General features: G+C 40.0%; 1 protein-coding gene across 2 annotated transcripts; it reads right to left on the bottom strand.

Moving 5' to 3' along the window:
• Positions 1 to 1540: 1540 nt before the first annotated feature.
• On the bottom strand, positions 1541 to 49629 carry LOC126093454 (centrosomal protein 43-like). 2 transcript variants are annotated; one of them, XM_049908720.1, is made up of 8 exons: positions 49290 to 49629; positions 34709 to 34762; positions 34419 to 34629; positions 28065 to 28135; positions 27654 to 27943; positions 27319 to 27485; positions 3586 to 3734; positions 1541 to 3368 (listed from the first exon to the last, which is right to left on the bottom strand). In XM_049908720.1, the coding sequence occupies exons 1-8, from the start codon at positions 49368 to 49370 to the stop codon at positions 3294 to 3296; spliced, it is 1098 nt and encodes a 365-aa protein (XP_049764677.1). In that variant the 5' UTR covers positions 49371 to 49629; the 3' UTR covers positions 1541 to 3293. The 2 variants fall into 2 exon arrangements, with proteins under 2 accessions (XP_049764677.1, XP_049764678.1); XM_049908721.1 differs by having other exon boundaries at positions 1543 to 3368; positions 27319 to 27479; positions 49290 to 49628.
• Between the last annotated feature and the right edge of the window lie 22460 nt (positions 49630 to 72089).

A 72089-nucleotide genomic window follows, 5' to 3' on the forward strand; every position in this document is an offset into this window, starting at 1 on the left:
CAGAAGGATTACAACACCACATCCTCGGTACCTTACACAAGTAATATCTCCAGGGTCCACTCCTGATTTTATCCACAGCTTATCGCACCGTACTTTCCAGTTGCAAGTTGGTGCTGTCCGCAGTACCCCCAGTACAGTATGACAGAGAATGGGTTCTGCAGGGCTCATGAAATGTGTGGCTAGGTTGGTAACTGCACAATGGAATTTTTTTGCCACTATTTAGGACAAAAATGCATGAAATCGAGTTAGTGATATTACTGAGCGTTTTCAAGTTTATAGCATCCTTATGACAGCGACATTTCAAGTCCATACAATTTTATATATATATATATATATATATATATATATATATATATATATATTTAAAAAGAAAGATATATATATATGCAAAATTCACGTTCCAGGAATAAAAACATTTTATGTTACGGGAGAGGAGGTACCAAAATTCACAAGTATGTTACAAAACTAATACGAAAGTGGTATTTCCTGGAACATGAGTTAATCATTTTTTCAAACTCCAGAATGAGATTTTCACTCTGCAGCGGAGTGTGCGCTGATATGAAACTTCCTGGCAGATTAAAACTGTGTGCCCGACTGAGACTCGAACTCGGGACCTTTGCCTTTCGCGGGCAAGTGCTCTACCATATGAGCTACCGAAGCACGACTCACGCCCGGTACTCACAGCTTTACTTCTGCCAGTATCTTGTCTCCTACCTTCCAAACTTTATAGAAGCTCTCCTGCGAACCTTGCAGGACTAGCACTCCTGAAAGAAAGGATGTAGCGGAGACATGGCTTAGCCACGGCCTGGGGGATGTTTCCAGAATGAGATTTTCACTCTGCAGCGGAGTGTGCGCCGATATGAAACTTCCTGGCAGATTTCATATCAGCGCACACTCCACTGCAGAGTGAAAATCTCATTCTGGAAACATCCCCCAGGCTGTGGCTAAGCCATGTCTCCGCTACATCCTTTCTTTCAGGAGTGCTAGTTCTGCAAGGTTCGCAGGAGAGCTTTTGTAAAATTTAGAAGGTAGGAGACTAGATACTGGCAGAAGTAAAGCTGTGAGTACCGGGCGTGAGCTCAGATGGTAGAGCACTTGCCCACGAAAGGCAAAGGTCCCGAGTTCGAGTCTCAGTCGGGCACACAGTTTTAATCTGCCAGGAAGTTTCATTTTTTCAAACTACTGAATAAAAGCAGGCTGCTGAGAAAGTGTCTATCATCATCATCATCATCATCATCATTATCCTCTATTCAAAAGAAGGCCTCTACCTGTGATAACCGAAGGTGGCTTAGAAAAATTCTGAGAGAACAGTGAAGAAAATAGAGATGCAAAGGTCAAATTCGTGTGGCCAAGTGGACCTTTTTCTGTTTTTTCATGCTGATGTTTGCCAAGTCTAATATGAAAACATTTTAATGACTTTGCCTGTTTGACAACGATTTATTGCACACTAGCTAAGAATAACAAAATAAAACAAATACATTTTTATGTGTTTCAGTTTTAAATTGCTAAACAGAAAACACTCTCCTGATTTTTTTATTTTGGAAAGTATGATTATAGGCATCATGCGAAACAAAAATTATGATGGTGAAACTTGTGATTTAAGTGCAAAAAATTTGGAAAAAAGGTCTTTAGAAATTACTTTCATTACAGATTTGTAAGTATTAGTATGCATAATTCCAGCACAGCAGTAACTTTATATCATAGTGGATCTTTTTCTCTTTCTAATGACATCAAATTTAATAAAAGTAATTCATAAATAAAAGACATTATAATGCTTACAAACTTTTAATCCACCTTCCCTACAGACAACAGTTTGTGAAAATTAAGTGTATTTTAGTCTTTTTTCATTATGTACTTTCTTGCACCAATTTTTAATAAACACCTGTGACAGTATGGCACCAAGATTTTATTTTGAGTGATTTTACATCAAATGAGCCAGACCTAAATCCTGTAATACTGGTTTGGAATTTTACGAAGAGTAAGATTCATAGTCATAATATTTCAAGCAACTTGCTCTTTGACCTGAAAAAGTAACGGCTGATGCTTTCGTTGTTAATAAATAAATGTCATGTGTGACCTAGCCTGATGAAAGCCTTTTGAAGGAATATTATGTCAGTGACTTGCACACAATTCTGCTTTATATTCAAGCAGCTTTTTCAGTTGGTCCCACAAAAGGCTGACAGGACCTCCTTCCAAACCCTTCATCCAGATAAAAATTTGAAATGATCATTGGGAATCAGCCTTTGGATCTCAGCATTGCTAGCCAAAAACGACATTTACTAGACCATACAGCCAGTTTGCTTTTAGTGCTGTCAAATTACTGTTGTGACATCAGAAGAGTAGAGATGGAAAGGCTGTGTATCACATAAATAAAGTGTGCAATGTGCTGGACATGGAAACTGAAAATATAACAAATCAGCAGAAACATTTGTTGGAAAATAGCAGCATTACCAGGGAAGGTAGTTTTACAGATACTGCAAGCAAAATGTCATGAATGTCCAAGGTGAGATACACTGTTTGTTACATTTCTGTTCTTTTTCTAAATGGGAACTTCATTCAGTGTTACCACAATGACCAGGTAACCAGTTCGCTTTGCAGAGTAGTAGTTTCATCTGTGGTAACCACAGCACACTTTAAGTAGCAGTAATGAAAAGGTGTGTCATAACATAAGCTCTTGATTAAGTATCAAATACATATATTATCACCAGCATACATACTTTCTGAGTGTGTTCAGGTTTACATAGGTCATACCCTAACACTTAGGACCTCAATTTGAAGAATTGTTTTTTAATATTGCTGCTGAAAATATTTATCTTTTCAAAACTTAACCTCTGTTAACACTGTTCAGATATATAGTGTCTGCACCATTCTTTCTACTGTAATTGTGGTTTGTAATAAAACTGCCTTTATATTAATAAATATCATGTAATCTTGTTTACCCTAAAATGTTTACAATCGTACAATTATAATTGTGGATCATTCCCTCTTTCTGCAGTTTTGGGATTATTTACTTGCATAGGGTGCAGAGAACATAGTCTGCGTGCTTCCAGATATTTGACTTACTTTCACAAATACGGTGTAAATGGAACTTAGTTACGTGAAACATATATTCACTCAGTATTTTACATTATTAGTCAATGCTTCAAAACATAGATGTGTATTGAACAAATCTGAATCAGTTTTATGGCATATATCAGTCCAAACTGCTAGCACTGCATTTTTTTTACACCAAGGCATAATTCCTAACATTGTTTTTTATACTCTTCAGGTAATTAGTGTGTAAAGAGATCTTGTCAGCTTATATTCTCCATATAGTCACCAACACCACTCAAGTTTGAAGCTGTTACATCAACTGTGAGGTCATCAGTCTGAAACAATAAGCAACTTCCTTTAGTATGTTGTTTTTCTAAGAAATAATACAGTTAAAGTTTCTTTACTTTCCGTTCTTCAGTTGACAAGAAACTGTTAAAGGCTAACGCTATGGTTCTGCTGGGACCGTAAGGTTGCAGCTTCAGTGGCACCATAGCTTCAACCTTTAACAAATAGTTACAAATAAAGTACTTTGAAAACACAAAAAGTTCATACCACTGATGCATTACTCAAAATATCATCAGTGCCAATATCTTCCTCTATCTCAGTATCACTTCCAGGTGTGGTAAGTTTGCCACTTTTTCCTCCCTGACCACTGCCACTCACAGAAGACTGAAAATCTTCTTCATAGTTGTCAGCAGTTTCTGAAATGATACAGATGTATTCAGTATTCACTGTGTGGATAAAATTAGAGAAACAGTTTAGGTACTACAGTCATTCAACAAAGAAACTGTATATAGCTTTTGATTTATAAAAACATTAAGGGGCTCCAAAAAGGTTCAAAATCATGAAATGTTTAATTTTTACTTTCTTGCATTTTAAAAATATACAGACTTTCCCCTTTCAATCGATATATAATTTATTCAGTTCAAAAGACTACAACTATTTTTAAAATATGTTCTGCATGGACGTGACCCACTGTGGCACTGTTAAGCTGCTGTCAAATGTTGAACTTATGAATCTACATGCTCATCATGTACATTTTAGTGCTGTGAGAGAAAATAAGTGTTACAAAATGATGTTTTGCGGATAACTTTTGATAGTTCAATACATATCATTCGCCCGACTATTGTGTGTTTGATGTTTATTTACTCTTTTGTAATCTTGAAAATATTCATAGTGAATTTTGTTCATTAAAGTCTCTGTTTTATTGAAGGATAATCATGGGTAAATGTAAAGAAACTATAAATCCTCTGAAGGCTTTTAAGAAAAGGAAAAATGTTGGAAAGCCAAAGGTAGGTGTTATTACAGTAAACAATAGAGGCAATAACCAAGTGTGTGGATCTAACCTTGCTGGTACTCCTGCCCATTGCAATAAAAGTGGGAAAGAAAGTATTTCGCAGAGGAAGCTTGGATCAGTTAGTGAAAACTATGAATGTTTTATGGGCAAATCAGATGTGAATGAAATATTTGATATGGCAGTTCTCAGTGGAATCCAACAACAACAACAACAACAACAACAACATGTAGGACTTGCCTGTGAAATGGAACTGAAGCTGAAGTGTGGTAAGTGTTCATATAGGACTACCTTTTGGAACAATGTTGCAGTAACTTCAAATGAAGAAAAAGGTAGTGAAATCCCCGAACACAACATTAGATTTGTTTACGCCTTGTGTACAATTGGTATGGGTATGGGGGCTACTGCAGGTTTCCAAATCCCCCAACCAAGTTTACAAACTATAATAGATTTACAGGGTCTAAAGTAGATGATGTCTGTATAGAACCTAAGAAGAAAGCTGTGGTAGAGGCAGTAATAGAAAACTGTGGTAATAGAGATTTGACTGCAGCATTCAATGGTACCTGACAAACGGGGAAACACATCTCTTCATGGTGTAGTATCCGCCACCAGTATGTGTACAGGAAAAGTTTTAGATGTAGCAGTAATATCTAAACATTTAGGTGTCCACAAAAAAAAAAAATAAATAAATAAATAAATAAAAAAAGGTACACATGAAAATAACTGCACAGCTAACTATAGTGGCAGTAGTGGAGGAATGGAAGTGGCTGATGTTGTTAGTATCTTTCAACATTCTGTAGCATGTGATATGTGAATTATCTTGGTGACAGTGACTCTAAAAGTTTCAAACAAATTCACAAACTGAAGCCCTATGGTGGTGACGATGTAGTGCAGAAATTTTAATGTATTGGACACGTACAGAAATGAATGGGGTGATGACTTTGGCGACTGAAGCATTGTACAAAAACCAAGAACTCACTGATGGTAAAGGGCTGGACAGGAAGGGGAGGTTAACTGACGGTGAAATTGACAAAATACAGAACTATTATGGAATGGCTATTAGGCAAAACACACACAGTGTCAATGAAACAAAGAAGGCTGTTTGGGCTTTTTTATTCTTTTTTTTTCATACTTTTTCAACTGATGAAAGTCCCCATCATTACTCATGTCCCAAAGGAGAAAATATTGGTGTAAGTACAAGGGATTGCAAACTGGCGAAGAGTACACTCATAAACATAGTCTGCCTGATGTGGTAATGGAGATGACAAAACCTATTTTCAGAGACTTAGCAGCTCCTGAACTGTTGAAAAATTGTGTTCATGGAAAAACTCAAAAGCCCAATGAAAGTGTAAATAATGTTATATGGTCAAGAAATCCCAAGACTGTGTTCGCTGGAATAGAAACACTTCACTTTGGTGTGTATGATGCTGTTGCTACTTTTAATTATGGCAATGTTGTAAGGTGCAAAGTATTTTGAAATATGGGAATGAAGATAGGTTTCAACATAGTATGAACGATGCTTGATTTAGACAAGGAATGTCTTCAGGCTACTGACAGGGCTGTACATAGCATATAAATACAAGCCAGAGAAAACAGGAGGAAAAAGAGGAAGCTGGAGGAGGAGTTTACGGAAGATGAGGATAATCCATCCTATGTATCTAGAATGCTAGAATGCACTAAAAAGGTTCCCAAAAGTTTTATTTTTTCATAAGAATTACATGTTTTCTCAGGATATACGAAACCAATTTGATTCAAATTTTTAGGAAATGTTACACAGTCACTTTTGGGTAACTTAACACAGCATTTTTCCAAAAACCTGTATACTGTTGAATTTATAAACAAAAAAGGCACGAAAGTTGTGAATTTTCATACAGTAGAAAAAAATTATCTGTAACAAATTAATTCAAATTTTTAAAAATCCCTGTGTTAAGTTGTAGCCAATACTCCAATAAATAACCTGTAAAAATTTCAACTTCCTAGTTCAAATACTTTCTGAGAAAACATGTAATTTGTAAGCACTATTTTAACATTGAAAACATAGGGCTTTCCAGAGCCCTTTAAGCATTTCAATGTAGTGTACATTTAACGGTAACAAGCTTATGTATGTAATATTACATAATTTACTGCACAACGCGGCAGAGATAGATAAACAATGAGCAATAAAGGGAAATATTTTTGTCTGGAAAAATAAACATTGAAGATTTTTCACAATCAAACATTTTTTGAGAGTAAACAAAAAAATGTTCTCCAGAAAAAGAATTATCTCTGTTCATTAAATTAAGTATCCAAATTCCAAATGTTTTTGTAGTTAATGGCAAACCCATACTACATGTTCTGAAGCTATGGCATTTTTTCCACACAGCTCACTGCTCTTGTCATATATAGTGACACATCTACCTTCTTTACTCATTTCATGAACCTAGCCAAAACTCTTTATCATCCATAATCTTGATAGTTACCTCAGTCTTTTACCATTACTATAATAACTGGCATAGTCAGTGAAACACTTTCACTATCTGGTTGTGAACTGATGTCACAGCGAATCAATAAAGGCAGGCTACTGATTTCGGTTTAACAATGATTAGGAATTGTTGTAAAATAGTGTTTATTCAGTCTACCTCATAAATTTTATATCATGTTGTTGCCAGTTTCGGCTGCGTAAAAATCTTCAGTTAGTCAAAATTTATCATTCATTTTGGTGTCTTTTTGTATGAGAATATTATGAAAAGAATCAATTTCTGACAATATAATGTAATTGGATAGATAAAAAAATCTACTCACCAAGTAGCAGTAGGAGAACACACATTTCCTTCTCAACCCGTCTGCTAAGTCTCCCCTGACCCTCGGTTCCGGGTGACTTTTTCGCACTCTGCCCCCTTTCCTAAACCTCTCCAGTTGCTTTTGCTTGATCCCTCACCTCCACTGGCTCCAAAAGCTTGCATAAGTAAAAACTTTTTTTTTTGCCTTGTGTTCTCCTGCCGCCACTTGGTGAGTAGATCTTTTTATCTATCCAATCACATAATATTATAAAAAAGACAGATTGCTACTCACCATACAGCAGAGATAATGAATCGCAGACAGGCACAACAAAAAGAATACTAAAAATGCAAGTTTTCAGCTAGAAGACCTTCTTCCAAAACAGCCAACATACAAGCAGACATTCACTTAAATGCAGCTCTCACACACATGACCAGTCTCTCTGGCTACTGGGAATAGAGTGCACTAAGTATCTCCTAATTTCTTTACAGCAAAAATACGTTATTAGAGGATGAAAGCCAGTTATCACTGAGCATATACAGAATGATATCCTATAATGTACTTCCAACTGAAGATCTGCACCATGTCTGACAAAAAAGGGACACTGTGCAACAACAGAAGTTTGAAGCCCGCTGTTCCCAAGTGAAGAAAAAAGTAATGAGGTATTAAGGGAATCACAAATAATTACAGATGAAGGAGGACAGGCTGCCTTTAAATAGATATGCAATCTAATGGAAGGAGAAAAAAATTAAATGACATTCAGATGATATAAATGAACCAAGCATCAATTTCAGTGAGAATTCAGTTGTACAATTAAGACCTTTCTACAATGATATGGAAGCTAATAAGGTATAAGATGTTTGTAATATGATTTAATTTCTGAACAGTTGCACTGACATAATAAATTTATAGTAGAAATTAACCATCAGCAGTCTCAAAATGGAGGTCACTGACCAACTGTAAATTCATTCTTCAAGAAATCTTTTGCAAAACTGGCAGTAATTAAACACTCACAGACTTTATGGAAGACATTAGCTCTCACTAATATTATGCCTTTTTTATGATAATTGAATTACCTCTGTCCACATATAGAATTAGTAGTAAGGTTTAGCAACATTGAATCGTTCATAAAACTTTGGACAACTGTGCAATAAGTTCCATCTTAAAGAGACTACAATAAACATCTGTTTTCTAATGAGGCTCCGTAAATAGCTTCTTCTGATTTATTCCTAACTGTATACCTTTACAGCATTATGGTTAAAGTGCCGCCTATTCTGTTTGTAACAGCAGAAATGTATTTTTGTAACATCAATAATAATGAATTTTACAGTGAGCAACCTTTCTGGCTGTTCTTAGTATTTTGGCCATGGGTGTTTACAGTAAGTTGTTCCTCTTCTTTTTCATTTTATGGTGGTAATTTTTTCTGCATTCAGCAGTTTTTTTCCATATTCTCCAGACAGCAAGTGGGTCTCCCTTAATCTAGGCTCTGAGGCACTTGCACCCTACCCCCTTCCCCCCTCCTCTTTTTCCCCAACCTGTCATTTTTCCTCCATGAATTGGAACATATCTCTGAAAGTTAGTGAAGTTTTCATTCTTTTTAGTGTAGCTGTAGACAACCCCAACACTTCTACTATTCAGTAGGTTGTCACTTTCACTTCTAAATTACTTACATTCTGCAAGAACTTTCTATACCAAATGCACATTTACACTGTGAATGCTAGATTAAGGTACATTAGCGTTCTGTTTTTCTGTTGGCAGAACTAGCAATTTCGCCTCCTGAAGGTAATTAATAGCCAGCCATGGTGTCATATTGTATTTTAACAGTTTTCTCAATTTTCTCAACTGAATTTTCTGTGTAACCCAAATGCAATTGTTATCACAATTACAGTTTTCTGAAATGAAAATTAGTTCTGAATGAGTTTCAATCCCATTTATTTACTTTTCCTCTCATAAATGACTGGCCATTAAAATTGCTACACCACTAAGATGATGTGCTACAGATACGAAATTTAACCGACAGGAAGATGATGCTGTGATATGCAAATGATTAGCTTTTCAGAGCATTCACACAAGGTTGGCACCGGTGGCGAAACCTAAAACGTGCTGACATGAGGGAAGTTTCCAACCAATTTCTCATACACAAACAGCAGCTGACCGGCGTTGCCTGGTGAAACATTGTTGTGATGCCTCGTGTAAGGAGGAGAAATGCGTACCATCTCGTTTCCGACTTCGATAAAGGTCAGATTGTAGCCTATTGCGATTGCGGTTTATCATACCGCGACATTGCTGCTCGCGTTGGTCAAGATCCAATGACTGTTAGCAGAATATGGAATCGGTGGGTTCAGGAGGGTAATACGGAACTCCCTGCTGGATCCCAATGGCCTCGTATCACTAGCAGTCGAGATGACGGGCATCTTATCCGCATGGCTGTAACCGATCGTGCAGCCACATCATGATCCCTGAGTCAACAGACGGGGACGTTTGCAAGACAACAGCCATCTGCACGAACAGTTCAATGATGTTTGCAGCAGCATGGACTATCAGCTCGGAGACCACGGCTGCGGTTACCCTTGACGCTGCATCAAAGACAGGAGCGCCTGAGATGGTGTATTCAACGATGAACCTGGGTGCACGAATGGCAAAACGTCATTTTTTCGGATGAATCCAGGTTCAATTTACAGCATCATGATGGTCGCATCCGTGTTTGGCGACATCGCGGTGAATGCACATTGGAAGCGTGTATTCATCATCGTCGTACTGGTGTATCACCTGGCATGATGTTATGGGGTGCCACTGGTTACACGTCTCCGTCACCTCTTGCTCGCATTGACGGCACTTTGAACAATGGACGTTACATTTCAGATGTGTTATGACCCATGGCTCTACCGTTCATTTGATACCTGCGAAACCCTACATTTCAGCAGGATAATGCACGACCACATGTTGCAGGTCTTGTACAGGCCTTTCTGGATACAGAAAATGTTCGACTGCTGCCCTGGCCAGCATATTCTCCAGATCTCTCACCAACTGAAAACGTCTGGTCAATGGCGGCCGAGCAACTGGCTCGTCACAATACGCCAGTCACCACTCTTGATGAACTGTGGTATCATGTTGAAGCTGCATGGGCAGCTGTACCTGTACACGTCATCCAAGCTCTGTATGACTCAATGCCCAAGTGTATCAAGGCCGTTATTACGGCCAGAGGTGGTTGTTCTGGGTACTAATTTCTCAGGACCTATGCACCCAAATTGCGTGAAAATGTAATCACATGTCAGTTCTAGTATAATACATTTGTCCAATGAATTCCCATTTATCATCTGCATTTCTTCTTGGTGTAGCAATTTTAATGGCCAGTAGTGTATTTTAGAAATCCTAATTATGGCATTATGTTTCTTTGGTACTGTTCTTTCCTCCACTGCATTGTCCATTGCCCCCCCCCCCACCCCTCCCTCCACCCACTATCATCCCTGTGTTCACCTCTGTGTGATCTACACTTCTCACATCTAGTCACAGTCTCTTTGGCTCACATCTCTACTTATTCACCATCCTCTCTGTTATTTTTAATTTTCTTGAAGGTAATTCCAGAATGTGCTTCCATTGCTGGCATTCCTTATAGTGGGTTACATGGCATCAGAATCAGTAGAGACTTACCAGTGATACTTGCGTCTGATTCTGTCTAGAGTCTTCACAAATCCTAGATGATGAGATGTTGGAGCATTGTGGATGAACTTCAGGATAGTTTGTCATTGAGGAGCTGGGACAAAAAGCAACCACTTCCGCGCCACTCCTTTCACACAGTGGTCCATTCATTGATAGGAATTCTCCTTTCGCCAGTTCCTCATCCTTCAAGGTTTCTGTATTGGTTTTTAGCAATGCTGGACCTTGCCCTTGTTAAGCAGCAATGTTATTTAATGCAACGATGACACATTTCACTCCAGCTGCTGCATTTTGGCACAGAATTCCTTGAAAGGTAGTCAGCAATACCCTCGTGTTAAAAGTGGTTCAAATGGCTCTGAGCACTATGGGACTTAACTGCTGTGGTCATCAGCCCCCTAGAACTTAGAACTACTTAAACCTAACTAACCTAAGGAGATCACACACATCCATGTCCGAGGCAGGATTCGAATCTGCGACCGTAGCGGTCGCGCGGTTCCAGACAGTAGCACCTAGAACCGCTCGGCCACTCCGGCCGGCAATACCCTCGTGTTAGTGTCTGCTTTTGTATACAAATCTGATGTCCCATTCTGAAGCCTTCCTGTCCATCTCAGTCAACTCAATCCTTCAAACTAGACAGCCATAATTAAAAATGGTGGTCCATTACAATAGTGAATGGTTTGCCAAATAAATAAAACAGATATTTTCTGATGGCCCAAAAAGCGTCAAGGCACTCTTTCTCTGCTGTAGAATAGTTCACCTCCAACTTTGAGAGTACTCTGGAAGCACAAGCTATCACATTTTCAACACCTTCCTGAATTTGTACTAGAACTGCAAAGATCCCGAAACTGCTACTGTCAGGGTGAACTTCTGTCTTCGCATTTTTATCATTCAATGCCAGGACTGGAAGAGAAGTCAGCATTTCCTTGATGACACAAGAACTTTATTGTGCCTCTTTCCACAAAAATTTTGCATCCCCTGCAGTAGTCCTTCCAATGGACATGCCTTGTACAGAAGTCCTCTGTGAATCTCCGGCAGCACGAGCACATTCCGAGCAAACTTCTTACATTATGAATGTGTCGAGGAGTTGGAAAATATGTGACTGCTCTGATTTTCTCTGAATTAAGTGAAAATCCATTGCCTTTCACTAGGTGCCCCAAGATTTTTATTTCTCGAGTGACAAAGAAATAAAACAGTTGTCAGGCAGCTTAGAAGTTCTCCAAATGTTTTTTTTTTTTTAAAAAACAACAACACAGTCCTCTAGATAGCAAAGACACAACTTTGAATTCACAAGGAAAGATAATCAATTTGACTTCACATTTTACAGAGGAGAAAAAGCACATTTGCAAGTTATCAGCCCTAGCAATCAATCCTACATGAAAATTTGGGTCATAATTCTGATAATATGCAATTGTAACCTTCTGAAAGTACACCTTTTAAAATGCATATGCATCAGCCATCACTCGCACTGCCCCACTCCAGCTGCTTAATGCCTGAAAGTGAAGTGCTGTAGAGTGGATTGAGTAAAGGTTTGTGATGCACTGTTTTGTCACGGGTAGAATGCTTCGTTCATTGTGTCTTAAGTGCACAGGTTCTAGCCTGTAGCTGATGGCAGAGATCTCTTTGCTCTTAACATTTTTATGTGGCGAGTCACAAATGTACTTTAAATGAATGAAATGAACGAGTGTAACATGAAAGAAATAGTGTAACAATCTTTAATTATTAAAATCACTGCTGTGTGCACCATTCCTCTATGTGATTGGCATGATTAAATTGTGCATAAAAAATAATTCACTTCATTTCATAATAATTCTTTTCAGTTGCTCAGATTTATTCGTTTCGATTTTGTGGCGTATATACAGCTGCAGAATGTCAATATGAGAATATTATTAAAATAATACTGAATGCATATGTGCATGAGGTTTGCAGTATCGGTCGCTATCTGGTCTGCTGCACTTTCTAATACGGGTGCCACCAGTTACTCCAGCGCACTTCCTACAGCAGCCACTGCTGCACAAGGGCACTGTCATGACTGATTATGCCAATGAGATGCAAACACCACTCTCAGGAGCTCCAGCAGTGGGTATACTTAAGTTCAAACATTCATGCACTGAGCCCATTTTGTGTGTCTGCCAGTTGAATAACATTTACAGAATTTCAAAGTACCCAGCGCTCATGGTCTACTGATTAGTTATTGTACTTGAGACTGACTGAATTGTATACCTATGGTATCTTTATATGTTTCAACATTCAAAGCTACTGTTAGCAACTGACGCTGCAACTACAGCTACAAAGTTACGTAATATTTTTACTATTTGATATTAGATATAAAATAAAATAATATCTGAATTCTATGTTCATGAACAGCATCTGTTCCTCATTCCAGTATCTACTAAAGAAACACACAGCATGCAAGGAAGCTATAACACAGTTGACATATTACATAATCATATTACTATCTTTCGCAAAGACTAACGAATGCACGAACAAGATTTTAAGGTACATTGGGCAGATGTGGCCACTTCCCCTCCCCTCTTCTCTTCTCTTCTCTTTCCTTCAACATCCCATGAATAGGAGGGCTCTGTGTGCGACTCAGCTGTACAGTACTTCTCGCTCGTGCATTAGGCAGCTGCAGCACAAATAACAACTGGTGCCTGCAAAAGTTTAAAAGCTGTACTATCAGAAGGTCACAACTGCATACTGCAAGAATTAGAGCTCAAACTTCCATGTGGGATCGACTACTGGGGCCAACATCTTGCAAGTGTGCTTTTTTCCTCCTGAAAATATGATGCCAAATTCATGATGTTTCCTTGTCACAGGCCTTTAGGGGCTGTGAAAGCAGCTTTTCTGGTCAGCCTCATCAATTTTGATTTGAAAATTGCCTGTGTGCATGTCCACAGCTGTGAAATACTTTGCTTCTCTCAAAAAATCTAAAGTGCCATCAATGTGTGCCAATGGGTAGATATCTTTTTTCGTGACTTTGTTCAGTCACCCATACTCGATGCATAAATGCCATGTTGTCATCCTTCTTTTACACAAGGATTACAGGAAAGAACCAAGGACACACTGATGGATCAATGATGTCATCAAGCAGCATATTCTCCACTTCCTCCTGGATTATTAGTTGTTCAGCAAGTGCTGGCTAATTGATGGATGATTGAAAACATCCCAAAATTGGTGCACAATGGCTAAACTTGTCAACACTGTTCCTCAGTCAGGCTAGAGCTTATTGGCAGATCGATAGTACCATCCCTTCCTGTGTTGTCCATAGTGGTAGTACAGAATGATTCTTTGCCAATGGCATTGTAATTGTGTTCCATAGATTTCGTGTTCGTTTTGAATACAGTCCAGAGACAGGTAGTGCTTATTTTCATTGTTTCCAACAAGAAGTGTCTAGTAACCACAGTTTAGTCAGCTATCAGCCGCCTTTAGTGAATTAGCAGTCTAGTTAAAAGTTGATTAACTCTCTACAGTAAATTGTTGATTTCTTAGAATGGATAGGATGTGAGACTGCTGTGTATGGACGCAGGAGGAGCTGGCCACTGTTCGCGAACAGCTGAACATGCTGATGGCTGTGTTCAGCCGTCTTCAGCCTGCTGCCTTGGAGTGTAGCGGCACTGGGGAGTCTGGTGTGTCGCATGGTACATCCCAGGTGCTACATGCTTCACCCATGGTCCCTGCTGTCGAGACATCTTCGCGGGTACCGGGCGCGGTTGGGCCACTCTCTCCCGAAGGGGAGTGGCAGGTTCAGCGGCATTCGCGTCGCACGAGGTGGAGGGTCAATGTGGACGCTAGCCCTGTGGCATCGCCCGCTCTGCCTGTGAGTGGACATGTGGCTGCTCCTTCAGCAAGGTCTGAGCAGGCACACGAAGGGAGGGGTTTATTAGTGATTGGGAGCTCCAATGTTAGGCGGGTGATGGACCCCTTAGGGAAATAGCGGAAAGGTCGGGGAAGAAGGCTAGTGTTCACTCTGTCAGCTTGCCAGGGGGTCTCATCCGAGATGTGGAGGAGGCCCTGCTGGCAGCGATAGAAAGCACTGGATGCACCCAACTACAAATTGTTGCTCATGTCAGCAACAACGACTCCTGCCGTCTGGGTTCAGAGGTCATCCTCAGTTCATACAGGCAGTTCGTGGAGTTGGTGAAGGCAGAAAGCCTCGCTCGCAGGGTGAAATCTGAGCTAACTATTTGTAGTATCGTTCCCAGAACCGATCGCAGTTCTATGGTTTGAAGCTGAGAGGAAGGCTTAAACCAGAGGCTCAGACGGTTCTGCGGAGATCTGGGGTGCAAATTTCTCGACAAGACGACTCCTGAGACGTGACGAGGTGGCAGTAGGAAAAACGCAACAGGAAATAACAATATTAATGTGGTAATAGTAAATTGCAGGAACGTCTATAGAAAGGTCACAGAACTGCTCTCATTAATAAACGGTCACAATGTCCACATAGTACTAGGCATGGAAAGTTGGCTGAAACCAGATGTAAACAGTAATGAAATTCTAAACTCAGATTGGAATGTATACTGCAGAGACAGGCTGGACAGTGAAGGGGGAGGCGTGTTTATAGCGATAAAAAGTGCAATAGTATCAAAGGAAATTGACGGAGATCCGAAATGTGAAATAATTTGGGAGAAGGTCACGGTTAAAGCAGGCTCGGACAAGGTAGTTGGATGTCTCTATAGGCCCCTTAGCTCAGCAGCTGTTGTGGCAGAGCACCTGAAGGAAAATTTGGAAAATATTTCGAGTAGATTTCCCAACCATGTTATAATTCTGGGTGGAGATTATAATTTACCAGATATAGACTGGGAGACTCAAACATTTATAACGGGAAGCAGGGACAAAGAATACAGTGAATTTTTTTTAAGTGCATTATCTGAAAACTACCTTGAGCGGTTAAACAGAGAACCGACTCATGGCAATTGGTGACAAACAGACCCCAACTATTTGAAACAGTTAACGCAGAACAGGGAATCAACGATCATAAAGCAATTACTGCATTGATGATTTCAGCTGTAAATAGAAATATTTAAAAAGACGGGAAGATTTTTCTGTTTAGCAAAAGTGATGAAAAGCTGATTTCAGAGTACTTGATGACTCAACACAAAGATTTTATCTCAAGTACAGATAGTGTTGAGGGTCAGTGGACAAGGCTCAAAACCATCGTACAATACGCATTAGATGAGTATGTGCCAAGCAAGATCGTAAGAGATGGAAAAGAGCCACCGTGGTACAACAACAGAGTTAGAAAACTGCTACGGAAGCAAAGGGAACTTTACAGCAAACATAGACATAGCCAAAACCTTGCAGACAAACAAAAATTACATGAAGCGAAATGAAGTGTGAGGAGGGCTATGCGAGAGGCATTCAATGAATTTGAAAGTAAAGTTCTATGTACTGACTTGGCAGAAAAACCTAAGAAATTTTGGTCTTATGTCAAAGCGGTAAGTGGATCAAAACAAAATGTCCAGACACTCTGTGACCAAAATGGTACTGAAACTGAGGATGACAGACTAAAGGCCGAGATACTAAATGTCTTTTTCCAAAGCTGTTTCACAGAGGAAGACTGCACTGTAGTTCCTTCTCTAGATTGTCGCACAGATGACAAAATGGTAGATATCGAAATAGATGACAGAGGGATAGGAAAACAATTAAAATCGCTCAAAAGAGGAGAGACTGCTGGACCTGATGGGATACCAGTTCGATTTTACACAGAGTATGCGAAAGAACTTGCCCCTCTTCTTGCAGTGGTGTACCATAGGACTCTAGAAGAGCGTAGCATTCCAAAAGATTGGAAGAGGGCACAGGTCATCCCTGTTTTTAAGAAGGGACGTCGAACAGATGTGCAGAACTATAGACCTATATCTCTAACGTCGATCAATTGTAGAATTTTGGAACACGTATTATGTTCGAGTATAATAACTTTTCTGGAGACTAGAAATCTACTTCGTAGGAATCAGCATGGGTTTTGAAAAAGACGATCGTGTGAAACCCAGCTCACCTTATTCGTCCACGAGACTCAGAGGGCCATAGACACAGGTTCCCAGGCAGATGCCGTGTTTCTTGACTTCCGCAAGGTGTTCGATACAGTTCCCCACAGTCATTTAATGAACAAAGTAAGAGCATATGGACTATCACACCAATTGTGTGATTGGACTGAAGAGTTCCTAGATAACAGAACACAGCACATCATTCTCAATGGAGAGAAGTCTTCCGAAGTAAGTGTGATTTCAGGTGTGCCGCAGGGGAGTGTCGTAGGACCGTTGCTATTCACAACATATATAAACGACCTTGTGGATAACATCGGAAGTTCACTGAGGCTTTTTGCGTATGATGCTGTAGTATATCGAGAGGTTGTAACAATGGAAAATTATACTGGAATACAGGAGGATCTGTAACGAATTGACACATGGTACAGGGAATGGCAATTGAATCTCAATGTATACAAGTGTAATGTGCTGCGAATACAAAGAAAGAAAGATTCTATATCATTTAGCTACAATATAGCAGGTCAGCAACTGGAAGCAGTTAATTCCATAAATTATCTGGGAGAAGGCATTAGGAATGATTTAAAATTGAATGACCATATAAAATTAATCGTCGGTAAAGCAGGTGCCAGACTGAGATTCATTGGAAGAATCCTAAGGAAATGCAGTCTTAAAATAAAGGAACCAATCCCAAAGAAAGCAGGTGTTGACAGATGTGAAAATTACCGAACTATCAGTTTAATAAGCCACGGCTGCAAAATACTAACACAAGTTCTTTACAGACGAATGGAAAAACTGGTAGAAGCCGACCTCAGGGAAGATCAGTTTGGATTCCGTAGAAATGTTTGAACACGTGAGGCAATACTGACCCTACGACTTTTCTTAGAAAATAGATTAAGGAAAGGCAAACCTACGTTTCTAGCATTTGTAGACTTAGAGAAAGCTTTTGACAATGTTGAGTGGAATATTCTCTTTCAAATTATGAATGGGGCAGGGGTAAAATACAGGGAGCAAAAGGCTATTTACAATTTGTACAGAAACCAGATGGCAGTTATAAGAGTCGAGGGGCATGAAAGGGAAGCAGTGGTTGGGAAGGGAGTGAGACAGGGTTGTAGCCTATCCCCAATGTTATTCAATCTGTATATCGAGCAAGCAGTAAAGGAAACAAAAGAAAAATTCGGAGTAGGTATTAAAATCCATGGAGAAGAAATAAGAACTTCGAGGTTCGCCGATGACATTGTAATTCTGTCAGAGACAGCAAAGGACCTGGAAGAGCAGCTGAACGGAATGGACAGTGTCTTGAAAGGAGGATATAAGATGAATATCAACAAAAGCAAAAAAACGATAACGGAATGTAGTCGAATTAAGTCTGTTGATGCTGCCGGAATTAGTGTAGGAAATGAGACACTTAAAGTAGCAAATGAGTTTTGCTATTTGGGGAGCAAAATAACTGATGATGGTCAAAGTAGAGAGGATATAAAATGTAGACTGGCAATGGCAAGGAAAGCATTTCTGAAGAAGATAAATTTGTTAACATCGAGTATAGATCTAAGTGTCAGGAAGTCGTTTCTGAAAGTATTTGTACGAGGTGCATTCAAGTTCTAAGGCCTCCGATTTTTTTTCTCCGGCCTGGAAAGAGATAGAAACATGCGCATTGTTTTAAAATGAGGCCGCGTTCATTGTCAATACGTCCCAGAGATGGCAGCACCGTACGGCAGATGGAATTTTACCGCCAGCGGCGAGAATAACAACTGTTTTAAATAAAATGGCGACGTTTTCCTTACTTGAACAGCGTGCAATCATTCTTTTTCTGAATTTGCGTGGTGTGAAACCAATTGAAATTCATCGACAGTTGAAGGAGACATGTGGTGATGGAGTTATGGATGTGTCGAAAGTGCGTTCGTGGGTGCGACAGTTTAATGAAGGCAGAACATCGTGTGACAACAAACCGAAACAACCTCGGGCTCGCACAAGCCGGTCTGACGACATGATCGAGAAAGTGGAGAGAATTGTTTTGAGGGATCGCCGAATGACTGTTGAACAGATCACCTCCAGAGTTGGCATTTATGTGGGTTCTGTGCGCACAATCCTGCATGACGACCTGAAAATGCGAAAAGTGTCATCCAGGTGGGTGCCATGAATGCTGACGGATGACCACATGGCTGCCCGTGTGGCATGTTGCCAAGCAATGTTGACGCGCAACGACAGCATGAATGGGACTTTCTTTTCGTCGGTTGTGACAATGGATGAGACGTGGATGCTATTTTTCAATCCAGAAACAAAGCGCCAGTCAGCTCAATGGAAGCACACAGATTCACCGCCACCAAAAAAATTTCGGGGTAACCGCCAGTGCTGAAAAAATGATGGTGTCCATGTTCTGGGACAGCGAGGGCGTAATCTTTACCCATTGCGTTCCAAAGGGCACTACGGTAACAGTTGCATCCTACGAAAATGTTTTGAAGAACAAATTCCTTCCTGCACTGCAACAAAAACGTCTGGGAAGGGCTGCGCGTGTGCTGTTTCACCAAGACAACGCACCCGCACATCGAGCTAACGTTATGCAACAGTTTCTTCATGATAACAACTTTGAAGTGATTCCTCATGCTCCCTACTCAGCTGACCTGGCTCCTAGTGGCTTTTGGCTTTTTCCAACAATGAAAGACACTCTCCGTGGCCGCACATTCACCAGCCGTGCTGCTATTGCCTCAGCGATTTTCCAGTGGTCAAAACAGACTCCTAAAGAAGCCTTCGCTGCTGCCATGGAATCATGGTGACAGCGTTGTGAAAAATGTGTACGTCTGCAGGGCAATTATGTTGAGAAGTAACGCCAGTTTCATCGATTTCAGGTGAGTAGTTAATTAGAAAAAAAATCGGAGGCCTTAGAACTTGAATGCACCTCGTAAGAAGTGTAGCCACGTATGGAAGTGAAACATAGACGATAAATAGTTTAGGCAAGAAGACAATAGAAGCTTTCGAAATGTGGTGCTACAGAAGAATGCTGAAGATTAGATGGGTAGATCACATAACTAATGAGGAGGTATTGAATAGAATTGGAGAGAAGAGAAATTTGTGGCACAACTTGTCTAGAAGAAGGGATCGGTTGGTAGGGCATGTTCTGAGGCATCAAGGGATCACCAATTTAGTATTGGAGGGCAGCGTGGAGGGTAAAAATTGTAGAGGGAGACCAACAAATGAATACACTAAACAGATTCGGAAGGATGTAGGTTGCAGTAGGTACTGGGAGATGAAGAAGCCTGCACAGGATAGAGTAGCATGGAGAGCTGCATCAAACCAGTCTCTGGACTGAAGACCACAAGAACAACAACAGGTTACAGTACACTTGTTCGTCCACTGCTTGAATACTGCTCACCTGTGTGGGATCCGCACCAGATAGGGTTGATAGAAGAGAGAGAGAGAAGATCCAACAGAGAGCAGCGCGCTTCGTTACAGGATCATTTAGTAATCGCAAAAGCGTTAGGGAGATGATAGATAAACTCCAGTGGAAGACTCTGCAAGAGAGATGCTCAGTAGCTCAGTACGGGCTTTTGTTGAAGTTTCGTGAACATACCTTCACCCAGGAGACAAGCAGTATATTGCTCTCCCTCCTATGTATATCTTGCGAAGAGACCATCAGGATAAAATCAGAGAGATTAGAGCCCACACAGAGGCATACTGACAATCTTTCTCTCCACGAACAAAATGAGACTGTAATAGAAGGGAGAACTGATAGAGGTACTCAAGGTAGCCCCTGCCATACACTGTCAGGTGGCTTGCAGAGTATGTATGTAGATGTAGATGTAGATCAAAAACTCATCATCTTTCTCTGCAGTAGCATGTGTGTCCACAGTGTCCATAGTGTGGACATACTTGCACGTTGCTGTCCGTCTTCCAAATGCCCGTTCTTCTGTGGACATTATACTTAAAGGAGGAGTTGGTTGTATCTGTGTTAAACAGGTGCTGGGTAGTTGTTTGGCAGCTACCACTTAATTCTGGGTTCACACCACATAATTCTGGATTCATTCCTCATAGCATGTTTGACTGGTTGTGTAGACTGCTGCTAAAAATCAATACATCTCTCCTTCAATATTTTCTATTACCTCCTGCTACAAGGGGGTGACATTCTTGTCTGCTATCTCTTGCTTACTTGGTCTGACAGTTCCGGCTGCCTTCTCCTACAACCTGTGTGTGATAGAGGTGTCATCATGATAGTCTTCCATAATTGCCTTAGGGACCACATTTGGGACTCAGTCCCAACTATTTTGTCAGATTCTATTCTGCTGCATTTCCTCAATGCAATGGGACCACTTGATGAATTCCTCTGTTGCTGTGACATCCTTTACCATAAGAGCTTGGTACAGGTCTTCTTCTTCTTCTTCTTCTTCTTCTTCTTCTGTCATAATCAGACTTACGAAGTGGTATAAAGCCAACACTTTCTGTAAGTAGGACTGTGTCGTTTCCCCATCATGTTGGGTCCTCTTCTTCAATTGTTCTACCAGTAAGTGGACATGCTGCGGATTATTGCCATTTCTTCAGTTTGGTCTTGAATTTATATCAGCTTTTTAGCTTCTTTTCATTGTTCAAGAACTACTGCTGGGCCGTGCCATCCAAATAAATGTATATATTTGCCAAACACATCATGTCATCCCACCCACTGTATTTTGAGGCTCAGTTGGATCCTTTCAGCTATTTTGTTGGGTGTTGAACAGCATCTCCAAATAACACTGATGAGTGCCTGATGTGCAACTGGAATCCAACCGTAAGGTTGTCAGTGAACATCAATAGCCTGAACAGAAAGTAACTCTGTACACAGAGTGGTGCTGTTTTCATGAACATCAAATATTCCAGAATATATAAACATAAGAACTTCCAAGAACTTTTCCAGAAATAAATACTAAACAACAAATAATTGCTGATGGATGGGGTTTGAAATGGTGACCCACTGCATACCAGCAAGCAAAAGTAATCACAACATTGCACTGCAGGCAGCACAACTCGTGGCAATATTTCTCCTCCTCAGAAAAATTTTTCTTGCTCATTTGCTGTGATAAGTATCTTGTAAAGACCTAATCCTCACATGCAAGAACTAAACGTTTCGGCATTTAAATGATTAATGGAAAATCTCATATAAAGATGTGAAACAAATACTAACAAAGAGATAGAGGGGATGGCCAGTACTTACCTCAGCTCAGTACAGCCGATAGATAAAAAACAGAACCGAAAATTTACGTTCCTAGCTTTCGGAACAAATGTTCCTTCATCAGGGAGGAGAGAGGGGAAAAACAGGGAAGAAGGGAAAGGGAAGAAGGGAAAGTGGATTCAGTTACTCACAACCCAGGTTATGAAGCAACAGGGAAAGGAAAACAGGGAGGGTAGCAAGGATGGAGGCATGGTTGTCAGAGGGAAGCCAAAGATATTCTACTGTAAGTACTGTGCTAGCTTCAAACCAAAGAGGATGCATCCAGAAGTAAAGAGGTATATAGTATAAAGATAAACACAACTATGTAGGATGAAAAGATGCGTGAATGGCTAAAGAGGAAAGGGAAAAGGGAGAAGACTGACGAGTAAATGGGAGTGAGGTTGTTTAACGTAGGTTCAGTCCAGGGGGATGGCGGGATGAAAGGATGTGTTGGAGTGCAAGTTCCCATTTCCGCAGTTCCGAGGGACTGGTGTTGGGTGGGAGAAGCCAAATGGCACATACGGTGTAGCAGGTTCCTAGGTCCCTAGAATTATGCTGGAGGGCATGCTCCACCACTGGGTATTGGACATCTCCTAGGCGGACAGTTCGTCTGTGTCTGTTCATGCGCTCAGCCAGTTTAGTTGTTTTCATACCGATGTAAAAGGCTGTGCAGTGCAGGCATGTCAGCTGATAAATGACATGTGTAGCTTCACACATGGCCCTGCCTTGAATTGTGTATGTTTTACCAGTAGCGGGGCTGGAGTAGGTGGTTGTGGGGGGATGCATGGGGCAGGTTTTGCAGCGGGGTCGGTTACAGGGGTAGGAACTGCTGGATAGAGAAGGTAGTCTGGGAATATTGTAGGGTTTAACAAGGATGTTACGGAGGTTAGGGGGGCAACGAAAGGCAACTCTGGGTGGTGTGGGGAGAATTTTGTCAAGGGATGATCTCATTTCAGGGGTTGACTTGAGAAAGTCATATCCCTGGCGGAGTAATTTGTTGATGTATTTGAAGCCAGGATAATATTGGGTGACAAGGGGGATGCTTCTGTGTGGTCTGGGGGTAGGAACATTGTTGTTGGACGGGGAGGAATGTATTGCTCGGGAGATCTGTTTGTGGACAAGGTCTGCAGGATAGCTGCAGGAGAGGAAAGCACTCGTCAGGTTATTGGTGTAATTGTTGAGGGATTCGTCACTGGAGCAGATAAGTTTGCCACGAATACCTAGGCTGTAGGGAAGGGAGCGTTTGATGTGGAATGGATGTCAGCTACCAAAGTGAAGGTACTGTTGTTTGTTTGTGGGTTTGATATGGACAGAGGTGTGGATGTGGGCTTCAACAAGATGAAGGTCAACGTCCAGGAAGGTGGCTTGGGTTTTGTAGAAGGACCAGGTGAAATTCAGATTCGAAAAGGAGTTGAGGTTATGGAGGAAATTAAGGAGTGTTTCTTCACCACGAGTCCAGACCACAAAGGCGTCCAGACCACAAAGATACCAGGCCAGGGGAAGCAGCTGTTGGGTCTTCAGGAAAGCCTCCTCCATGCGGCCCATGAAGAGGTTGGCATAGGACGGAGACATCCGGCATAGGACGGAGACATCCTGGTTCCCATGGCCGTTCCCCTGATTTGTTTGTAGACCTGGCCTTCGAAAGTGAAGTAATTATGGGTGAGGATGAAGTTGGTAAGTGTGATAAGGAATGAGGTTTTTGGAAGATCTTCGGGTGGGCGTTGGGAGAGGTAGTGCTCAAGGGCAGAGAGACCATGGGTATGTGGGATGTTTGTGTAAAGGGATGTAGCATCTATGGTGACAAGAAAGGTTTCAGGTGGGAGAGGAGTGGGAATGGAAGTGGCTTGTGTCTTTGATGTAGGATGGGAGTCTGCGGGTGAGGTCTACCAGAGCTGAGATACGTTCTGTTGGGGCTTTGAAGCCTGCTACAATGGGACGGCCAGGATGGTTCTCTTTGTGGATTTTGGGTAATAGGTAGAAGGTAGGGGTACATGGCTCAGGTGGAGTGAGTAAGTCTATGGAAGCCGTTGTAAGGCCTTGTGAGGGACCTTGGATTTTTAGGATTTTCTGCAGCTCAACCTGGATGGAGTGAATGGGACCCTGGGTAACAGCTTTGTAGGTTGAGGTGTCGGAGAGTTGACACTCTCTTAAGCAAAATAACAAAGAAAGATTTCCTGAATGATTTGCATATGGATAATTTGAACCAAAGTCGACCGAAAAAGGAGGCACTTAAAAAAATGTGAAGTTTAGCTTTTTATATCTCTGGAAGTGATTGCGGGATAAACCTGAAATTTTGCACATAACAATTTACCAAAACAAGGTTTTAGAACACACAATTTCATTCTCCTACTGCTTTCCAATAGTTTACAATTTGCAGGCAAAGTTGACGATTTTTCTAAACAGTGCTGAAAATGGCTATTTTTGGCCCACTTTTACAAAAAAATGTCTACTGAAAACACTTTTAAACTGTTCTCATTAGAAAGACCATGTTATAAACCACCTAAAAACTACATTTGATTCTGCAATGTGAGCATACAATGCCCTAAAAATGACAAGGTGTAGATGCTGTTTAGTACTCTCTGGGAAGGGCAGTATTAAAATTCTTGATTACTAGAAGGTCAGACAAAGTCCGAATAACTGGAAAAACTTCAAAAAAAGGAGTGTCTTTTACCATGATTCATCGTGACACATTTCAGTCAGTTTTTCCGCTATAACTGCTAAACCAATATGGTTATAAATTTCACAATCTAACTGTGCATTACCAAGGCAGAGGAGACAATGGTAGTAAAATTGCTGCGTAACAGCTGCAGTATGCATCGTATAAATGGCTTGCAGGTTCTACATCACTGTCACATTGTGTAAATTTGCTAAGTTTAGATCAGTCCTCCTGACATTTTTGGAATGGATTAATGTTATAATAGAGGATTATTAGCATGTCTTTTTGTTGTGCAATGCTGGTAATGTAATAGTTTAATTCTGGTTTAAGGTATAGCATACTCTGTGCTAGTGTAGTTTGCGGTTAATGTGGAACATTAGTGTACAAATGAAAAATTGTATTAATGTGTTGGTGGGATCCAAGGTGGCTTAGCCACTGCTCTTTCCTTTTAAGGTGAGAAACCAGCATCCCCATTGCCATAGGGGCCATGACCAATAGCTGTGCAGTAGCAGCCATGGGTGAGCTTCTTTATCACAAGTTCCCAAACCTAATAAGGGTTTCTTTACACAGATCCCAAGCTGATGACACATTTCTATACAATTCAAAGGCGAAAGCTAGAAGAGGTCACTTTAAGGATCTCAAGCTTGTTTACTTCAAGCTACTTGAATTTTTTACAGATTTCATTAATTTGCTGTAGCATGTGAATGTCACTAATGGGATTATTTGGTATGAAATTTTGATAAGACAGAATCCAAAATATTACACTTTTCAAATGGGATTACCTCAAATTATTAGAGCCACAGAAAAAGAGAAAACTATTGTTTTTTTTTTTAATTTCTTATTCCATTTCATGTTTTATGACACGAATTTTGAAGAGCTGAATGCTATAAAGATGTCTTTAAAAAAACAACAGAAAAGACTACTTACTTATAGTTTTTCTGGCTCAAGCTCATTTCCTAGTCGTCAGGACGTTTGATATTATCTTCCACAAAGAGTGTTAAAAAAGTGCATAACATAATAAAAGAGGTCAGCTTTAATTTGAGTACCAGCAGAGTATGGGCCCACTTTCAATATATGTACATCTTGTTCTTTTTTGGGGCCTTATATGCGCGCATTGCAAAACCAAATACAGTATTTTAGGTGGTTTAGAACACGGTATTTCTAATGAAAATGGTTTAAATGTGTTTTCAGAAGACTTTTTTGTAAAAGTGGGACAAAAATAGTCATTTTTGGCATTTTTAGAAAAGCGGTCAACTTTGCCTTCAACTTGTAAACTATTGGACAACGGTAGGAGAATGAAATTTTATAGCCTAAGGCCTTGGATTGGAAAGTTACAATGTGCAAGGTTTCAGGCATACCCCGCAGTTACTTCCTGAGATATAAAGAGCTAAACTTCACAGTTTTTTGAATGTTTACTTTTTCTGTCGACTTTGGCTCAAATTATCCATATGCAAATCACAGAGGGAATCTTTTTTTATTATTATTATTTCTCTTAAGAAAGCTCAGAATGTTGTACATGATGACCTACTTTTGTTCCTTTCAAGAAAATATTACTGGAGGTATTATGTCTCAAAGTTGCTGGAAACTCACGTGCGCACTGTTGATAGCTGAGCTATGGGGTCAAAGAAATGATTATATCTCCAGAAGTATTGAATTAATGATCGTGAAACTTTACCAATGTTCACTGGAAACATGCAAATGTTCATACAAAATTTCAGCACTGTGATGGTCATACAAGGACTTTTTCTGAAATCAGAGCTCTTGGTGCGGAATAGCCACCCCCCCCCCCCCCCCCATGCAAATTGTGTAATTCTTTGCCACAGACTATTTGTGGTAGACTTTTTCTCCCTGCCATGCAAGAATCATGTCTTCATCTATGTTTAGATTCAAAGAAAGCAGAAAGCTGAAAGTTAAGTTATCTCCTGCACTTCTGAAAAAACTTTACACAAAAGAACAAATCCCTTGCACAAAAAATTAAAAATAGCACAGTTTTCGTTTAGAATGTTTTTCTGCCATGCAATTGCTCTCAAACAATTGCTTGTGATACTTTGAAGTTAAGTAATACACTCCCCATTGTTTGAAGAATGTCCAGTGAATTATGAGTGTCACTTGTGACCGCAAATAGGGGGCGCAGCAGAAACTGACATTATAAAATTTTCACCTTTTTCAAAACGCATTCGCCAACAATCTGTGAAGTCTTTCAAAATCTGTAGTGAATCCCATTTCTTCCTCTATTTCTAAGGTGTAAAGATTATGCCCACAAATACTGTGTTTTCTTTAAGTAGACCATGAATCCATGAACGTTTATGAGCAATGCTGCTACTTTTGGATTGGTGCACTTTAGATTACACATGGCTGCACACAAAATGAAATATACGTTAAGTTGCAGCCATACCGACTGCCCCATGCTGAACATGTTCCACCTGTTGTCTGTACATCAGCAAAGTGGAGCATTTGCGCGCTGTGCTCAGTTTGGCCATGACTGCATCGCGCCATGCAGAGGTTTGCGTCTGAGGAGTTCCGCCATTCACTGCCATGTGGTAATGGCATTGTTTTCACAGCAGCAGAAGAAGAATTCATCATAGTTCAGCTAATCTGAACAAAATATTTATAAATTATACACACAAACCTTCCTCACAGATCAGTCCACCTATTAGTAAAAACTGTATCAAACTGCCAACAGTAGTTCCTGAGATTAGTCCAAACATATAGATGGAAGTGAGCAAGGGGCTTCAACTTATAAATGTACAGATATATAAACACTTACCATTCCCTAAATTGATCAATGGCTTCATGCTTCTGTCCCCTTCAGAACTTTTAGACATCTGCACTGCAGTAGCTCTAACATCATTCTTAAGCATGCCAGCCAGGGGAGGCAAGTTGCTCAGTGAAGTTAGTTGGCTCCCATGTTGTAAATATATTCCATCACTGAAACTTTATGAATTAATTTTACTGTTCTAAAACATGAGTTGCTACAGACAAAAATAATGATTACAGTTAATCTGAATGTGTGTTTCTCAGAAGAAGAGAGAGTTTCTTATTGCTATAGTGTTGTAATTCTAGGGTGAATAATGTACCAACATGCAGTAGCAATTAACATACTCAGTATCTCTTTTCCCAGCTGTGGCTGGTGGTGGCTTCTCAGATTTAGATGATGTATGGCTCACACTTCCCTTTGATATTTTGCTACTGTCATCCTTCTTACTGGTGCTGACTGTTTCTTCAGTTGGGCCATATTTTTCTTGAGACTTCTGTCTGTTTCTGGTTTGAACAGAGACTGAATCTTCATTCAGACTTATATCCAAAATCCTACTTGTGTCTGGCACACTATCTGCCACACTAGCATCTTGTGATGGTACTGACAGTATGTCAGACTTTTTACTGGCTATGTCCTGTAAAGAGTTTTGTATATGTTTGTAATGGACAGTAATCATCTAATTATGAAGCTCACAGATCAATGGACACTGAGGATATTAAATAAATATGTATCTGGCACCAAAGCATCAAACGTACATTTTCGGTTGGCTTTTCACGATGTTTTAAAACATTCTGCAGAAGACATGACAGGACTGGAGCATTTCTTTCTGAAATGAGAAAATTTAACGTTAGTGTTAATTTCACTAGTTACATAATTATGGTTTATTAGTTTTATCATAACTTATTTAAAAAAGTAGAAGTTTATACGCATAAAATAAGAAGGTAAGAACTACATGAGTAAAGTAACTTTAACTACTGTGTTCACTGAAATTGAAATACATGTAAGATTAAAACTTTGCAGACGTTGCAACCTAAATCCAGTTCTATGTATTTCCTGGACAATATGCTATTGAAAGAGCCACCAAAGGATGTCTCAGTTTTCTAACTCATACTTTTAATTTCAGTAGTTCATTCGAGATGCTGCAAGACAAGCATATCTGTCATAAAAATAAAATAATTAACAATTGTTAAAGGATGAAGCATGGTCTTGATTGTAGTACATATAAAAATAAAAATTTGCTCTCAAGTTTTTAGAATGAGGGAGTATCAAAGACTGTGACACCCAACTGCAAAAGCAATGACACTGGCCACAAGGAACGGCAAGTTCTTCATAGACCCTAATGTTCCAGATACTTGTTTTGATTCCTGCAAAAAGCTTTTACATGTGAAATCATTTGACCTAACTACAGTTCACAAGAAGAATGGCATAATTTGTATGTGTGAACAGGTCGAGGTGCACACCATGTTGCCAAATATTCAAAGATTCATACTATATCTGTAGTGACACAAGATGGAAAAAATATAAAATCTTCATTATGTTTGATTCCACTGAATGGGTGTGCCACAAGACTGTAGTGTAATCCAGGACAAAAAGAAGGTCAGCATCAGTCATGAGTCATCTGTCTTTTTTATTGTACTGCAGATCTACATTTCAGCTGACAGTGCAGCTATCATCAGTACATTATAACTAGTAATGTAGACTGGAGTCATGCATTAGTCACATTAGTCCCTAATGCTTGTACAGGCGTGCATTAGGTTGGAATGTATGACACTATAACTATGTTCAGTCTACATGACTATTTATAATGCACTGTCAGGTGAAATCTAGATTTGCAATGCAATAAAAAAGACAGATGACGTCACGGACAGTGCTGCCCTCCTTTCCGTCCTGAAAAATAAAAAAAAGAGTATTAGGTTGATACCAAAAGACTCACACCCCACCCCACATCCAACTTTCAAAACAAGAGTTCCTGCTGCTGCTTTCAGTAACTCCTCCATTGTCTTAGTTGTCTTCATGATGCTGAGGACCCTATTACATTTGGCAGCATCAGAAGTCAAGCCTGGGTTCTCCAACTACAAGTGAGACAGGCTGATTGCTCATTTACGGAGTCACAATAAAAAAGAAGAATATTATTTCAGTATTTTGGAGGCCATCTCCATAACAGTCTGAAGAGGGCAGCACAGTGAAATGTCTATCAGGTCCCAATTCTGAATTATTTTGATATGTGTAGGCATATTGTAAGGCATGATGCACTGAGTTTAAAAACTTTTACATTATGTGACTTTGTGGCAAGAGTAATTTACAAACTGACTTTAAAACATTCCATGTGTGACTAAAGACACTGAATATTTGTGAAGAACACAATTTTAGTAAATTATTTGAGATATTACATAAACCTCGAGGGCGTTTCTGCATCCCAAATTTCTCTGCCAGAGGATGGGGTGATTATGATTTGGCTTTGCGTGTGGAGGTTATTCTTTCTTGGATGTATTCTATTCCTTTAGCACTTGAATAGTGTGCATTAATTTTCTAAGCTACTAGTATCAAGTGATTATCAAATACTCTGGCACCAGACTGCTAAGATTTATTATTTGCCTTTTTCTTTAATAACTAATTCATCACATTCCTTAACCGATTTTCTGGTTTATCTTATAACTATTCCCTATGTAAATGTAATTTGACTATCTAGATTGTTAAAGCTTATATTGTGACAGTCTTTTTGTTTTGCCTATTTGCAACTCAGCATCTTCACTATATGGCGAGTAGCAATTTCCTATTTCATAATACTGTTACATTTCAATGTTGAGTATTCTGATATATCTAACACAGCAGATCTGGTCTCCAGTAGACAACTATGAACCAGATGTAAACGTACTGTCATGATGATTTTATTCCTGTGGGAACAGCTCTTCTTAGCATCATTGTACGGCTCTTCCATTCCATACCACAATACCACACATGAGGAGAATGTTAGCCAACACTATACAACTAACCCCATCCATATTGCTTACCTACAACTAACACTGCCAGAAACAGAAAGAGTCGGAGGGCAAAGAGAAGGAGAAGGCATTTGACTATGTGTCAACAATAATTACCATGGGTCATCTAGATCTACATCATACTCTGCAAACCACTGTGAAGTACGTGGCACAGGGTACATTCCATTGTACCAGTCATAAGGGCTTTTTGCTGTTCCATTCATGTATGGAGCACGGGAAGAATGATCACTCCAGTGCATCCGTACGCAGTGTCATCGATCTACTCTTGTCTTTGAAATCTCTATGGGAGCAATACGTAGGAGTATGTGATATGTTCCCAGATTCCTCAAAGTTGATTCTAGAAACTCTCTCAGTATGTTTTCACAGGATAGTTTGCAACTATTCATCAAGTGTCAACCAGTTAAGTTATTTTAGCATCTTCATGACACTCTCTAATGGGTTGAACAAACCTGTGATCATTCATGCTGCCTTCTTCATATCCATTCAATATTCCCCATTAGTCCAATTTGGTATGGGTCCCACATACTTAAAAAATATTCCTGGAGGAGACGCACGAGTTTTTGTTATACAGTATCTTTTTGTAAAATTTTGTATTTCCCTAGTATTCTACCAATGAACTGCACAGTTTGCAACCTGCCTTACCTGTGACTGAACCTATGTGATCCTTCCATTTCATATCTCTACAAATTGTTACACCTGGGTATTTGTATGAGTTGACCAATTCCACTGGGACTCAATGATACTACAGTCATAGAACACTACATTATTTCATTTTGTGAAGTGCACAGTTTTCTATTTCTGAACATTTAAATCAATTTGCCAATTTCTGCACCTCTTTGAAATCTTATCAAGGTCTGACTGAACATTTGTCCACCTTTTTACAGATAGTAATTCATTATTGCAGTATCTGCTATCATTCTGCCACCAGCCGACAGCGGTGGATGTCAATACGCACAAAGTACAGCCAGCCATGCAGCTGCAAAGATAACATACGCAGACCGGGCATATAGATTCGCCAACTGGCCGCATAGTCCATTTTGAGATGACCACTAGAGGGCTAGTGTTGTGAGATGGAAGAGTGTCTTGACTCAGCCCCTGGCACCACCACACGCCATATTCCCGGACTACCAGGATGGTATATATGCAACTGCAACAGCATCGTACAGCCAGTTCCTATGCCTGCCTTTGCTCGTACTTGCGACTAGTGACCGCAGGTACTAGGAACCCTGTGAAACGGGGTGGGGGGGGGGGGGGGGGGAGGGGGGGGGGTTGACAGGAGGAAGGGCATCAGGCTACACATTAAACTAAACATGCCAAATCTGTTTATAACCTAAAGTTGCTTAAAAGTGCGTATTAAATGTACAACTGATGATATACTACGAGTTTTTTGTGACAATCACAAATGTTTGAAAAAAGCAATTATGATATGCATTAGTACTGACACAATCACTGAAAGATTATGGAAAAGACACAGAACAGTAGCATCTTAGAATCCATAATTTCGAGCCAGATTTTTCTGGCACATGTGGTCTCACATAAAGGAAAATTCAGAAGTTGGTTTATAGATGTAAAAAACATGTGAATTGCACAGATTTTTTACTTACCAGACTGAATATGTGACACCTTCAACACCAATGTACCGAAGGTATACTGTAGTGTCAGTTTATTATAGCGAAAATTTCAAAAACAGTGGACCACCAACAAAGGGCATCTTCAGCTTGTGGTTGCTGACGATGGAAACACTTCCATTACAATTGCAACACACATTTTGTATTACACACATTCCTGGTTCAACATGGTCTGGTCTCAAATGTAATCAAGGTCACAAACAAAACTAATTCCTACAGAAAAATACTCAGCAAATAATCTTGATCAAGCTCTGAAAAGTTAGCTAGTAGAGTTGAGGCATATCATACATGCATCACCAGTATCACATTATATTTGTGTGATTCTTCTGTTTGTCTTGTTTCCTTTTTCTTCTAATTTGTTCCAGAAAGAATTTGTTCAGTGGATTGTGCACCAAAATGAACTTCATTGTGAAACAGTGTTTTAATCTGAATCGAGACCTTTATCTTTCCCCACTCAAGTCCTGTAAGCACACAACAGTGGCCAACTCAATACTTCATTAAGCCAATAACTGACTCCCGCAAAACCAAATTTCACATGGGTTCACATTCACTTTTAAGAGTGATTATACCTAAATCACATGGTAGACCATCGGATCATCACTTGCGAACAGCATCCCTCGGTGAAACAAATCTAGTAGTGACCCGCCATTTCTGTAGGTTTCTTAACCTGTCTGCAAAGTATGTTTTATTTAAAATTTCCTGCCAGATTAAAACTGCATGCTAGTTCAGGACTTGAACCTGGGACTTTTAACCCTTGCGAGCAAGTTTTCTACGATTCATTTAGCCAAGCATGACTCACAACCCATCCTCACAGGCTTACTTTTGCCAGTACCGCTTATTACATGATTTACAATTTTTAAATCATTTGATCCAGTAAACAGGAGGCACATTAAGGTAAAAATGAAACAACTGCTTCAAACAAAAAGTTTTACATGATTTTACACAAACCATTACAATACTATATAATGTTGTATTTTTTTACACAGAAAATATGTAAGATTTGTAATAAAAAACATAATTGATTATTTAAAAAATGCTAAATGGAATTTATTGTGCCCTGTTCACTTTGTGCCAAAAATTCTAGCTCTTTTCAAAGGCAGTTACCACATAAGCCCTCTGTTGATTTGTGGATCGTGTTCCATTTCATGCTGCATTAAAATCCATCTTCTACTGAATCCAATGAATTCTACACAGATACATACCATTACAACAGTACGGCTTCTTGTCCTTGCATCTAGTATCTTCATTTGAGTGATGTGCTGATTTTCATGAATTTGTACTTACAGCAGAAGGATTGAAGGGGAAGGAAGAAGGGTGAAGGTAAAGGACTGGAGAGGTCTAGGAAAATGGGTAGAATTTGGGAAAGTCACCCAGAACCATGGGTCAGGGGAGACTTACCGTATGGGATGAGAAGGAAAGACATTGTTGGGGACTGCATCGGATGAGATTTGAAAACCTGAGAGCTTAAAGATGGAAGACAGGGTAATGTGCATGACAGAGATTACTACTGAAACATCCACTTAGCTTCTCACTCTTATTAACTCGTGCACATTGCTTTACTACTTACTTTTATACGTTATGTGCCTTCTCAATATTTATAAGGAAAGTAGTTATGTTTCCATCCGAGCTTCTATATGTACAAATAACAATTCTATTTAAATAAGTCAGTTCTGTAGCAGAAATTTTGAAGCCATGCTCTTTCCCTGCTGATCAATGATCTTTAACAAACAGTGTTTGATGTCTTCTCCAACATATATGCAAGTTCCTCCAAGCATAAAGGTTTTTCTACAAAAATTTTTAACAAGTGAAATCTTTAACACATGAACAGTTTACCTAGCAACCAGTCACAGAACCTGACAAACACACACACACACACACACACACACACACACACACACACACAGAGGTGCAGGGTTGTGTAGCAATTTATGCAGCTTGTTGGTGTCATCACATTTTGGAGGAACTAAGTGCAGCTCAGCCAAGGAAACAGTATACATGCATATTATCAGATTTTTCAGAAGACTTGCGAATATGATTGGAACTAGCTGGAAACTGCGCCCCTCCATTAATGGTGTACTTCCACGTGCTCAGTCAAGAGTGTATTTCTGTTTTCGCAATCTGGTTGGAGTCCAGGCAGCAAGTACACACAACTCGTAGCTGCTGAAGATGATGACTGTGTTGGTTGTCAAAATAATGTAAGAAAATGGAAATAAAGATTCAGCTGAACACAAGGAAGTAAACCATTAATCAATCAGGCAAAGAAAACCTGAGGGTCCACACTGTATCCCTTACCTTCACCAGACACCACTTCCCCTCTACTTACTACCCCAATTTCTATATACCTATCTACTGTTAGATGATGAAAGGCTGACACACAACACTTTGTATCAGTACTGATCAAATTAAAACTATCTGAATTAATGTGAGAACATGGGAGGCTTTCTTTATTACACTGTTGCATTTTAACTGTTTAATTACTCACCACTGTTGTTTTGTAATTTTAATTCTTTCATAAGCTCTGTCCGTCCCCCATAGCTGTATTCCTTTCCATGGAATGTTTCAGGGTCAAATACAGACAAAGTGAAATCCAAATTAAAAAACTCTAAAAACTCCCGTACCAAGCAAGTTATAAAAGCACCTTCAAAGGTCTTCAAAAATGTTCTCAGTGGTTGATTTGTGAATGGAAGCTTTGTCTGAAATAAACAATGAAAATAGTAAATGTTAAGAAAGTTCTATTACAATACATATATTTCACAAATAACAATGGCTTACCTGAAATGCTTCTTGGTCTTCGATTGCCAAGATAACACTTGCTCTTAGCTGAGCCTGTAACAACAACAATAATAATAATAGTAATAATCATACATCTGCAGAAAAAGTTTCTGCCATCTCTCTCTGCATACTAAGATACAATGCATTCAGAGAAAGCACTATTACATGCAAGGTAGACAAAGAAATTACCCACCACAGTTCACTGAGGCGACAAAAGTCATGGGATACCTCCTAATATCGTATTGGACCTCCTTTTGCCTGGCATAGTGTTGCAGCTCGATGTGGCGTGGACCCTAAAAATTGAAAGTCCCCTGCAGAAATATTGAGCCATGCTGCCTCTATAGCTGTCCATAATTGCAAAGGTGTTGCTGGAGCAGGTTGTGGTGCATGAACTGACCTGTAGATTATGTCCCAAAAATGTTTGACAGGGTTCATGTCGAGCAATCAGGGTGACCGAACCATTCACTCAAATTCTTCAGTATGTTCTTCAAACCAGTCACAAACAATTGTGGACCAGTGACACAGAGCACTGTCATCCATCGCTGTTTGGGAACATGAAGTCCATGAATGGCTGCAAACGGTTTCTACGTAGCAGTATATAACCTGCACCCAGTCCTTTCCACGTAAACACAGTACACACTATTGTCGAGCCACCACCAGCTTACTCAGTACAGTGACTTGTTGACAACTTGGGTCCATGGTTTCATGACGTCTGCATGACACTACCAACCTACCATCAGTTATTACCAACTGAACTCTGCACTCATTTGACCAGACCATGGTCTTCCAGTCGTCTCCGATACAACCAACATGGTCACAAACCCAAGGAAGGGGTTCCATATGATTTCGTACTGTTAGCAAAGGCACTTGACTTCCACAAGGCATTTGATACATTTCCCCACAGTTGTTTAATGAACAAAGTAAGAGCATATGGACTATCAGACCAATTGTGTGATTGGATTGAAGAATTCCTAGATAACAGAATGCAGCATGTCATTCTCAATGGAGAGAAGTCTTCCGAAGAAGAGTGATTTCAGGTGTGCCGCAGGGGAGTGTCGTAAGACCGTTGCTATTCACAATATATATAAATGACCTTGTGGATAACATCGGAAGTTCACTGAGGCTTTTTGCATATGATGCTGTAGTATACCGAGAGGTTGTAACAATGGAAAATTGTACTAAAATGCAGGAGGATCTGCGACGAATTGACGCATGGTACAGGGAATGGCAATTGAATCTCAATGTAGACAAGTGCAATGTGCTGTGAATACACAGAAAGAAGGATCCTTTATCATTTAGCTACAGTGTAGCAGATCAGCAAGTGGAAGCAGTTAATTCCATAAATTATCTGGGAGTAGGCATTAGGATTGATTTAAAATGGAATGACCATATAAAATTAATCATTGGTAAAGCAGATGCCAGACTGAGATTCATTATAAGAATCCTAAGGAAATGCAATCCGAAAACAAAGGAAGTAGGTTACAGTACACTTGTTCACCCACTGCTTGAATATCGCTCACCGGTGTGGGATCCGTACCAGATAGGGTTGATATAAGAGATAGAGAAGATCCAACAGAGAGCAGCATGCTTCATTACAGGATCATTTAGTAATCGCGAAAGTTTTAGGGATATGATAGATAAACTCCAGTGGAAGACTCTGCAAGAGAGATGCTCAGTAGCTTGGTACGGGCTTTTGTTGAAGTGTCGAGAACTTATGTTCACAGAGGAGTCAAGCAGTATAATGCTCCCTCCTACACATATCTCGCGAAGAGACCATGAGGATAAAATCAGAGAGATTAGAGCCCACACAGAGGCATACCGACAATATTTCTTTCCACGATCAATACGAGACAGGATGTCTCACACCTGACGGTGTGTGGTGGAGGGTACTTTGAGTACCTCTATCGGTTCTCCCGTCTAGTCCAGTCTCGTATTGTTCGTGGAAAGAAATATTGTCGGTATGCATCTGTGTGAACTCTAATCTCTCTGATTTTATCCTCATGGTCTCTTCACGAGATATATGTAGGAGGGAGCAATCTAATGCTTGACTCCTCGGTGAAGGTATGTTCTCTAAACTTCAACAAAAGCCCATACTAAGCTACTGAGTGTCTCTCTAGCAGAGTCTTCCACTGGAGTTTATCTATCATCTCCGTAACGCTTTCGCGATTACTAAATGATCCTGTAACGAAGCACACTGCTCTCCGTTGGATCTTCTCTCTCTCTTCTATCAACCCTATCTGGTACGGATCCCACACTGGTGAGCAGTATTCAAGCAGTGAGCGAACAAGTGTACTGTAACCTACTTCCTTTGTTTTTGGACTGCATTTCCTTAGGATTCTTACAATGAATCTCAGTCTGGCATCTGCTTTACCAACAATTAATTTTATATGGTCATTCAATTTTAAATCACTCCTAATGCCTACTCCCAGATAATTTATGGAATTAGCTGCTTCCACTTGCTGATCTGCTACACTGTAGCTAAATGATAAAGGATCCTTCTTTCTATGTATTCACAGCACATTACACTTGTCTACATTCAGATTCAATTGCCATTCCCTGCACCATGCGTCAATTCATTGCAGATACTGCTGCATTTTAGTACAGTTTTCCATTGTTACAACCTCTCGATATACTACAGCATCATCCACAAAAAGCCTCAGTGAACTTCCGATGTTATCCACAAGGTCATTTATATATATTGTGAATAGCAACGGTCCTATGACACTCCCCTGCAGCACAACTGAAATCACTCTTACTTCAGAAGACTTCTCTCCACTGAGAATGACATGCTGCATTCTGTTATCTAGGAACTCTTCAGTCCAATCACACAATTGGTCTCAGAAAACATCTTTCTTGTGCAATGCAGCTAGCTCTTTATTCGCACAAAGTAATGGCCGCTATCAACAGGGGATCTCAAGTTGATTCCGTATTTTTAGATTTCCGGAAAGTTTTTGACACCGTTCCTCACAAGTGACTTCCAATCAAGCTGCGGGCCTATGGGGTATCGTCTCAGTTGTGCGACTGGAGTCGTGATTTCCTGTCAGGAAGGTCGCAGTTCATAGTAATAGACGGCAAATCATCGAGTAAAATTGAAGTGATATCAGGTGTTCCCCAGGTAAGCGTCCTGGGACCTCTGCTGTTCCTGATCTATATAAATGACCTGGGTGACAATCTGAAGAGTTCTCTTAGGTTGTTTGCAGATGATGCTGTAACTTACCATCTAGTAAGGTCATCCGAAGATCAATATCAGTTGCAAAGCAATTTAGAAAAGATTGCTGTATGGTGTGGCAGGTGGCAGTTGACACTAAATAACGAAAAGTGTGAGGTGATCCACATGAGTTCCAAAAGAAATCCGTTGGAATTCGATTACTCGATAAATAGTACAATTCTCAAGGCTGTCAATTCAACTAAGTACCTGGGTGTTAAAATTACGAACAACTTCAGATAGATAATATTGTGGGGAAGGTGAGCCAAAGGTTGCGTTTCATTGGCAGGACACTTAGAAGATGCAACAAGTCCACTAAAGAGACTGCTTACACTACACTCATTCGTCCTCTGTTAGAATATTGCTGCTTGGTGTGGGATCCTTACCAGGTGGGATTGACGGAGGACATCGAAAGGGTGCAAAGAAGGGCAGCTCGTTTTGTATTATCACGTAATAGGGGAGAGAGTGTGGCAGATATGATACGGGAGTTGGGATGGAAGTCATTAAAGCAAAGACTTTTTCGTCACGGCGACTTTCTCTTCCGAATGCGAAAATATTTTGTTGAGCCCAACCTACATAAGTAGGAATGATCATCAAAATAAAATAAGAGAAATCAGAGCTTGAACAGAAAGGTTTAGGTGTTAGTTTTTCCCACACGCTGTTCGGGAGTGGAATGGTAGAGGGATAGTATGATTGTGGTTTGATGAACCCTCTGCCAAGCACTTAAATGTGAATTGTGGAGTAATCATGTAGATGTAGATAGTCCATGTGCTCTTACTTTGTTCATTAAACGACTGTGGGGAACTGTATCAAACACACTGCGGAAGTCAAGAAACATGGCATCAACCTGGGAACCTATGTCTATGGCCCTCTGAGTCTTGTGGACAAATAGTGCAAGGTGGGTTTCACACGATCGTCTTTTTTGAAACCCATGCTGATTCCTACAGAGTAGATTTCTAGTCTCCAGAAAAGACATTATACTTGATTATAATACGTGTTCCAAAATTCTACAACTGATCAACGATAGAGATATAGGTCTATAGTTCTGCACATCTGTTCGATGTCCCTTCTTGAAAACGGGGATGACCTGCGCCCTTTTCCAATCTTTTGGAATGCTACGCTCTTCTAGAGACCTATGGTACACCGCTGGAAGAAGTGCAAGAAGATGGTTAACTCCCGTTGCGTAAAATCGAGTTGGTATCCCATCACATCCAGTGTCCTCTCCTCTTTTGAGCGATTTTAATTGTTTTTCTATCCCTCTGTCATCTATTTCGATATCTACCATTTTGTCATCTGTGCGACAATTTAGAGAAGGAACTACAGAGCAATCTTCCTCTGTGAAACAGCTTTGGAAAAAGACATTTAGTATTTCAGCCTTTAGTCTGTCATCCTCGGTTTCAGTACCATTTTGGTCACAGAGTGTCTGGAAATTTTGTTTTGATCCACCTAACGCTTTGACGTAAGAACAAAATTTCTTAGGATTTTCTGCCAAGTCAGTACATAGAACTTTACTTTCGAATTCATTGAACGCCTCTCGCATAGCCCTACTCGCACTACATTTCGCTTCATGTAATTTTTGTTTGTCTGCAAGGCTTTGGCTACATTTATGTTTTCTGTGAAGTTTCCTTTGCTTCTGTACCAGTTTTCAACTTGGTTGTTGTACCACAGTGGCTCTTTAGCATCTATTACGATCTTGCTTGGCACATACTCATCTAACACATATTGTACGATGGTTTTGAAATTTGTCCACTGATCCTCAACACTATCTGTACTTGAGATAAAACCTTTGTGTTGAGCCATCAAGTACTCTGAAATCTACTTTTGGTCACTTTTGCTAAACAGAAAAATCTTCCTACCTTTTTTAATATTTCTACTTATGGCTGAAATCACTAATGCTGTAACAGCTTTATGAGCACTGATTTCCTGTTCTGCGTTAACTGTTTCAAATAGTTGGGGTCTGTTTGTCACCAGAAGGTCTAATATGTTATCACCATGAGTCAGTTATCTGTTTAACTGCTCAACATAGTTGTCAGATAATGCACTTAAAAAAATTTCACTGGATTCTTGTCCCTGCTTCCCGTTATAAATGTTTGAATCTCCCAGTCTATACCTGGTAAATTAAAATGTCCACCCAAAACTATAACATGGTCGGGAAATCTACTCGAAATATTTTTCAAATTTTCCTTCAGGTGCTCTACCACAACAGCCGCTGAGCCTATAGAGACATCCAATTACCATGTCTGAGCCTGCTTTAACCGTGACCTTCACCCAAATTATTTCTCATTTTGATCTCCGTCAATTTCCTTCGATACTATTGCACTTTTTATCACTATAAACATGCCTCCCCCTTCACTGTCCAGCCTGTCTCTGCAGTATACATTCCAATCTGAGTTTAGAATTTCATTACTGTTTACATCTGGTTTCAGCCAACTTTCCGTCCCTAGTATTATGTGGACATTGTGACCGTTTATTAATGAGAGCAGTTCTGCGACCTTTCTATAGATGCTCCTGCAGTTTACTATTACCACATTAATATTGTCATTCCCTGTTGCGTTTTGCTTACTGCTACCTTGTCGCGTCTCAGGAGACGTCTTTTCAGGCCTAGGGACTCAAACTGTGTGCCATAGGCTGCCTGATGCGCAACATCACTCCCGACGTCCATGGCGAGGTCCATCTTTGCAACATGACACCTCGCAGCGATGTACAGATGGGCCCAACAACATGCCAAATGCACCGCTCAGGATTGGCATCACATTCTTTTCACTGATGAGTGTTGCATATGCCATCAACCAGACAATCATCGGAGACACATTTGGAGGCAAACTGGTCGGGTTGAATGCCTTAGACAGACTGTCCAGCAAGTGAAGCACGGTGGAGGTTCCCTGCTGTTTTGGGGTGGCATTATGTGGGGCCGATGTACGCCGCTGGCGGCCATGGAAGGCGCCATAATCGCTATACAATACATGAATGCCATCCTCCAACCGATACTGCAATGATATCGGCAGCATACTGGCAAGGCACTTGTCTTCATGGACAACAATTCGTACCCCCATCGTGCACATCTTTTGAATGACTTCCTTTAGGATAACGACATTGCTTGACTAGAGCAGCCAGCATGTTCTCCAGATACGAACCCTATCGAACTTGCCTGGGATAGATTGAAAAGGGCTGTTTATGAATGATGTGACCCACCAACTACTCTGAGGGATCTACGCCGAATCTCCGTTGAGGAGTGGGACTATCTGGGCCAACATTGCCTTGAGGAACTTGTCGATAGTATGCCATGATGAATACATGCATGCATCAATGCAAGAGGATGTGTTACTGGGTATTACAGGTACCGGTGTGTATATCAATCTGAAACACCACCTCTGAAGGTGCCACTGTATGATGGCACAACTTGCAATGTGTGGTTTTCATGAACAATAAAAAGGGCGGAAATAATGTTTATGTTGATCTCTATTCCAATTTTCTATACAGGTTCTGGAACTCTCAGAACTGAGGTGATGCAAAATATTTCTTGATGTGTGTATTTAATAACGCCTGACTTCTGGTAATACAGAAAATCAACTTGAACAGTTATGGCCCAATCAATCATTTCTTAAATATTCAATTACTTTTACACAGAGCTGTTATCAGTCCAATTTTTTTTTACTGAAACTCAAATACGAAATGATTAAAAAAAAAAAAAAAAACAAAAACAGCATGGGTTTTGACAGACATAGGAGTTTCATTTACATATTTAAGTATTTGTAAAACTATTCATATACCATAGTCTTTTAAAGCACATTCTCTTGACTGCTAAGCGTTAGTACGTGTCTCATGTTTTGTTAAAATATAAGTACAGAGTCACCAGCTACAATTTTAATTAATATTTTCATTGCTAATATTAACTTTATTTAAGGGTATCAAATGAGCATATTTAAATGACAATTATTTTTTTATGCAGACAACGTTTAAATTTGAAACATACATGTTCAAGCAGTGAAGATCCTTGGAGTTCTCACGTGAATGTTTCATTAGCATGTCTGTTTTGCACTCACTGTGAGCTATCCTAGTGTGCTTAATTCAGGTACACCAACAGTGCATAATATGTTTTCCAAAGGCACAAAACTAGTCTTCCTTCTCCGGCCAAAAAAATGAAACTAATGGTCAAGGTGGGTGGAGAAAAAGTGGTTCAGCATCTCCTCCATCATATGCATTCCTGACAAAGGCATCATATACAGCTGCCAGAAAAAAGTTTTGTTGAGGACAGGTACATGTCCACTACAGGACATTTTCAGTGAATGAGAAAATCAAGGAAGGGTTTTCAAAACAAGTTACTTTTCTAATTTTTAATGACTCACAGGAAAGAGGCTTGTAATTGTGAAAATTCCTGGTACCAGCTAGTGTACCTGCTATCAAAATTCTTCTAGAGTTTCTTCCATAGGAAATTTACATTGAATTTCTCTAAGAAATGGAAAAATCATTTGTTGATATTAGTCTTGCAGTTTGATATTAGCCTAGCAGAAGACTAGCTTTTCTCAATACATGTTGTACAGTTCCTCCCACCACATCACACACAGATTTACTGTAGCTAGTAGCAAAAAAGGAATTGTAGAATTTCTGTTGGGTTGTAGCCCAAGGAAACACACTCATTTCTGTAAAACTCAGTTTATTTCATTACAGACATCCACATTACAACAAGTTGTACAGCCAACTGAACAAGCAAGACAAGACAGCATGGGACATTAGGTTAACAGAGTCAAAGAACTTGCGATGGTGGAGATATGTTGTTCGTACTTGTCGACGCCACACAGCCACCCCCCCACCGCCGCAGTGTGCAGCACAATTTGAGAGTAGCGCAAGAAGGATGTGTCCGGCGGTGAGGGAAACAACAGTGATATGACGGGGATGTCCATCTCCGGTGATTGTTGCGACAGGGACCACACTGGGAGGTTGACATGGTATGGGCGGAAAGCACACCTCGATCCAGTGTATTTAATGCCCGACGACATTATACAGCCTTCCAGCACTCAGGACTTGCGCTCAAGCTATGTCTACTCAGAGCTGCTACAGCAGATCTCACCCGAATATGCGTCTGCGCCACCAACAATGCCGTTCCTCCGGTTCTCGCCCTCTCTCTCTACCTCCTCCTCCCTACCCCCTTTTAGTGGTTCTGCAAACCAACGTCCCACTCGAACATGTGGAGGACATCACCATCCTCATCAAAAACATCCACATCTTCATCCTGCTGCAAGACAACTTGCCCCACCCGACAGGAGACACTGTTCATCAGTTGATCACCCGCTCCCCCGTGGAGTCGACCACACATTTCTCCGAGCTACGGTAACCCCCATAGAGAAGGTTATAGTTTGAATGCTGCCAGCCGACAACACAGGGGACACAGTCCCTCCCCACACTGCTCCATCTTCACACGCGTGCCGATGCCTCATCTGCCCACACCACCTAGAAGTGTTCCACGTCGACATCCCAGCTTGGTCCCTGCCACAACAACCTCCAGAGATGGACATTCCCATCACATCACTGCTGTCTCCCTTACCACCTTCAAATATGAATGATATATCTCTGCCACTGCAAGTTCTTTGACTCTGTTAACCTAATGGCCCATGCCATCTTGCTTGTTCAGTTGGCTGTACAACTTCTTGTAATGTGGACGTCTGTAATGAAATATATCGAGTCTTACAGAAATGAGTGTGTTTCCTTGGGCTACAACCCAACAAAATCCCATAGAATGTTCAGCATCACTGGAAAAATCATTTGTGTGTTCACAAGTTCTTCCTAATTTTATATTGAACAGCACATCCATCAGAAAAATAATGTGATTTCCTGACTTGGGGGGGTAGAGTTCAGCCAACTGCTTAACCATATCTTTCTAATCAGCTTTTACAAATCCTACAATGTGATACAAACCATCACTTATAAAGCAATGGTTTGCTGTTATCAATTTATTTTCCTCATTTACTACATAAACACAAATGGGATGGATTATACAGCTGCTTTTTGTCCAGTGGTAACACTGGATTTCATTCTGAAACATTGCAGTTTTCAGCAAAGTCTATTAACAGAGTTGCTTTTTCCAGGGTTAGATTTTCTTTCAAATTTTTCACGGCCCTTGACAGATACGTAAGATATAAAGAAGAGTGATTTATTTGCCTGTAATTTTGTTACCAACAAATCGATGTGTTCATCAACAGTTGCAGATTGCTTTACCAATTCAGTATGATGGTCTGTGTTAATCCACTGGCTGTACTCAATTTCACTATCATAATCTTTGTAAGATAATGTTTCTTTCAAAAATTCTAGCAATTTGTCATCACTGGGAAATCATTACAGTGACTAAGCATGCAGTCATAGTTTACCGAGTCACATACAAGAAATTTTATAAGTTCTTTATATGTTTCTTGAGTGTGTTTCACACCCAAAAGCAGTTTTACATTTTCATGGATACCACAGACAAAAAATGATTGAGTGCCTGCAGCACCAGCTAAAATATATCACTTTGGTCTTGGTGAACAAAATTTTGAAAAACAAATGTAAATGTTTGGGTTCTCTCATTTAAAACAATATTATAGTTCCCTTAGGTTGCAGAGGGTAAGTCTTTTATTGCATACACTCATTCTTCTGAATGCTAACTTTGTCTTTTGCTCCTGGAAACATTCATGTATATTCACCATTTTGGTAAAAATCAGTGACAAACTTTACAACTTCATCAATGATCATTTTACTTCTTTTTGGCTTGGGAATTGATAAAATACCCATCTCTGTTTTCCATTTCCTTGTCTGTCGAATTACGTACTCACTAACATTGAATTCTGACATAATTTTTTCTGCTGACCAAGATGGAGGAGCTAAAATTAAAACTAGAATTTTTTCAGAACTTTTTACACCAGCCACTTTTTATTGCATTATAATATCATGTCATCAAAATATTTGGCTTTGTCAACAATTTCATCGTATGTGTTACCCTCCCTACTGTCAGAAATTTCAGTGCTGCAATCCAATCCCTGGTACAGTTTTCCTATCTTCCTTTTGCCATAAGCGATCTTGCTGTGATTTGGTGACCGGAATGAAGTTTTAAGGGAGAGCGTCCCAAATCATCTGAAGTTTTATTTGCATCCTTGATACTTTGACGTTTTAGGACTCATTCATGAAATGTCACCTCGTGGTCACTGGCAGCACTTTCATTTTCATCACTGATGCATCTTTTGTTCAGAAATCTTACAATACGTTGTACTTGACATCCACACTCCTAGCATTTAATGATTTAGACAAAGGCAAACTTACTGACCTCAAGGATTTTTAAATGTCTGCCTGTGTATTTTGAAAGGATCACAACAAGTTGTTTGATGCCTTACAAAAACCCTCAGATATAGTAACTGAGATGTTCACACAGCTCTTTCTCGATCATCTGGGAAGTTTATACTAGACCATAACACTACCAAATCCTGCTGGTCTTCAATCAGCTCTAAATAATTTTAAAGATTTTTTACTGGGATGATAGGTCATCAACTGACATAGTATTTTAAGTATTTTTCTGACACTACATGAATTTGTATTTTCCATTGTAAATGACTGAGGACTACTTCAGATAAAAAGGGTCAACGGAGGCATCCGATCCCACCTGTCGGCTTTGACCCATGATGTAAGGCTGTTGTGGTGTGTGACGTCATGATGGTGTGGAATTTCGTTTATGAGTGTGTTGTATTTATAGACATTATTTTGTTGGGGTCGGTGGTGCCCCATGGTGGTGTGTTTGAGGTTTGCTTGTTTTGTGGTGTATTGGGTTCATTTTGGTGTTGCTGCTTGTCCTGCAAGGTATTGGTTTTGACTGTGCTGCGACAGGAATTGGTTTCAGTGCGCAAACAATTAAGTTTTTATTGTGTCTAATTTATTGTAGTGCTGCTTGCTGTATGTCATGTGTTAATTTGTTTAATTTAATTTGTGGCTGCTTTTGTTAGGTATGGATATGATGGATAAAGTTAACAGTGCTCGTTTGCGTGCGGAAATGAGGGACAATGCGTTGTCCCTTATAAAAGTTTTGCAACTATATGGACAGCTGGCAGAAGTGATTAGGTGTCGTGTGTGTCGGCAGGAAGTGAGGTTGGCAGAAGTTCCGGCGTCTCGAACCAGGGACAGCTACATGTGGTGGTGCCATAGGGACAACCTATGGCGCGCCATAAGGCGTGTTACCTGGTTCGAGGGGTCTAGGTTGGGCATGCGAGAGATTGTGTTGATGACATATTATTTTTGCTATAGATCCTCTCACAGTTTTTGTGCGCATGAGACTGGTGTAAGTAAGAGGACGGTTCTTGACTGGTTTTCGTTTTGTAGGGAAGTGTGTTCTGAGTATATTAAGTACAGGGGTAAGTTGGGTGGGCCTGGGATGAGGGTGGAGGTTGACAAGTCACAGCTTGGGAAGAAGTAGTGTGGGAGGGATAAGTCTCTAGTTGGTTTATGGGTGTAGGTGGGCACTGTATCTGGGGGTGTTTTTCAGAGTGTTTTTAGGGTTTTGGAGGGGTGGACGAAAAGGGAAGTGGTGGGATTAATTGAGAAGTTTATTGAAGAGGGCAGCACAATAGTTTCTGATGCTTTCTCCTCTTATAGGGGGTTGGGCGAGAGGGGGTATCATCATCTAGTAGTTAACCATAGTTTGGAATTCAAAAATTATGAGACTGGGGCTTGTACAAATATGATAGAGGGGTTATGGGGGGGGGGGGGGGCGGTTAAGTCAGTTATTGGGAGCAGGAACAGGTGCTCTTCTAACCCTCAGTCTCATTTAGATAAGTATTGTTGGTGGAAGAGCGTCCCTGAGGGCTATTGCGTTTCTCGGTCTTTTTTTTAAGGGCAATTAGTAAAATGTATAGGCCAAAGGTGGTTGGTTAAGGAGGTGTAGTGAGGGAGGGTGGCTGTGGCTTGGGGGGGGGGCGGAGGTGTAGTTGTTGGTAATGTTTGTGGAGGTAGGTGGGTGGTTGTTTTGTGATTATGTTGTGGAGGATCTATTTTGTTGCAGTTGTCGTTGAGTTGTAGTGTGAGTGTGTGTGTGTGTGTGTGTGTGTGATATTGTGGTGACTGACCTAGAGTGCAGTGCCGGAGCTTTTTTGTGGTAAGTAGTCTTTCTTCTTGGTGTATTTTTGTTGTTTGGTTGGTGGTATCGGTGTTTTGGTATCGTGAGTTACTGCTGACCTACATAAGTGACACGAAGTGTCCGATTCCGATGCGCGGTCGTAGCTATGGGTGTTTTGGTATCGTGAGCTGCTATTGAGCTATATAGGTCAAGGGAAGCATTCGATTCCAATTTTGTTTGTCTAGCTGTTCGTTTTGTGGTACCAATAGTTGTGGTGGTGGTGTAATTTTTGGAGGTTTATAATATGGTATTGACAGTTGCTGTTGAGCTACATATGCGAAGGGAAGTGACAGATTCCAGAGGATACTGTGTGTAGTGGAATTTGGGCATTTTGTATTGTCGATTTATTTCGTTGTTTTGTGTCGTTTGGTATGGCGGTGTGTGTTTATATGAGTTTATATTTAGTTTGTTCCCTCCCAAAAACCCCCAATTATCCACGCTTGTACCGTTAGTCTGATTATATTTTTGAAGGAAGATGTGTGTGTTGGGTTTTTGAACTATTTTTGCCTTTGTTGTCGGGTGGAATCAGACGCTTCTGTATTCCTGTTAAAAACACTGTACATTACAAACAATGATAAATGGTTCTACCACAAGCAAATATGACCTGTCTCACAGAAGAAAAGGAGCAATTGAGGCCAAATGGGCTGATTGTTGCACGTCAACAATGTTCAACAATACATGACAGTAGTGGTTGTTGTAGTGTTTTCGTGTACAGGTTTTAAACAAGCAACTTAAAACACACAGAATACATTATCACTGTGAGTTGGTGGTTAGCTGCACAGATACATGCAACATATTATATTCTTTCCAAAACCACTTAGTTAATAAAATGAAATAAATTTTTCACACTTAAGATTAATTTGTCTGCCTAGAATAACTAATGTTTAAATATGTTAATTTGAGACCCCAGCATCTGAGGCAGTGGTTGTCAGACCTGTCTGAACTTACTTGGAATGACTCATTTTTCATCACAGTAAAAAGTTTTTTGACTTTCAATTTATTTGTGTCCACTCGCATTAAAACCATTAATATTTTTATTTTAATAGAAAGGTTAACCTTAGAAATTTTTTAAGACCAAAGCAGAATGGAGAAACGTGATGTTACTTAACTGCTTAAATAAATGTATTGTTGTTGCCTATATGCCCCTCTCTCTCAAGTTTTGAAAAAATCCTAAATCAAAAGCTTAATGTACACATGAGTTGTATTTCGTGTAGATAGGTACCACCTTGCTTTGACATTGTCACAGAGCCAAATTCAGAACATCACTGTATTGAAAATTCAAAATAAAGTTTTAGTCTGAGACCAAGAAGAATTTCTAGAAGTTCTTAGTTAAAGATATAAGCACATATACAAAGTTTCATGAAAATCTGAGATGGACCATTACAAATCCTAGAATTATTTGGTGCTTTGACATGGAATGACCCTGCATTCAATGTCCCCTGTTAGTTCTATGCTGAACTGGTCCTCACACTTATACAGTATTTAGGATGGGTTGTACAAGTATTGTGCAAGCAGTCTCCTTTGCAGACGATTGCGTTTTTCTAGTATCCTATCAACCAAAGCCTGCCACATGCTTTACTTATAACAGACTGTGTGGTCATTATATTTCTTATCCCTAATATTTATGCTATTTTCTTCCTGGCAGTACTCAGATATAGATAAGAGCACCACCTGTAAAAAGCCCATGGCCAATATTAATATTGTCTGCGAGGTCATTAACATGCAACATGGACTGCAAGGGTCCCAACGCATCTGTCAGGGCCACACCTTAAAAAGTTAATTCTACTTTTGACAATGACACTTCTCTCAAGATAACATGCAACATCCTCTCAACCATTAAATCATCAACCAACGATGCGATTGCACTTACATTAATATGAGCTGGTTTAGTACTGAATCCCTAGATTTCAGGATGCAATGTGGGGAACGGGCCAAGTCCGACTTCGTTTCCCCTACGGCGTACATCATTGCCACAAAAACATGATCCGTTCAGCCCTTTCATGACTGACGGATGATAAACAAGCACTACCCTTCTGCAAATAATGTCTGCACATCTCGTGCGTCGTCAGAGGAAGACCACACATATCCCAGTATAAAACTTACGACTCTGCTTTTATAATTATTTTAAACTTCGCTGTAATCACAAAGTAATAGAAATTGGGCTCCTAACAACAAATCGAGATATGTCAAAAAATTGTAGTCGTACAGTGAACACTATTCGAAAAACGGTTGGAAGTCGTTCTTCTTACCCTAATTTTCGCCAAAACACCATTATTTTCTAGTGTTTGAGCAATCAGTTCACGTAACTCCGGTCCTTCTTCCGCTGACATAACTACTGTATTTCATTCAACTTACTAAAACATAAACAACGCCAAAACCCAAACTGCCTCCACAGATATGATAATGACAACAACTGACGCTCAAAATAAATATCGACCAAGGTTCATAGCTTCATCATCTGGTGAAACCTATGGTAAAACTTCGAAGTCCAGTTTCAGCAAAAGAAACAAATAACACTTTCTGTTATATGATGCCTGACAGGACACAGTCTACTCAGCTTGGTTACTTGAACACTTGTGGTCACCTTGTAGTACTCTGTCAACACATCGCAGAACTTTCAACGGCGTGGTATCTGTGGTTCTTGAGCAATTTGAATTTCAGCGCGCTCAGGCCTGTACTCCTGGCGTATTAGTTGCATTCGGTTGGAGCATGGAGGTAGAATAAGGGGAGATGGCGCTACAGACTTACACTGTACGTTGTTTTGAAGCCAGTGGGCTGGACCTGCCGCCAACTTGGATCCGCAAAACATTAACAGACGAGTGTTTACAGTTGCTTCTTGTTCGTTATTTCTGTTGTGTGCACGCGATATTTGTTTTATATAGTAAATGTTACACTGTTTTAGTGAATAACACAACATAAGGAACGCAACTTCAAACGTTTTGCTGGTCTTAAATGCGTATTCAATACAGTAATACGACACGAAAATATGACGCTTCTGGCCTCAGTACTGTAATTCCTTTTTGTTTATACACTTCGAATAACCGAGAAGAGAAGTATGTGCTATGCAAAACGTTATCCATTTCTATTCACTTTCATTGTGTTTGTGTCGATAATTGATAAAGCTAGAACTCCAAAAGCAATTATTGATAGTTTAGAGGCACCGATTTGTATTCGTTGCATTTTCAAGTCAAATGCAAATTTTAAATGTTTAAGTTTGCAAGAAACTTACCTTATTTCCTTTGGTGTCCCATAGATGTATGCAGGGATGATATAAACAAACCAGCTGTCATGCCAACAAAGTGAAAGATTCGTTAAATTACAAAGGAAAAGAATTGAATTTAAGATTGTCAGGCCCATTGCAGTTTACACATCTGCTTTGTTTTCAAATTGTACCTACCAAGTGACATTCAGTGTTGCAAATACAGCAATTTACAGGGTAACACGACAACACAGTGATTACTGTAATGATCTAAATAGCCTGGACTTAGATAGGGAACTTTGCTCTAACAAATATGTAACCCTTTAAGTACTTATAATTTAACCACTGTAACAGGTGTTCCACACATTTTACTGAAGATTTAATTAACTATATGTAGTTACATTACTTTTATATTAAATTATTGCATTTTAAAACATTAGTCCCAATTCCAGGATATTTCTTGCCAGGACTTTTCTGTTGCTTGGGAATAACCAAACAATGAGAACAAAGTGTGTTGCACTCCTCCAGAGAGCTCTTCACTTGGACTGATAGGAAATCTAAAGTCAAATCACAGAAATAAAACCATACTGTAAAACTTTACAGTGCATCAGAATTTCAAGTATATAAGAAAATAGCGCTTAAATAAGTCCACTTAAGAATGAAATGTGATTTGTTTAAACTTTACACTACAATCAGAACGATTAGTACACCAGTAAGCGACGCAAGCCGGAATCAAACCACCAGAAGCGAATGTTTTGGGGTAGCTAACATGGCGGATCTTTACTTGGGTCGGCTTCAAGTTTGTGACGTCATGACAACTCCTCTTATTTTTACCTCCATGGGTTGGAGGGTACGTTTGATTCTGAGTGTTTCCTATGATAATATGATTTTAACATTTTCTCCATTTTATGGTAAGTTCATTTACACTAATAACTGTCTAGAAGCAGAAAATATTGAAGATTTTCGAAAATTTGCGATTTTAAGGACTATAACTCAAGAAGTTGAAAGATAAGGAGATATTTGGGTTGGTCGAGGAGGATTTTCCATATGATTCTAATACACTTGAAGGCATCCAGGTCCGTTCGTAAACGCGAACTAGGTGATGGCCTAGGGCTCTCGAATTTGGGGCGCGCTTGACGATCGTGCGCGACAAGCCCGCATGCGCTTGCGCTGCGGTTTACTTTGCTGTAGCGCTACGGTACCGGGAGCGATGAATCCTCAGTTACTGTACACAGACAGAGCAACAGACAGGACACAGGGCAAGGTTACACAGATTCTCTTTGACTCTTCAGAACTTTGCGAGTAAATGTTAAAGGAGAGACGAGTAGCAGTTGTTGACGTCACCTCCGCATCGCGCAGTCCTTCAGCGGTGGCGGGAACATGGCTTCGCCTAGTCCGCCACTCGGCCATCTACTTCCTGTATATTAGTACTGCCTTCAAACCTACAATTAGTTTTGTGAGACCATCCCCTTCTATTTGTTCATAATCCACTGTGTAATAGTGACTGTAATGAAGCAGTAAATAATTATTTTTAGGTGCAACAATCGTTTTGCGACGCAGAACGGCATTGTGAGCGTATGTCTCTCTCATTGAAGAGATGCGTGTCATCATGTCAAGCAGGAGAGGGCTTTTCCAACTATATATGTCTTTATTACTCTCGAAACCATACACCCACAAACTACATGAACGGAACAGGACGAGGTATTTCAGTTTATTTGTTGTAACGTGCATGAAGACAGCTACTCCCCTGCCCATTTGAGCGCACCTGACCCGCAGGGCACTTGTTGTGACCTGAGGTTTTCAGTATGTTACAATGTTGTGAGAAGTTTAATTATTATTTTGTTTGTCGCAGCTTTGAAGAAGAAAAAAAAACAGCGAGAAAAAGGGGTACACAAACGACCTACACTCATACAGAGTCACCGGTTGCAATCGGCTGCAAGTAAGTACACGTAATGTTTCATTTTAGTACGTTCCCTACCTTTTATATAAAAAAGTATTCTATAGAACTGTAAATACTTCAGTTCATATAGCTAGACAAGTATTGTTCACTCCACATTTGCGTTTTGAGAAAAATCTGAGAAACCGTGAAATGATTGTGTCATACGTGTTGCTAAATAAATTAATGATATGTAGCTATTAATGTCATTACCCAGTGAGATAACTGAACACGCTAAGTGTTTGCTTCCTTGATACTGGGTGGCTTATCAGCATAGTTGCGATTTCACATCGTATCATAGTGAACAGGTCTGTAGAGATGTTCAACCTGGACATAGTTTTAAGGCAGCTTGCCACATGCAATTAGGCAAATGGTAGGCTGCAAGCCGACCCCAATATAAGCGGGAGGAAGCGTAGGGTACAAAAGAAATAACTAATATCATTGTCTTAAGTTAACCTAATTGAAATTTCTTTCTTTTACCCTGATAAAAAATAATTTTGACTATGATAAAACTTTCTTACGTAGAGTGTCAAAACAAAAATAAACTGAGGTAATCAAACTACTAGCACAAGAAATAATTTTTTAATGCCGGAAAAATTGAAGCTAATCTATAAAATTTAAAAATAAAAAGCTGTCTGTATATTCTGAATTGACATTATATCTGCATTTAACGTAACTATTTTTAATTGAATCTGATTGTTATTTAAACAAAATTACATTAGGTTGGAAACTTTCATCAAAGTAACTTCTAAATACAAGAAAATAAATTCTTACAAAAGTATTTTTTTCTCTTAGTATACAATGATTTTAATCTATAGTTCGATAGAAATTGTTTTGAGATAGACTGTTTTATCTCTAATGATGTTAGGCCCTAGCTGTCGATGGCAGGAAGATTCTTTTCTTATTCGATTGACAGTTGCTTCTGGATGGGCGCAGTGTCGCCAAATGTCAGAGCTTGGTGTCAGTGGTAAGAAATCTGTTATTGAGTTACCCTCAATGGAAATGTTTGGCGATGTCTGACGACACGCCACTTCCTGGTGGCCTCAAGGAACCTTCTGTACCATACCGTAACAATGTTTGCGAATACTTGCTGGCCTTTGTTGTCACTGAGTAACACAACAGACAGAATAGTGAATGTGTCGAGAATTCTTAGAAACACTTGTGAAATGGGCATCACATTTGTTCAACAACGCTCTTTCACAAAGCCAAACTGATCGGTACGTCACAGTGAGCACACAGATCACGTTTGAGACGTGAGTAAGTTGCAGGCACTGACAATAAACCGCCTCCCCTCAGCTCTGTGCCACGTGGCCACACTGTCAGGAACTTCACAGCTCTCAGCAAGCTACAAGGCAAGGGACCACGTTTTCATGGCTGCATAACTCTTTGTCGCTACAAAAAATAAAATATCATGTTGGCAGAAGTTGGAACGTTGGCAAGAGATGCTGTAAAGCCAAGAGAGAGAGAGAGCAAATCAGTAGCTGATTTAATAAACGGTGCACGTACGTCAGGAAATGCAGCTGTGATTGACTGCAGGAACGCCGTTATCACCGCTGTATTTACATCTAAATCTACACAATGCAAACCACCACAAGATGCATGGCGGAGGGTACATCCCATTGTACCAGTTATTAGGGTTTCTTCCTGTTCCATTCACTTATAGAGCACGGGAAAAATGATTGACTGAACGCCTCTGTGCGTGCAGTAATTCTTCTATCTTATCCTCACGATCCCTATGTGAGCGATATGTATGGGGTTGTAGTATATCCATAGAGTAATCATTTAAAGCCGGTTGTTGAAGCTTTGTTAATAGACATTCTTGGGATAGTTTACACATGTCCGGCTTCGAGAGTCTGCCTGCTCAGTTCCGTCAGTATCTCTGTGACACTGTCCCATGGATTAAACAAACCTGACCTGTGATCATTTGTGCTGTCCTTCTCTGTGTACGTTCAATATCCCCTGTTAGTCCTACCTGGTGTAGGTCCCACATACTTGAGCAATTTTCTAGAACCGGTTGCACGAGTAATTTTTTGCAATCTCATTTGTAGACTGCACTTTCCCAGTATTCTACCAATATATTGAAGTCAACCATCTGCTTTACACTTGATTGAGCCTATGTAATCATTCCACTCTACACCCCTACAAAGTGTTACGTCTGGGTATTTGCATGAGTTGGCCGATTCAAACAGAGTCACACTGATATTATAGTCATAGGGTAATACGTTTTGTGAAGTGCAGAATTTTACATTTGTGCACATTTAGAGCAAGTTGCCCATTTCTGACCACGTTGAAATCTTATCCAGGTCTAACTGAAGATTTATGCAGCTTCTCTCATACAGTACTTCATTTTAGATAACTGCATCATCTGCAAAAAGCCTGATTTTACTATTAATATTGTCTGCAAGGTCATTGATATACAACATGAACAGCAAGGTTCCAAATATACGAGTAGTTGTCTGGACCACACTCAAAGTTACTTGAACATCTGACGATGACTCTCCATCCCAGGTATGTTGCGTCATCCCCATCAAAAAGTCCTCAATACAGTCACAAATTTCACTTTATACTGCATATGATTGTACTTTTGACAATGAGTGCAGGTGTGATAGATGCTTTTTGGAACTCAAGAAATACAGCATCTACATGATCACCTCAAGCCAAACCTTTTCATGTGCCATGTGAGAAAAGTGCGAGTTGGGTTTCACATGATCATTGTTTTCAAAATCCATTCTGGTTGGCACTAAGGTCATTCTGTTCATGATACCTCAATATATTTGAGTTCAGATTATGTTCTAAGATTCTACAACAAATTGATTGCAAGGATATTGGACAGTAGTTTTGTGGATCAGTTTTAGTACAGTTCTTATGGACAGGTGTGACCTGTGCCTTTTTCCAAGTACTGGGCACAGTTGTGTGTTCGAGGGATCTACAATAGATTATAGTTAGAAGAGGGGCTACCTCAGCTGCAAATTCATTGTAGAATCCGACAGGGATTCCATTGGGGCCTGGAGCTTTGTTCAGTTTGAACCATTTCAGCTGTTTCTCAACACCATTGACACTAATACTTACTTCATTCATATTTTCATTGGTACAAGGATTAAAATGGGGGAAATTCTCCTGAGTTTTTCTTTGTGAAGGAACATTTGAAGATGGAGTTAAGCATTTCAACCTTTGCTTTGCTCCTCTCAATTTCAGTTCCTGTCTCACTCGCTAGGGACTGGACACTAACTTTGAGGCCACTCACAGCCTTTACATATGACCAGAATTTCTTTGGGTTCTGTGAAAGATCACTTGACAATATTCTGCTACGATATTCATTGAATGAATCACGCGATGCTCTCCTGACAGCCAAACATGTTTAATTCAACATGTGTCTATCTATAGTCCTGCACATTGTTTTACACTTATTAAGCGGTTTTCTCTGTTTCTTTAGAAGTTTCTTTACAGTGACTGTTTACCATCGAGGTTCCCTCCCATTATGAACTGTTCCTACTGGGTACATATCTATCCAGTGGGTGGTCAACTGGTCTTTTAAAGTTGAGCCAGAGTTCCTCTACGAGCTCCTGACTAGTGATGAAAGTTTCGAGTTCTTCATTAATGTACGACACTACTGATTTTTTACCTAGTTTACTGAACATGTATATCTTTCTACTTGTTTTAATTGTACTTTGGTAATCATTGTTGCCACAACCGCATCATGGTCACTGATATCAGTTTTGATACGTACACTCGACAGCAAAAAAAGTGGGTCACGCCTGATTTCAAACGTGTAGGCTGCAACCAACATAGCATATCAGTGTTGCACCTTGTCGCAACCCTCCACAGTACAGTCGTTGTAAGATACACAATGGGTACCGCTAGAGACTACTAGAGAACACCGGTCTTTATGACAGTCCGTCCAGATGTAAAGTAACACCACAATAAAACAGAAGAGATCAGACAGTCCTTAACGTTTGTAAACTAAACTTAATTACAATAAGTGACATTTCAAACATTATTGGACAACTAATTTTGTCACATAAATCGTTCAGAAATCCTTAGGCACAATTAAATATTTGAGACAGTATATGGCATTATAAAGTTGTATGGCAATTGGAAACAAGTTTGTAAGTAGGCTGTTTAGGTTTTCTTATTGGTAACGCCACGTAGCGCTCTGTATGAAAATCACTGGCTGTGGCGTGTGCAGTCTGTGGCTAGTTTGCATTGTTGTCTGCTATTGTAGTGTTGGGCAGCTGGATGTGAACAGCGCGTAGCGTTGCGCAGTTGGAGGTGAGCCGCCAGCAGTGGTGGATGTGGGGAGAGAAATGGCGGAGTTTTGAAATTTGTAAAAATGGATGTCATGAACTGCTGTATATATTATGACTTTTGATGACTATTAAGGTAAATACATTGTTTGTTCTCTATTAAAATCTTTCATTTGCTAACTATGCCTACTAGTAGTTAGTGCCTTCCGTAGTTTGTATCTGTTATTTAGCTGGCAGTAGTGGCGCTCGCTGTATTGCTGTAGCTTGAGTAATGAAGGTTTTTGCGAGGTAAGTGATTTGTGAAAGGTATACGTTAATGCTAGTCAGGGCCATTCTTTTGTAGGGATGGATGAAAGTCAGATTGCGTTGCGCTAAAAATATTGTGTGTCAGTTTAAGCACAGTCTTGCATAATTTTTCTAAGGGGACCTTTCATATGTTTACCCTTAGCCGAGGATACCTCACTGGAATCTTCTGATTTTTTCTTGTAGTTTGTGTAAATAGTGTAGCTTTTGTTTATTGCTAGCGCGTAATTGTAGAGAGAATCTCCTTTGTAGTTGCAGTCTTTCATTGTTGTACAGTAAAACAGGTGTGGCACGCATGTAAATTTGCACCAAGTATTTCGCAGCTGCGCTTGCAATTAACTAGATATTATTTTCAATGCTATGTTAATGTGTTCTCTTATTTTTGCTCTTCAAATTGTGTTTTTCTGTGTTGTCGTGTGAAATATTGTGACAATAATGGCGTGTGAAAAACGTAATACTAGGCTCCAAAGTAAACTGAGAAATAACAGTGAAGACGAAAGCAGTGTGTTAACGCCACCATGTAATGAATTAACAAATATTCAAAGTAGTAATTAGGTAACTGTACATAGGGAAATGGAGCGGGCGTCAAATAATGGTGTAGGCAGTGAAACAATTAGTGAACAGGGAAGCATTATCGATCGATCGGTCGGCAACAGCTCACCTCAGGATTCCGAAATGACAGGACACAATCTTGCAAATACTGTAGATTCAGGTTTTGTGTCCTCACCGTTTTCTCAAATAAATCAAGACACATTTTCTGCTTTTCAAAATGCGAATATTGCCGGTTCAAATGCACTGCCGAATAGCACTGAGGAACACGTTTCAGACACCAGTGCACTGTTGTTACAGTTAATGCAACAAATGGGACAAAGGCTACAAAAGTTAGACACAACGCTTGAACAAAATCAGAAACAAATGGGACAAAATCTTCAAAAGTTAGACACAATGGAACAAAATCTTCAAAAGTTAGACACAATGGAACAAAATCTTCACACCACACTTGAACAAACACGTGAAGATTTAACTACTGAGTTACATAACATTGAATCGAAATGTCAAAAAGTCTGTAATGACGTAAAAACACAAATTTGTGAGCATTTCCAACCTATTTTTTCGCGGCATGAAAATGCATTACAGAATCACGAAGCAGCCATAAAAGAACTGCAAACTATTGTTCATGAAAATCATGAGACCTTGCAAGCTAAAACTGACTCAGTTGCATCTACCGATTTGGTTACACAACTTGCAAAAACTCAAGAAAACTTAAAGGACACAGTAGATACTCTGAAAATTGGTTCAGAAAGACACATGGAGAAAATTAGTTCATTATCAGAGAAAGTAGTTGAACTTTCGGATCAGCTAAATAATTTATCTACAAAGGTAGATGATGATCTGAATGACATAAGACCTGTAGCCTTTACTGAAACTGAAGAGTATGCACAAATTAGAAAATTCAAACAAAATCAAAATCAGATCAATACACTGTACAAAACAGAAATCTGGGAAGTACAAGATCAGTTGGCACAAGTAATACAAGAATTACATATTTCAGAGGACACTCGCGCTCCAGTACGGGAAGAGGGACATAGAAATACGGAGCAACCACAAAATAATAACACAGGACACTTCGGAAATTATGAAATAAATTGGCAAGGTACACCGAATTTTGAGATGGAACCGCCGAAACGACGTAACAATGACCGACATGCGACTCGCCGACATGATGATTTTGACTATAAGCTGTTCATTACTACACGTAAATTTAAAAATTTAAGAATTCTGACAACGACATTCATCCACAAGCGTGGCTTCATCAATTCTCTCATTGTTTTCCTCCCAACTGGTCATTGCAGCTCAGATTAGAATTTATGTGTGGCTATTTAGAGAATGAACCAGCTGTAAGAATGCGATCGGTCATTCACGATTGCCACAGTGAAGGAGAATTTTATCATGCCTTCCTCTCAGCATATTGGTCTCAAGCTACACAAGACCGAGTAAAACATAGCATCATAATGATGAAACATTTCGAACAATCTGAATTTTCCAGTCTTGTGAAATATTTTGAAGACATGTTGCACAAGAATCAGTACCTGTCAAACCCATACAGCCCCTCAGAACTCATCCGCATTTGCTTAATCAAACTGCCTGAACATTTACGACATATTATTTTAGCAGGACGTTGCAAAGACGACATTGAAGCTTTTCAGGGACTGTTACAAGAACTGGAAATTGACACTGACAATCTCGGAACGCGAAAACAGGAACACAACAATTACAGGTCACATCCGTCGCAATTCCGCGATGAAAGAAATAATAACTGGACACGACAAGACTATTCTCACAACACAAATTGTGACCAAAACAGACACCACCCGTATGACAACCGTTGGCAGAGCAGTAATAGTTACAGGGAAAGATCACCTCTCCGCAGTAGTGACTATCACAGAGACAATCAGAGAAACAGACAATATGGGAACCAAAATAATCATTATCAAGGGAGACAGAATAACTTCAGACGCAACGGTCCACCATGCAGTTACAATTCCGGGAGAAATTCTCCACCACATGTCCGGCAAATAAGAAACTATGTCAACTACCGACATAACGACAGACCTGAATTTCATCAGAACTGGCGGGATTTAAACAGGGCGGGGCCCTCGGGGCAAGGTGAATTTATAGAAGTTAGGTCTCCTAATCCCAGTAACGACGCGCGCCAACAAAGAAACAGACAATGACTCGCACCGCAGGCAGCCACGTGCGCCCGCTGGCTCAGGGAAAAATAACATAGACGCTAACCTTGAGAAAAATTCCAGTATCCTTTACCGACGTATACCACATGATAATTGCGTTGAAGTTGAAACTCTGCGTACTAGGAAGAGTAAAGGTTTACACCACATTTCACATGTAAAACCCTTTATTGAAAGATAATCTGCTTTTTAACTTTGTCTTTGCCATACAACTTTTCACTTTACATTACTAGTATGCTTTGTCAGACTTAGAATCTGTTAAATGCAACAATGTTTGAAGTTAAATATCCAATCAAGAACCAAGAGAACTTATTTAAACAGAAATTACGAATGCATTGTTATTGTGAACAGACAACACAGTGTTATTGTGTGTGTGCATTCTTGCTTGTTAGTTGCACGATTACGTAACAACTATAAGGCTCACATACTTAGAACATTTACCAGTACTGCTAATGAGATTTTAATGCAACATTTTGGTTTACTTGAAAATACATTCTGGATTTAAAGTACTTTCTGTGAGATACCAGATGACACAGTGGTTAGTTTATGTGACAGCTACACGATTTTATCAAGACGCTACTAATGAGTGACAATTTACAATGTTGCTTTTGCGGTGTTTCTGTTTTATATCTGCACAGTTTTTCTGAATTATTCTGGGAAGTAAAACATGTTTTAGTAGTAACTTTTGTGGTATAGCTACAATGAGACTGCCTTTTCCGTAGCACAACAATACGTTACAGCACAGTACTTTCTTCATCACGGCAATAAGTGTAATAACTAAGATATCTATACGCAAAGCATTTTACTTTTGTTTATCATGAGGTAAGTACATTGGCTTCTGCAGAACTTAGCTTTCAGAGGACGATAACTACGACACTTCCACAGAGATTATCTTACAGCAAAACGCAAATTTAGCACTACAGGACACGTATTTGAGTGATTAATTTTGTACTTAAATCATTTATTTTTAAAGATATTTGAAGTATATGATACAAAGGTTTTCCGTAATACATTTCATTCCATTGTTGTAATCTGTAACACCTGAGGGTATAATTATATTAATCCTCAAGGGGGTACACGCTTACTTTGTGTACCATGTGTGTGGCAAGCACAAGGAGCCCTAGCTAATATGGTATTTGCTTATACAACTTTACACATCGGTACCATATTCCTCTAACACATGTCCCTTGGTATATATATATCTGAGCTCAGTAGATTTAAGTTAGCTTAAGAGGGGGTAGACTATATAAGAAACTGACTATGGACAATAGGGAAAGAATGCATTGAGAAGTTATATGAAAAAGATTTGGGACAAAATGAGTATTGTACAATGAGAAATAATTATTTTGAAGAAATATGAATAGAATATAGAAAGCAGGTATAGATAGGACTTTTTGGGAATAATGATGAATGAAGGGAGATCTCCAAGAAGTAAAAGAAGTTTTGTTTGCAAAATACTGCAGTAAAACAAACCCTGTCCTTTCCTTTTGTATTATTCGGCTATATGTTTGTGTACACTTGTGTATTTGTGTTCATCCAGTCTTTATGTGTTCATCTGATACGATTTATGTTGTAGAATTTTTCTAATACTCAGCTACATTCACTACGATGAGGAATACTGTTATCCTCAAATATAATTTGCATTAGTAATATGTTATTTACTTTGTAAAGATGTTTAGACATTATTTATCTGTTCTGTTTTGTTGCTCATGTGTGAAGTTGATGTTTCAAAAGTTATTCTGATCTTTTATGTATGTACTTATGTCATAATTCTTGTAACACTGATGTACATGTTTATTTCAATTCTTTTGTAAAGCCTATACTACAAATGTTATCTGTGCTGTTATGTTCTTTAATGATGTATTTTGTACCTTTGTAATTGTATTCTATTGTTATAAAATTGTAATTGACACCAGTTCATCATATTATTAACTTGTAAGTTACATTTCACTGCACACATTTCTGTTGGTCATAGTATATGGACAATATGTGAGATGTAGGGACTCATAGTGTTTGCACGTGCGTTAATAATTCAGCAAGGGACTGGATAACAGTATTGCTGGTTCTAAGGACAAAAAAAAAAAAAAGAAAATTTTTGTGAGTGCACAAGTGGTGGTTTATGGACTTGCTATATTATCCGCAAGACTCTTCAATGGTGATTGTGCACCTGCACAGTCACAACAGATGGCTGCTGGCCATCTCTACAAGGACTACAGTGGGTCTGCATCTTTGATGATCCACCAATATCATTATTTCTACGAGGACTGCAGTGGGCCTGCATCTCTGGTGGCCCACCAATACCGAAATCTCTACCGGGACTACAGTGGGTCTGCTTTGTGATGACCTACCTACCAATCTTCTTCAAAACGTCGAATGACTCTGCTGTGGGTTTGCTCTGTTGTGGCCCATTACCTGTCAGCATGTCAAGAGTCAGCACTGTCTTTCCGTTGGAAGGACAACACTACTTCTTTAAGACTGCATGGAAATCCACTACTTCCGTGTGCATTGTCTTTTACTGCTCAGACTTTGAGAAAAGAAACGGCAGTTTCATTGTGATGAATGATCAGGACTGTCTTTATGGACTGTGAGAAAATTTTAGCTTTTGACCAACATTGTATTAATAAGTGTGTGCATTTGATATTTTTCTTACTGTAATTATGAAAAATTTTTTCAAATCTGTATTGGCCAGTGCCCAAAACAATTTGTAAAATTTTTTGTGGGGTGCATGGGGGCTATGTAAGTAGGCTGTTTAGGTTTTCTTATTGGTAACGCCACGTAGCGCTCTATATGAAAATCACTGGCTGTGCTGTGTGCAGTCAGTGGCTAGTTTGCATTGTTGTCTGCCATTGTAGTGTTGGGCAGCTGGATATGAACAGCGCGTAGCGTTGCGCAGTTGGAGGTGAGCCGCCAGCAGTGGTGGATGTGGGGAGAGAAATGGCGGAGTTTTGAAATTTGTAAAAATGGATGTCATGAACTGCTGTATATATTATGACTTTTGATGACTATTAAGGTAAATACATTGTTTGTTCTCTATTAAAATCTTTCATTTGCTAACTATGCCTACTAGTAGTTAGTGCCTTCCGTAGTTTGTATCTGTTATTTAGCTGGCAGTAGTGGCGCTCGCTGTATTGCTGTAGCTTGAGTAACGAAGATTTTTGTGAGGTAAGTGATTTGTGAAAGGTATAGGTTAATGTTAGTCAGGGCCATTCCTTTGTAGGGATTTTTGAAAGTCAGATTGCGTTGCGCTAAAAATATTGTGTGTCAGTTTAAGCACAATCTTGTACAATTTTTCTAAGGGGACGTTTCAAGTTCTTTGCTGTCTAAAAGGTTTACGCAACACATGCTGAACGTCGTTCAACGTTCAACGGGGAGTGGTTTCGCATCAACTTTATGTAATACTAAGCAGTTAAAAGAAAACGTAATTAACGGCGGCAAGCACTCTACAGAAATCCCAACATTAACAGCGAATCACAAGTAATATCATTGTTCACATTACTCATCAACAGTTACTTGTACACAAAGTTGTACTTTTAATGACATGACCAATGTCTTCGTTCTGGATCCGGATGCAAACCCAGAACGTAAAGCCATTGTTAACCAAGCAAAGCTTTGTGCCTTATCGAGACTCGATCACTAGGCAGAAAGAGACGTCAAATATTGACGTTTGCACTAGTATCAGTTATCAATTCTCAACTTGAACGTAAATGACGATAATGTTTGTACGAAACCAGGAACCCGAACATGACAATTACCTTCTTCGTAATTAGCCTCGAAAAACGTTGTATATTGTTGCATTGTCAAGGAACAAAGGATGCACATGTTTAAAGTTGAAATGCCATTATGTAATGCTGGTGACAAGGATGCGAACCCAGCACCTAATCGGATTGTTGAATAAGTACGTAAAATCAGAATGTAGATATCACAGTTTGTCACCAGTAGTAAGGTTGGAACTATAAATGACGACTGAAGTTGTATTGCCTGACCGGGATTCGAACCCGGCGCCTACCGCCGTCGTTGTCTAACCAGGAACAGACGAGGAATGTCCAATGTTGGTCCACCATTAGCGAGATGTGGGCATGTTTAACTAGAAATAAGGCGACGAAAACGTCTATGCTGACTGAGAGTCGAATGCCGCACACACAGTTATGAAGACACATCAATAATCAAATTGTTATTCAGTAGTTGCTTGCAAACCTTAAGGTCTTTCTCATCCCTAGTAATGTGTTGCCTAATATCTGCGATATCATGGTGTTAATTTACAAGTGGATTGACTGCCGTAAAGAGCAATGTTCTCTAGTAGTCGTGCATCATTGAGATGTAAATGAAGTGCCTCAGCAGAAGGTAATTTCTGTTGTGCAGCACGTATTGTTTCAGACACACTGACTTACATGTTATAAGTGCACAAAACGTATATTACTATTATTTGGAGAAGCTGCCGCCAAACCTGTTTACTTTTACATTCCGCTTAGCTGTCATGGTTGAATACACGTTTTCTTAAGGCTACATCTAATGCAGAGTGCTTACAAGAAAGAATAGTTTCCTGCATCATGCTATTGCTAGCTAGGTGAAATATTTTGTGGTAGCTATGTTTAAAATGAATGTATTTTTGAACGTATCGTTCGTCAAATATTTGAATGAATCGTCAACTGTAGGTGTGCCTGCACATGTTATAGCATAATAGCTGTAGCTGCGTTAGTTTATACTACAGACTTGGGTAGATTAGGTGTAACTTTTGATCCTTCAAGGGGTGATCGTGGCCTTGCGGCCCGGTTCTGTACTAGCCGCGGCTCGTGAGCTGCGGGCCATCCAGGCTGGCCGAGGCGAGACGGAAGTTAGCGAGCTGGCGGTGGAGTTGAAGGGCCAACAGCCCGGGACGAGCCAGCACGGCTGCCCCGCATGCCTCTGCCGCTCCGTTCGGCGTAAATATGTTTACCTCCTCTCCTGGCATCAGTGTAACAGCGGCAAATAGAAATACACATCATGCTGTCTGCCGTAGTGGCTCACTGGGAGAGGTCTATTCGAGGTAGAGTCGTCGCTCTCATTGAAGAAGGAGGATGTTCCATCAGAGAAGCTGGCAGACGGTATGGCGTACCACATACCACTGCAACGAGGTGGTGGACGATCTGCCTTGAAAGAGGCACCACAAACAGGGCTCCTGGCTCAGTCAGGAAGAGAGTGAGCTCACAGCAGAAAGACAGGGACCTAGCGTCTAGGAGCAGAGAAAATCCCTTTCTGAATGCGAAACAGTTGCGGCGGGAGACCAACTTTCTGGGCTCCAGTGACAATTCGCCCAAGGCTGAGGGACGCTGGACTGCATGCACGACGATCTGCCGTGAAACAAGAGCTCAGCGAAGACAACGTTTTATACTGGCTAGCATTTGCGGAGCTCCATCTGAGAGCTTCGTGGGACAACGTCATTTTCACTGATGAGAAGGTGTTTTCCACCAGTAACGATGGTCCACGAATCGTTTACAGGCCGCAAGGGACTCGCCATCGACGCGAATATGTAACCACGACGAGAAGAAGTGGCCGGCTATCTGTTACCTGCTGGGGTTGGATTTCTGCGAGAGGGCCGGAAATTCTTCACAGTATAGAAGGAACTCTGGACAGCGTGCAGTATGCCCACATATTGGAAAATGTGATGCTTCCATGAGTGCGAATGCTGTACACAGAAGGGGATGTCACATTGCAAGAGGACCATTCCCCCATTCACAAATCTGCATTTGTTCAGCAGGGGCTTTCCACGATTGGCGTCAACGTCATGGACTGGCCGCCACGGGTGGCTGATATGAATCCCATGGAAAACATGTGACCTGAGGTCGCCAGAACATTAACAGAGAACTGGCCACGAAACCAACCGACTACTGCGGACGCTCTTTGGGACTGTGTCCTGGAATCCTGGGAGGAAGCTGCTTCTTCAGGCTGTTACGTCCGACGGCTTATACGTTCTATGCGAAGACGCATGATAGAAGTACAAAATAATGAAGGATTCTGGATAAAATATTAGAGTCCTTAAAATGTTTTGTTATGTCTTCTTTTTCGTCATTTTTCCTCATTGGGAGCTAGTGGAAGATCGCGTGGCAACAGAAAAGATACAATATGGGTTAGTTTTCCTTTGAGTTGCCTTTTTAATTCAAGTGGGTTTCTTTTGAATATGCAGTTTGTTGAATATTCTATTTTGATTTCATTTATATCCTGTCTAGATACTTGCAAACTAATCAGCATAGATGGACTCTGTCACAGTAGTTTTTGCTATTTCAAATACATCTCTCTCTTCCCCTCCATCCATGAATACACCCTCCGTCCTCCACACAATACGCAAACGATTTCATATTATGTTTACTCGTTGTTAATACCTCCTCTGTTCTCTCTCACACTCTCTCTTTCTGACACTATCGCCACAAGTGCCCTTCTATTCCATTCATCCAAAACGTTATAAACAAATCTAGCGGTTTCCATTTACGCTACATTTTCTCTTTTAATTGCTGCTGTCTTTACTCTTTGTCATCCCTCTCAACACCTATGAAACCGTATTCTTTGATCTCCCCTTCCCTATAACCCTTTCTTCGTTCTGAAAACAGTCCTACCTTATCTCTCGGTCCTAAGATAAAACGAACTGTGGCACACACCTAAGTAAGCAATACTTTGCAAGCATTTCACGGTTATATTTTGCACTTCTGCACTTCTATCCAATCCCAGATCCCGCCCTCCTTCCTGTTACCCGTCCCTTGACATTTGCATCTAAATCTAAATGAATACTCTGCAATTCATAATTATGTGCTTGGCAGGGGGTTCTGTGGTCTGGTGGATTAATCTTGTATTGATGTGTAAAACGTGTAGGTTCACGTCAGGCGTATATTTTTAACACACACAAGTAACTCTCCTTCACCCCCAGTAACGCCAAGTGCAGAACGCCAGTAAGCTCCGTAGTTCAATATCCGCAGTAAAGATAACATTCCTTCGCTGCCGACCAGGGCAGAGCGGCATTCATTTGAGCTGTGACAGATGGAGAAACCCCGGAAGGCAGAGACTCTGTCACCAGCAAGCCGTCGTAATTAGAAAACGTATTTCATTTAATGAACCAATGGCCATGTAAGTTCACAAGGCTCTTACTTGATTTGAAACTGAGACGTTGAAAATTGTGGTGCTGGACTGGGATTCGAATTCGATTTCACTGTGTTCCCTAAGATTGCAAACTCTTCTAGGCCTCCTCGAAAGGCACCTATCTGGTTTCGAATCCTGATCAGCACAAAATATTTCCAGCCCTAGCATGTGCACTCCGAACTACTAGTGAAAAATAGTCGCATTTTCAACGTCTCTTCGTGCGTTGTCAGCTGTAACGTGTTCGTTTCAACTCACAGCAACATGATGAGCTTTTTATCACAACATTACAAGATCAAACGTTTCGTTACATCTTTTCAAGTTCAAACATTCCTCTCCATCCTACTGGCGAAAACGGATTTGGGTTTGGCGTTGTGTTCACCAACGACGATATGTTGTGGATTCAACTTCTAGCCAGCAGAGTATTTTCCATCACATCATTGAAAGTACAAACATGCCAGTCCTAGCTATTATTGGAAAAGAATTTGATAGTCGCAGTGTCTTCATGACCACGTGTGCGGGGTTTGAATTCCATTCAGCACAGAACTTTTCGTCGCCTGATGTCTAGCTAAACATGCGCACATCTCACTACTGGTGAACCAACAATAGCTATTTATCGTCTGTTCCTGGCTAGAAAACGACAGCCTTAGATGCAGGGTTCGAATCCCAGTCAGGCAAAAACAATTCTACCGTCATTTAAGGTTCCAACATCTCGCTATTGGTGAAAACATTTGATATTTAACTTCTGATTTTACGTACTTCGTTAACAATCCGATTAGGTGCTGGGTTCGCATCCCTGTCACAAGCTTTACATGGTGGCATTTCAATTTTAAACATGAGCATACCTTGTTCCTTGTGAATGACACCATATTAAACGTTGTTGGGGGTAGTTCCCAGGAAGGTAACTGTTATGACAGGATTCCCAGTCCAGTACAAACATTTTCATCATTTATTTTCAGGATCTGAATTGATAACCGATACTGCTGCAAACGTCTATACTTCACGTCTCTTTATGCCTAATTATTGGGTCTCACTAAGGCACAAACAAAGCTTAGCTTAGTTAGCAATGACTATAGGTGCTGGGTTTGAATACAGGTCCAAAACGACGACGTTGGTCATGTCATTTAAAGTTCAAATTTGTGTACACGTAGCTGTTGATGTGTTACAAGAACAATGATGTTACTGGTGATTCGCTTGTAATGTTGAGATTTCCGTAGAGTGCTTGCCGTTAATCGCGTTTTTTTACCGGTTCGTCCAATATCCAGTTTCCAGGGCCACTCGCCGTTGAGCGACGTTCAGCACGTGGATGGAAAACCTTTTCGAGGGCGAAAAACTTTTTTCCAATTGCCCCACAGCTTTGGAGCTTTGTAACTCCATATATTGTCTCAAGTACTTAGTTTTGACTAAGGATTACTATACGATATATGTAAAATAATCCGTTTTCTCAGAACTTTTAGAATGCCACTTGTTGTAATTAAGGTTAGTTTATGAGTGTTATGGGGTGTCTCATCGCTAAGAACGTGTTTTCTAATATGTTTTGTATGACGATATTAGTTGACACTTAGACTGACTGCCATAAAGACCTTTGGTCTCTAGTAGTCTCTTGCGGTACCCATTGTGTGTAATCAAACGACTGTAGCTCATGGGGTTTTGGTGTTTAGATGATCTGCAACACAGCTACATTATGTTGGTTGTATTTAGCAGTGACCCACTTTCTTGCCTCAAAAAGATAAGGTCCATTTGTTGCCAATAAGTCCAATATATTTCCATCATCAGTGGGGTTCATAGTAGTTTTCAGAGAAGGCATTTAGTAAAGGCGTTTGACAGGATGTCTTATCATGCCCACCACTAACAAAACTGTAATTTTCCCAGTTAATTGTCGGATGATTAAAGTCTCCACCAACGACTACAATATGACTGGGAAGTTACGTATAAGTGATCTGCTGTGAGGTTTTTGATTACATCAGGAGATGAGTCTGGTGGGCAATAGAAAGATCCAATTATCATTTTATGCCCACCCCTAATACTGAATCTTGCCCAAACAGTTTCACATGCAGCTTCAAATCTATCTCGGTGGATTTGAGTTTCTTGTGTACTGTGACAAGAACAACACCTCCATTTCCCATTTGCCAATCCTTTCGACATATACTTAAATTTTCTACAAAAGTCTCACTGCTGTCAATTTCAGGTTTTAATCAGCTTTCTGTGTCTAGTATTATGTGAGCTTCACTGCTTTTCATGAGTGCATCAAACACCGGCACTTTGTTGTGAATGCTTCAGCAATTTACGATTAGGATTTTAATACTCTCACCTGTAGAAGCCATTTCTTTCGATCTTACATGGTACTTCTGAGTTTCCTATAGCTCCCGTTACTTGGATTGGATGGAGAGTCTGCTAATCTAAAGAAACCCTTGTGTGCATCCTACGCACAGTAAGCTATCTGAGAAGCAGCCTCCGATGTGTAGTGCACACCTGACCTATTTAGGGGGACCCTACAGTTCTCAACCATATGGTGCAACCCCAGGAAGTCGCATCCTAGCTAGTCATAGAAATTTCGAAGTCTCTGGTTCAGTCCTTCCACTCGACTCAGAACCAAAGGGTCACGAACAGTTCTGGGGACAATGCTGCAAATTGTGAACTTCATTGAAACTCCATGTGCAAGGGTGGTCTTCTCAGCCTTCTCTGCCAGTCGCTGGATTGACCCAAGAATGACCTGAAAGCTCAAATGACAGGTATCATTTGTTCCAACGTGTGCCATAGTCTGTAGGTGGTTGCCCCTGTTCCCTCAGTGGCTGCTGGAATAGACTCTTCAACATGCTGAATGAAACTCCCAGGCATACACACTGAGTGCACCTGGTGTCCTTTCCTGTCCCTTGCTGCCATTTGTCTATAGAATACCATCATTTACCGTATGTTTAAAACGCCAACGGTTAATAGACGCCTACCCTTTTGTGTTTGCCTCCTCTTGACACTAGACGAAACAGGTGTCCATAAAACAGGTGAAGTAAGTCCCACTGCCTCAGTTTCAGTTTCAGTGAAAGACAGCACTTCAAACACAGCAAATCCTGAGTCCTCCCTAGTCTCCATCCACCATGTAGCTAAAACATCAAGTCATAGGAAAATTTTAATACGACTGTACTATTAAGGGGTTAAAGGTATGATCGGCGATTCACGTTTGGTGCAAAGTTCAAATTTGCATTAGTTTTGTTAAGTTAAACTACGAGAAATTTTCTGTGATTCTAAATAATATTCTGAATTTAATAATAATGATAGTGTTAAGCGAGCAATTCTTGATCACTGGTGCTTCAGTAAAAGCTTCTACAATTTACGTGAAACTTTGTACTTAGCTATTGTCTCACATTCCAGATTTATCTCGATAGGTGTCATCCTGAAGGGAAAAAAAAGACGCTAGGTGGAGCATTCTTTAATTAAATATTCTGATATACTGGATTGCGTTTATTTTTATAAATATCTTCAAACCTAATGTGATTGATGCATGTACACGGACTTTAAATGTGGTTGCATTGGAATGAAAGTGTTAAAGAATATTGCAAAGTATGAAGTTTGACATAACCAGTAAATTAGATTGCTACAAACATAAAAAGCTGAAAATCTGAATTGGCCTCCAATTTTATTGATATGTACTTAAATCATTTTTTTTAAATTTAAGCTTTGGTTAATTGATGAGACACAGCAGCTGAGAGAAAAAAATTACCTAGAACACGACTTCGTAAAAGGAAGTCGGATAAAGAATTGTCATTACCAAAGCAAACAGGCTCATTCTAGTTTTATATTCGTCCAAATCGTCAACAACCGAAATCAGGAAAAAGTACAGGTGATCATGTGACAGAAGAAGCAAACAATTCTCACATACAAACCTGTAATATACAGAGTCCGCTTTTGTTTCCCGAAACAGAAAGCATCCCCCAAAATTGGGAAAGGAGAACGAGTAAGAATACAAAATTTTCTGGCCGTATTAAATTTCAGCGACCCTGCTACCTGAGATACTTCTAAGGATCATGTGCGGTTACTTCTTGAAGAACATGGCTCAGACCAAGTGAAAAATGTCAGCTTCCTATTCGACAACAACAGAAGAAAGTATTCTACAGAACACTACAAAAGGAATCTAGTTAACAGTGGAAGTGTATCTCCTCTGTGAACACAATATTCAATTTCAAGAGATGCAGCATGCTACTTTTGTTGTAAGCTTTCTTAAGATGGTAAGTACCTTTATGTACCATAACAAAAGAAATATATCTACAATACTATCAACTCATGAGAAAAGCAGCAGTGACTTGTGAGTTTACTATGAATGGAAAGAGCTACATCTTAGATTGAAGGTAAATAAAACCACCGATGAGGAAAATGTGCCTTTAATAAGAGAAGAGGAAAAATACTGGCAAACGATTCTGGAGGGGTTAATTGCGCTGGTGAGAGTTCTAGGAAGTCAAAACTTACCTTCTCGTGGAACGCATGACAGTGGAAACTCTTTAAAAATAGTTGAATACCTGGCTTTATTTGATCCTGTTATGTAACATCACCCGAGAAAACTCGCTGGCACGCCCTTCTTCAACTTGATCCGATCGATTTAGGAGTGTTTTTCTGCTTCAACTTATCGTTGGGATGTCCTTTTGTGCCACATGTCTGTTTTGACACTAAAACCACTGAGTGATACTGCATGGGAAATTAGATTGATGCATTGCGTCCTTTAGGTTATCAACTAGCTGGACACAAGAAAAGGCAGTTTGGTTGTGAAGCAAAATCAGTTCAAAATTAATTTTTTTTGCAGTGTTGGATATCACAATAAGTTAAGTTGAATAGGGATTTAATTTCATTAAAAATGTCACTCGTGCTTTTGGCTGTGTCTATAACATTCATGATATACAGAATAAAACTTCCAAAGTTGTTTTCGAAGAAATTTGGAAGAGTCCCTAACTCACAGAGACTCGAAGGATATTGGTAAGCAACTGATGTGTGCAATGAAATACAGTCCATTGCTGTAAGAGTACCTAATAGCTCAAGGCCACAGGACGTTCTGAATTATACAGTATTTGTAAAAATGGGCTTAGAGGCAGTATACCCACTGTGGTACACCTTATTTAGTTACTGTGCTAAGGGTGTTGCTTACACCTCTTGTGTCTGTGACCAGTAGTGAGCGCAGCTTCTCGAAATTAAAACTAATGGAAACGTTTCTGCATTCTACAATGACATAAGAAAATTTTTCGGGTTGGCAACTTCATCGATAGAACAAGAAATAGCAGAAACAATTGATGTAAAGGAGATCGTCTCCGATTTCGCAAAAGCCAAGGCAAGGAAAACGAAGCTCACAATCATATCACTTTTTGTAAGCTATAAACCAGAGCTTTTTAAAATACAGAATGAATAAAAGATGAAATAGTAACACTGTTTTATAAAAGGGTGTGGTGTGTTTTTTGTGTCTGTAGAGTTTTAATTGGAAAGTATATTTATATAGTATGTATGTCGTGTTCGCCATTTGAATAAAAATGTGCTCTGTGTAT

Source organism: Schistocerca cancellata, chromosome 1 (assembly GCF_023864275.1).
Source record: "Schistocerca cancellata isolate TAMUIC-IGC-003103 chromosome 1, iqSchCanc2.1, whole genome shotgun sequence".
NCBI classification, from domain to species: domain Eukaryota; kingdom Metazoa; phylum Arthropoda; class Insecta; order Orthoptera; family Acrididae; genus Schistocerca; species Schistocerca cancellata.

Excerpts from the sequence above, each read along its gene's own strand:
- LOC126093454 (XM_049908720.1), bottom strand. The coding sequence starts at position 49,370 with ATGTCAGCGGAAGAAGGACCGGAGTTACGTGAACTGATTGCTCAAACA. Across the intron at positions 27,944-28,064 it reads GTGAAAAGCCAACCGAAAAT|GACATAGCCAGTAAAAAGTC; the intron begins GTACGTTTGATG and ends AACTCTTTACAG. Across the intron at positions 3,735-27,318 it reads ATTGATCAATTTAGGGAATG|AAACTGCTGACAACTATGAA; the intron begins GTAAGTGTTTAT and ends GTATCATTTCAG.